The sequence below is a fragment of the Medicago truncatula genome, chromosome 3 (genome assembly GCF_003473485.1).
Source record: "Medicago truncatula cultivar Jemalong A17 chromosome 3, MtrunA17r5.0-ANR, whole genome shotgun sequence".
Classification (NCBI taxonomy): domain Eukaryota; kingdom Viridiplantae; phylum Streptophyta; class Magnoliopsida; order Fabales; family Fabaceae; genus Medicago; species Medicago truncatula.
Genome location: NC_053044.1, coordinates 14,390,397 through 14,462,485, shown reverse-complemented (window position 1 = coordinate 14,462,485; position 72,089 = coordinate 14,390,397). Strand labels below are relative to the sequence as shown.

At 33.5% G+C, this 72,089-nt stretch overlaps 1 protein-coding gene, 5 long non-coding RNA genes and 1 pseudogene across 7 annotated transcripts; 3 read left to right on the top strand and 4 right to left on the bottom strand.

The window, feature by feature from the left end:
* Positions 1 to 671: 671 nt before the first annotated feature.
* On the bottom strand, positions 672 to 8,756 carry LOC112421720 (60S ribosomal protein L23-like; annotated as a pseudogene).
* A 1,294-nt stretch (positions 8,757 to 10,050) lies between these two features.
* On the top strand, positions 10,051 to 11,586 carry LOC120579768 (uncharacterized). 2 transcript variants are annotated; one of them, XR_005645513.1, is made up of 4 exons: positions 10,051 to 10,395; positions 10,518 to 10,823; positions 11,067 to 11,119; positions 11,554 to 11,586. It is a non-coding gene; the product is annotated as an uncharacterized lncRNA (long non-coding RNA). The 2 variants fall into 2 exon arrangements; XR_005645512.1 differs by lacking the exon at positions 10,051 to 10,395 and having other exon boundaries at positions 10,404 to 10,823.
* A 27-nt stretch (positions 11,587 to 11,613) lies between these two features.
* LOC112421684 (uncharacterized) lies at positions 11,614 to 13,846 on the top strand. Its single transcript, XR_005645514.1, has 5 exons — positions 11,614 to 11,698; positions 12,603 to 12,700; positions 12,785 to 12,932; positions 13,281 to 13,427; positions 13,511 to 13,846. It is a non-coding gene; the product is annotated as an uncharacterized lncRNA (long non-coding RNA).
* An 11,756-nt stretch (positions 13,847 to 25,602) lies between these two features.
* Positions 25,603 to 26,291, bottom strand: LOC120579706 (uncharacterized). Its single transcript, XR_005645459.1, has 2 exons — positions 26,196 to 26,291; positions 25,603 to 26,025 (listed from the first exon to the last, which is right to left on the bottom strand). It is a non-coding gene; the product is annotated as an uncharacterized lncRNA (long non-coding RNA).
* A 9,066-nt stretch (positions 26,292 to 35,357) lies between these two features.
* On the bottom strand, positions 35,358 to 36,047 carry LOC120579703 (uncharacterized). The gene is made up of 2 exons (XR_005645456.1): positions 35,952 to 36,047; positions 35,358 to 35,780 (listed from the first exon to the last, which is right to left on the bottom strand). It is a non-coding gene; the product is annotated as an uncharacterized lncRNA (long non-coding RNA).
* Positions 36,048 to 45,116: 9,069 nt separating this feature from the next.
* Positions 45,117 to 45,806, bottom strand: LOC25495048 (uncharacterized). Its single transcript, XR_005645454.1, has 2 exons — positions 45,711 to 45,806; positions 45,117 to 45,539 (listed from the first exon to the last, which is right to left on the bottom strand). It is a non-coding gene; the product is annotated as an uncharacterized lncRNA (long non-coding RNA).
* Positions 45,807 to 58,051: 12,245 nt separating this feature from the next.
* On the top strand, positions 58,052 to 59,684 carry LOC120579392 (zinc finger BED domain-containing protein DAYSLEEPER-like). Its single transcript, XM_039831449.1, has 3 exons — positions 58,052 to 58,493; positions 58,593 to 58,902; positions 59,454 to 59,684. Exons 1-3 carry the CDS (start codon positions 58,059 to 58,061, stop codon positions 59,552 to 59,554), a joined length of 846 nt encoding a protein of 281 aa, XP_039687383.1. The 5' UTR covers positions 58,052 to 58,058; the 3' UTR covers positions 59,555 to 59,684.
* The last annotated feature ends 12,405 nt before the right edge of the window (positions 59,685 to 72,089 follow it).

The window sequence follows — 72,089 nt, the reverse complement described above, 5'->3', positions numbered from 1 at the left end:
TTCTCTAATCTTTACCAAATGTTCGCTTCAAATTTTAAATGGAATAGCATGTGACTCAAGTATAGAACAACTCACTTAATGAAAAAAAATAAAGCCAAACTGCTACTTTTAATGTTAAACCTCATTCTTTACACTGTAAATTTGGTGTTCACCAAGATAGTTTCAATAACATCTGTAGTGCCCCAATTTTTTTCAAGCAACCGAAAAAGAAATTAACAAACGCTAACAACATGGGTATTATATTTGGCAGCAAAACATGGGAAAAGAACTGCACAGTTTATGATAGACTCAAGGAATAAAATGTTATCGATGAGTAACCTATCTGAAACACCTGAACATCTCAAAAAAAGGAAGATCGTGCTAAGCGGAAAGAATTATGCTGATGCAATTGCTGCCTCTCAACCATGCATCTACTAAACTATCATGAAAGGAAAGAATTCGCTAAAGAAAATAGGGCAGAACATAAGTATTTGGAATCTTCAAATTTAATAGACAACTTTTGCAGAAAATGCTTACAATCTTAAAAATAATAACAATTTTTGTTCAGCATTAAACCATAATCACTCAACCCCAGACATTGAACATATTTTTACCAACTATAAATAAGTACAAATGCAACTTCAATCATTTTTAACTTTTATTGCAGGACTCTCAAACAGTTTTGTTTAGTCATTGGTTCTATGACAAATAAAAACCTCAACGTCAAATAAGCACAAATAAACCCAACAACAAATTCAAGTGACCTAAGAACATTTGACCTTTCTCTACGTTACAATTCCGTCAGCAAAATAAAATTTAAACTATGCAATATTAATTCTATACTGACTTAGACTAAAGATTAGGACAATATAAACAAAAAAAAAATACCTTTAAAGTGGGCCTTTTACTTGAAAAAAAGCAACATAAAAAATCTGCAACTTCAATTAAAGAGTATTTGTAAGTCTTCACACCCCTGGAACTTGAAGCTTGATTGACTTATTCAAAAGTGATATTCTATTACATCAAAAGCAGAAAAGTTGTTCTTCTAAATTTGCACCAATAGACAGGTGCCTAAGTAGCATGACTAATTAACCCTACACATGAAAAGGAGAAAGCATGAAGTATACCCAAAAGTTATTTGAGTTCTTCTGCCAGTAACTAAATCATGATTGGCATGCATCTTCTTTACATTGCCAGTTGAGTTAGAAATCACATAACCCACCACATTATCATATACATTCATATCATCTATTTAAATTTGTTTAAGAAACAAAAGAATATAAGAATAATAAAGCATCTACATACAATAGTTCCAGAAAAAAAACCTATGTCTCTTCCTTTTTATTAACTTATACTACCACCTTTAGTAAAAAAAAAATTTGCAAGCTACATTATTGTTATACTAAAAGATCAAGCAAGATCCTCAAGTCTTGTTAGTTTCAAGTAATGAGTTTGCTAGCATACTTAACAGGTCTGATATAAGCATTATTTATGGTTAAGTTTTTTTTTATCCAACCAATTAATCATCTTCTAAATCCAACCAAATATCATATATCGAAAAGATACTTAAACATAAGTCAAGGAAGTGAAATTTTTTAGGCATAAACAAAATCTCTTGCAAGACCTAAAAACATAAAGAAAAGTTTCGCTTGGATTAAAATTTCCACTAAATGGCATCAGCACTACCTGCAATCTTGAAACATAATCCACACTCATACAATGGCATTGGCAGCACTTGCAATCATAGGCCAAAGCTCAGCACATTCATTACCAATTGGTCCAGTGATACATTTCTCCCTTAGGATTCACAATAACGCCGGCATTATCTTCGAAGTACATGAAGACACAATCCTTTTGGCGTCAAGGCTTACTGATGGGATAAAACCGCAAGTGCACGGTCTTACCGAAGTAGTAAAAATAGAGTATCGTTCCGACAGGGAGTTAGGAATTCAATTAACTTTAAATAATAATTAGACTGAAGGTTTAGAAGGTAGAAAAGTTTGTATTTTTAATTAAAAGAAAAATAACAAAAGAAAACATAAAAGCCTTGGAATTATTGGTTCATCCTAATGACAAGTCCTTCACAAACCAAACTATTAAACTTATAACCTTATGTTAGACCTAATTTCTCAAGACAGTTTCTCTTTTGTTCCTCTAGCAACCAAGCCTATTTCGCTGACTTGATTACTATTAGATTTTGGTTCCTCTAACAACCAAGCCTATTTCGCTGACTTGATCATTATTAGTTCCCTTGAAGATCGTAACTATATGTCTCAAAGATTGTAAAGACTATTTCGCTGCCTTTACAATCTTTGTCTAAATTCACTTGTTCGAATATCAAAGCTCCACTTTCGTTTTATGAATTGATATTTGAGATGATGGATAAACAATTATCAAACCCTCCACTTTCGTTTCTACAGTTTGATAATGGTTGATCCATGTTAAAGCGGTGAATTAAGATAAGGAATTAGGATTACATAAGATTAAGGTTTAAAGCTTGGTTTGATTAGGATTATGTCATTAGACTTATCCAACAATCCCAAGACAAGAGAAGTCTACTCACTAATGTTCATCGTAGACAAGGAGAAGAAGAGAGAAAGCATAAAAGTAAATAACAAGAAAGTAAATGAACTTTTATTAGAAAGACAATTGTCACATATTGCATTCCAAGAAAAGATGAATATTTTTGATGGCTAGCTACTCTATTTATAGCATACATTCGACTTAAAATCTAAGCAATTACATTACTAGAATGTTCCACAAGAAACTGCGAGCTAAAATAGATTAGCTTAAAATCTAAGCAAAAGCAGCAAAAGTGACTCTGGAGGGTGGCACGGCCGTGCCAATGCTAGCACGGGCCGTGCCAATCTTCTGACTTTGGGGAGACATATTTTTGTCTCTCAATCTTTGTATTTTCGCACGGAATCAGGTCCAAGCCCCTTTCTTTTGCTCCAAATTCAATCCATCCAATATTCTTTCCTGAAATAAAATAGAATGCAATTTGTAGTAAACTATCCTAAAAAGGAAATAATACTAATATAAAACAAACTTAAATCTAATTAAAACTAAACTAAATAACATATAAAAATAGGTAATAAATGACTCATCAAACTCCCCCACACTTGAATCTTTGCTTGTCCTCAACCAAAAGGCATAGACATGGCAGCAACAAAAAAAGATTAATATATGACAATTCAAATAAAAGCTTATGTCTGCTTCGAGGTTTCATTTCAATGTACACCAATCACAACGTCAAGTATTCCTTGTGAACTTATTCAACCCAACAACAAGTCTTAAGTGAGTGTGTGTGTGTAGTCCAACCCTTTTCTTGCTGCTGTATGAGATATATATTATGAGGAACAGGTTCTAACCTTAACACTAAAGTGACCGAGAAAAATCCTTTCTTCATTTCATATAAGAGAGATGGGAGAGTTTAGATAGATTTGATACTTGGGGGGCTTGTAGATGCCTAGGAGCTATCATTTCACATTGGAAGTCCGTGAGGGGGTATCCTTTCCTCCAAGTTTCTATGATCACCCTAAGTAGTGCTACAACTTGTTTACTTCACTTAGGAAGTTCCTCTTTTTAGAGGGTTTAATTCAAGCACAATTTGTTTGAGAAGTCATCACCACATTTAGGAAGTTAGTGAGAGGGTATCCTTTCCTCCACGTGTGGTGATATCCTTCCGCCCCATTTCGGTTTACACATTTCATCAAATTAGAATTATTCCCACATAAACTTATACTACTTTTACTCTGAAGATTTTTAAGGGTCCAGGTTACCATTAAAGCTAGAACGTGTTCCTTAAAATACCTACTTATACACTTACTCAAGGATTGCAACTGGGTGTTTTTCTCATTGGAGAATTTATTTCACAATAAAACATGATGTGGGTATATCAAGAATACTTACAACACAAGCAATCACTTTCATGTACAAGAAACGACCATTGAAGAGACAACAAAAAATTTATGTCAAAGTAAAACAATAAAAACAAGCTGCTTATTTATGCCTATTACAATAAAACACAACAAAAGAATAAAGTTCAAGGGAGTTTGGAAACACTACGACTAAAGACACTTTATTAGGCTCCCCCAACACTTAGGAGAAGCATTGTCCTCAATGATTCAAAATAAGAGAAATAAAGAAGAAGAAGAAGAACAAGAAGAAGAAGAAGAAGAAGAAGAAGAAGAAGAAGAAGGATTAAGAGAAGAGAGGAAGAGGAAAGCTCACATTTTTCATTGAGGTCTATAGGGAGGACCTTGGAGGTGAAAATCATGTTCCGAAGCATTTAGTTATTTTCTTCAGATATGCGGTTTCCCTTTAGGACATCATTCCTTGGTCCCGACAATTCAACACCTTGCCTTTGTTGCTCGGTGCTTATCCTCTCGACCTCGGTGTGCATCCATGCCCATCTTGCATTTTCATTGGTTTCTCCGGCATCATGGTCATGGTGCTCCTCATCATGGTGCAATTGTGCACCTTCCTCTTCTTGGTGCAAATGTTCATCTTCCTCACCTTCATCATCGTGTTCTTCATGTACCTATGGATGATCAACAACATACAACAAATTTTCTTCCACCTCGGTGTTATTCCAAGATGGGTTAGAAAGTATAATCAAAATAGGCACATTGAGTTTGAGTGTGTAGGACATGGGTGGACGGGGCTTAATGAAGTTCATAAAGATAAGGGTCTCTATGTTAAGCCTATTGTTTCCCTCAATGTTGTTAATCCCTTGGTCCTCACCCACTCCCAATTGCCTAGCTATGTATGTGATGATACCACCCACAACTATCTCTCCCCTACTATCAGACCTATTACTGACATGGGAAAGGTAATCAAGCAAGTAAAAGCATGTGTTAACGGGGTGGTTGTTTAGCATGGCCCACGACATGAAGAGTTCATCCGTTCTAGTATTCCCCAATTCGGTCATACCCCAAATAGTGCAAGTCATTACCCTTTGAAGGTACCTAAGCACCGGGTTGTGAATATGGCTAGCTTTGTTTGAACGTGTGTTAAATTGCCTAAGGCTGGTGATATGTTCCCAAAAGGTGGCAGGTTGATAGTCAACCAGCTTAAAACTTTTAACCCAAGAGTCGTTGATGAACCTCGCATTAGCGAAGCCCATCTCATTACAAAAAGTCTTGAAGAGACATCTCGTAATCAATGTTCATAAGCCGAAAAGAGATTCTATGATTAGGGTTATCAAAATTCATCCTATCCTTTGTAAAAACAATTGAACTTAAAAACTCATAGGTGAAATTTTTATAACCCCGCATAGGTCGTAACATAGCAACCCACCCTAATCGTCCTAGCAATTTAAACACATTGTTTCTAAGGCCTAGTGTAACCAAGTCATAATTATCAGGGTACCTGCAAGGATGTAAAGGTTTAGAGATGAGATTTTTATACCTATCCATTTGCTTGTTATCCTTGAATATTATACCATGATTCTTTGCCGGTACTTGCTTCTTCGGGGGAGGTCCTCTTGAAGATATTGCAACTTCTTTTCCACTTCTTTTGGAAGCCATAGCCTTGACCTTGGTTGGACTTGGTGTGGTTTTGGTGAAGGTTGGGTTTAGTGAATGTTTTTGGTAGAAGAGGTTGGTTTAGTGATGGGGAGAAGGTTTAAGTGAGTTTTAGGGGTTGGGTTGTGGAAATTGGTGATGAATTTCTAGGTTTTGGTAAGGTTAATGGGGGGCTATGAATTTGGAAGATTTTTGGATGAGGTGGATGAAAGTTGTTTTTGAATGAAAGGTTGTGGTTGGAATGGTTTTTGTGGTTATAAAGGTTTTAGAGAGAAGGTGGAAGGATGAGAGATGTTTCGTTTGGTGAATGAGGGAAGAAAAATGAGGTTTAACCTTACCTGGGATCGGGCACGGCCGTGCTGAGGTTGGCACGGGCCGTGCCAAGTTCCTGGGTTTGGCTTGGTTTTGGAGAGGCAAGGTCTAGCACGGCCGTGCCAGTGTGAGCACGGGCCGTGCCAAGATTCTGGGCTCCGGGGCTTCAAAATTTGTCATTTTCTTGAATCGTTCTTGGACAATTACCTACAAAATAAAATAAAAAACAAACAAAAAACAAATAAAACAAAAGCAATTAAATGCGTGGGTTGCCTCCCACGAAGCGCTCGTTTAAAGTCATTAGCTTGACGATCAAAGGGTTTCTCTATCATATACCCAATCTTTCACAAAGGGACAATGGCATCAAGTTGACATTCTCCCCCAAGTCACACATGGCTCTTTCTATAATCTTGGATCCTATGACACATGGTATGGAAAAATTCTTTGGATCCTTAAGTTTAGATGGCAAATTGGCTTGAATGATTTCAATAAATTTCCTAACCTGCTCATCAAGCTTGAACTCATCAAACCCCTGTGGGAAAGGAATTTTTGGTTCATACTGTGGTGATTTGTTAGGCTTTTCACTCTCTATCACAACTTTCTCACTTTGTGGCTTTTCACTCTCTACCTCTAATTGTTTACCATCCCTAAGTGTAACATCATTCGGTTGACCCTCTGGGTTAGCCTTAGGTTGGCTCGGAAGGATTATGGAGATTTGGGAGGGAGAGGCTACTTGATGGCCTACGTGAGGGATTTGAATCTCTATCATTTTGATGTGAGTACAAAGAGAATCTGCTTTTGAGGAAAGCCTATCGAGAGAGTCCTTCAAATTTCTAGCTTGGATTTCAAATTCTTTGTTGTGCCTAGAGTTATCTAATACAAGATTTTCTAGCAAAAGTTCCAAAATGGATCTTTGAGGGACTCCTTGGTTATTTTCATAACTAGGTGGTGTTGTTTGTTGTCCAAAAAGATTTTGAGGTGTTGAAAAAAAATGATCGTTTCTAAACCCTTGATTATATTGAGCATAGTTTACTTGCTCAGGACGTCTAACAATACTACCTAGTTGACCAGTATGACCAAATATTTCATAACAAGGAGGCAAAACAGGGGAAGGAGTCCAAGGATAGTAGTTTTGAGCCATGCCTGAAATTAGAACGGTTCAAAAACAAAGAATAATAAAATAAAATAAAATAAAAGAGAATAGGATGGAGAGAGAGAGAGAGGGGGAGAGAGAGATATTTTATATATATAAAAAAATAAAAAATAAATAAAGAGATAAGAAAAAGAAATAAAATATTTTTATTTTTATTTTTATAAATATATAAAAATAAAAAGATAAGAAAAGGAAATAAAATTATATATATATATATATATATATTTTATTTACTTGTAAATTTTTTTTATTTTTTTATTTTTTTATTTTAGACTAACCACTATTAAAAAGTTAATCAAATTACAATAACTCCCTGGCAGCGGCACCAAAAACTTGATGGGATAAAACTGCAAGTGCACGGTCTTACCGAAGTAGTAAAAATAGAGTATCGTTCCGACAGGGATTTAGGAATTCAATTAACTTTAAATAATAATTAGACCGAAGGTTTAGAAGGTAGAAAAGTTTGTATTTTTAATTAAAAGAAAATAACAAAAGAAAAGATAAAAGCCTTGGAATTATTGGTTCATCCTAATGACAAATCCTTCACAAATCAAACTATTAAACTTATAACCTTATGTTAGACCTAATTTCTCAAGATAGTTTCTCTTTTGTTCCTCTAGCAACCAAGCCTATTTCGCTGACTTGATTACTATTAGATTTTGGTTCCGCTAACAACCAAGCCTATTTCGCTGACTTGATCATTATTAGAACCCTTGAAGATCGAAACTATATGTCTCAAAGATTGTAAAGACTATTTCGCTGCCTTTACAATCTTTGTCTAAATTCACTTGTTCGAATATCAAAGCTCCACTTTCGTTTTATGAATTGAAATTTGAGATGATGGATAAACAATTATCAAACCCTCCACTTTCGTTTCCACAGTTTGATAATGGTTGATCCATATTAAAGCGGTGAATTAAGATAAGGAATTAGGATTACATAAGATTAAGATTTAAAGATTGGTTTGATTAGGATTATGTCATTATACTTATCCAACAATTCAAAGACAAGAGAAGTCTACTTACTAATGTTCATCGTAGACAAGGAGATGAAGAGAGAAAGCATAAAAGTAAATAACAAGAAAGTAAATGAACTTTTATTAGAAAGACAATTGTCACATATTGCATTCCATGAAAAGATGAATATTTGTGATGACTAGCTACTCTATTTATAGCATACATTCGACTTAAAATCTAAACAATTACATTATTAGAATGTTCCACAAGAAACTGCGGGCTAAAATAGAATAGCTTAAGCAAAAGCAGCAAAAGTGACTCTGTAGGGTGGCACGGCCGTGCCAAGCTTCTGACTTTGGGGAGACATATTTTTGTCTCTCAATCTTTGTATTTTCGCACGGAATCAGCACCAAGCCCTTTTCTTTTGCTCCAAGATTCAATCCATCCAATATTCTTTCCTGAAATAAAATAGAATGCAATTTGTAGTAAACTATCCTAAAAAGGAAATAATACTAATATAAAACAAACTTAAATCTAATTAAAACTAAACTAAATAACATATAAAAATAGGTAATAAATGACTCATCACTTACGCTGACGAACGATGACAACACGCAAAACCTTCTTCCTGAGATCAGGTATTCCCTTCTTCACAGTAGCCATCAATCACCATGTCACCAACACAAGCTGAAGGAAGACGATTCAATCTACCCTTGATTCCCTTCACGGAGATGATGTGCAGATTCTTTCCTCCGGTGTTATCAGCACAGTTCACCGTCGCCGCCACTGATAGACCCAGTGACATACGGATAGTGCATATTATTCTGCAAAAATTAGGCCAAATTGAAATGAACATAAATATAAGAAGAATAGTGCATATTATTCTGCAAATCCATCCTAACTAATTCACAATTAATCAAACAATCTATTCCTCCAACAAAAAACACTACTTTTCAAACCAGTACATATCAATCAAATACCAATTTCCAAAAAACACAGATTATATACAACTAAAAATAACTAACATCTCAATAATCAATCACCATTTCACCACTCAATAAGAATCTAGCAAATTATCATCAAGCATACCCAGAACCAAGGATCACTCTGATAAATTAAAAAAACAACAATCATCAAACATGTTTAAATAGCAATATTTATCAAATTCAAACTACAATCCAGATTTCAACAAAACGAACAAAAGAAATACTCAATTTTTAGCACATAGATCAAAAGGGGTTTTCAAATAATCATAAAAAAAAACTGATTAAAAAAAAATAAGAGATACAATTCACAAATCGACCTTGAGATGAACATAAGTATCAATATTAGAAGATTTCATATAACCCAATAATTAGAAGGTTGCAATTTTAAAATTAATTTAGGGATTCTTGATGTTGTAACAGGCACAACAAAGTAACGAAAGAATAGACTCGCCTTTGAAGCAAAGAGCAAGGACGACGGAGAAACGATTGTCGGCGCAACACATGTTGTCTCCGACGAAGCAAAAAACTGAATGAAATGAAGAAACGTGAAAGAGAATAAAAAATTAAATAAAACGTTATGGCCGAACATGGCTGTTCCGGCGAGGTTTTATCTGTACATTTTTAGATGGCGAAACAGTGTTTGGCTTAGGCGATGACAGTGGTTGAAGACAACATATTGAGATATAGGGATAGACTTTGTGAATAGAGAGAAGGAATGATTTGAATTTTTTTCTTGGAAAGTGAGGAGGATGAGATAGTGCACTTTTCCGAGGATGAGATATCAGTCTTCACAACATTGGAAATAAACACATAAGTGGCGCTGCAAATTTCTAGTGTATAGGAATACGCATCAGCAGATGAGTTGATTGTGAGAGGGAAAATAGGAATATCATACTTATCATCATATATCATACTTATCATACTTATATCTAATCTAATCTTTGTTAACATTGCTAATGATTTTGCAAACCCTAAACCTAAATGGTTTTGGCTCCAAAACAAGGGAGACCGTTGGATCTAAGTCATTAGGAATGGTTAGGTCATCAACCCTTTGATCAAATCTGATTATTGCTCATCCCTTAATTGCATTGTAAATGACAAAAATTAATGTCTTTTATTTCCAATACTAAGTCTAACCCTCCTTTCTCTCCCCTATCTCTGCGATTCTTCATCTCCCATCTCTTTTCCCCTTTCACCGTTGTCTTTCTCCTCTCATCCCCCCTTCACCAATGCTCTTGGTTACGGCACCTTTCTCGGGCGAACCATCACCGTGAGCGACGACGATAATGACGGGAAGTTTCTTTTGTTCTCTTTCTTCTTCTTCTTCTTCTGCAGTTTCTTTCTTTCTTCTATTATCATCATATGTTTCATTTACTTGGGGTTTCAATTTGCAGAAGCATAAACAATCAGCACAACAAAAAGATAGGAGCATGAATAAAACTTTACCTCTGGAAGAGCAAAGAGGCAAGAATGAAGATAGGGTAAATTTAACCAAAAAAAAATTGAAATGAATGTCCACTCTTTTACACTAAAGATTGTGCAACTGTAATGTGAATTTTATGCTTCCAATTAGCCTTATCTTTCGAACCATTTTTCTTTGTAGTGCAGGGCTAGAAAACTCCATATTTCAAACTAGAGGAACTGTTTGTCAGTGTAGTTCTGGGCTAAGAATTCAAAGCTTTTGAAGACAAAATGGCCACTTGCATGAAGTTTTTGTGAATGGGTTTGAATTGAGGAGCATTTGTTACTATTCACTTCTGATTTTTTCGGTGCTGCTCTTCTCTTTTTCAACCTCTGCAAAGTATAGTGTCTACAAAGTGTCTAAAGAATTACAATATCATTTTTGTTTATTGGTGCAAGTATAGTGTCACAGTGGATCTCATGATATATGTACAGAGTGTCTAAAGAAGTATGTGTTAGTACTAATAGGTCCTCTTTGCTATTCAAGTTGTAGTGATATCACTGAAAATTCACATTTTAGTGTATATCTTTATATTTCATTTTATTTTATAAATAATTTTTGTTTGTGTGCTGCATATATTATGCTCTAAAAATTTAGTTTGAAATGAAATAATAGCATTTGAAGTGTGACTCATGTTGCATTTGTGCGATTGTTAAGGTGAGCTAACTTTGTTTTTAATTGTCTTGACAGGTATGCGAAGGGATTTAGATAGCATTTTTACATTGACAAACTTGATTTTAGAGGTAGTGTCTTACAATTCTATAGTTCTGCATAAGTTTCAGACTCCAGTTTTGATCTTCGTCCTGTTTTTGAATTGCATTTCTATCTAATTTGCTATTTTCTCTTATTAGAATAGCAATACTACTTTGCTTAATTTAAAAGGTTTTTCTCTTTTGTTGAATAGCATTGTGTCTTAGTCCATAAATTAGATTATATCTTTTATTTCTGTACTATAGAGGTTGCTGATGCATATGCAAATTTAATTAGTTTTATCAGGAATAGCAACTATTCAATTCAAATGTTCTGTAACGACTTAGTTTCTGTAGGGATTTTGATTTCCTCCACCATTTCTTTCATTTTTTTTTACTTTTGATTTATAAATTTTGTTAAATTTGACAGGTTTATTTTTTATTTATTTATGAAGTTTGTGTTGTGGTTTTTCTTCTTCTTATTTTAGGGATGGTGGAATAACCAAACAACTTGACACCGCCTCTAAAATGTGGTCGTAATCGCTGTAACTGCTTCAACAAAAACAGCTCCAACAAAGACCATTTGCATCTCTGTGGCACCGCAACTGAATCAGTCACCGATTCCGACTCAAGGTAAAACTATAATCAAAATTCAGTATCCGAATTTCACTTTTGAAGATGCTATTGGAAAAAAATTAATCAATTTTTTGCTAGGAAAAGTATGTATTTTTAAACAAGATAACATGACCAATGGAGTAAACTCAATATACTATGAAGAATTGATACATGGTATAACTTCAAGTAGTTTTTGTGAGTCCAGTTTGTGTAGTAATTTACTTTAAGCTTATGTGTTGTTCTGGTATGGTACTGAGTTGGTGAAATATGCTATACAATTTATTTGGTTTTTTACACTACAGATTATGACACTAATTTCTTTATGGTGTTTATGATGTTATAATTTGAAGAATCTCATCTTATTGGAATTGATATATATGTCGCTGAAGCTAATGAGTTCTACCATTTTTTAACAATAAATTCAATTTAAGGGAAGAAATAATCAAATTTAAGGACAAATTTAAAACATTTTTATTAGTGATATGATATCTTTTACTAATATTAGATGCAGGAAGAATGACACACATGTTGTGAGGACTTGGTCATCCTTTTGAGTGTGTTTAAATCTATGGCGTTGGAGTAGACTCTAATGCAACCATGCTAAAATATATAGGTTCAAAAACACATGAAAAATGATGGCTCATAAGGATTACAATGAGCGGAAATTGTGGAAGCCTTTATTTCTTGCTATTCAAAAATGGGATTGCAGCTGGCGTGGCAACGTAACAAAAGTTGCGTCATAAGAGTTGGAGGGTGTCTGTTTATAAGGTTTGAAAATTGTGAAGTAGAATTTAAAATTCAAAGATGTCTATAAGTATTCTACTTTTTGTTCTCATTAAACATTATAAATGCATCGACACTTGGGTTTGGCTTATATTTTCTTGACAGATTAACTGAATATTTACTTATGTTCTTTTTATAGATTCTTTAGATCCGCAACCTGTTACCAAATTGCATAAGATTGTCAATGAACTGCGAGTTAAATATAAGACATATTGCATGGAGTTTGATGCTCATTATGTAAGTATGCATTTATATTTTTCTTCCTTGAGTACGAATATAGTAATATGGCTGAATCTGTTTAATGTTTTCGTTTTATTTCAGGGTTATGTGAAAAGGATCGATGGTATGTTTTTTTTGACAAAAGGATGACGTGCTCTTCGTGATTTCTATAACATTGATCTCGGTGCTTGGGTGATCATAATGTTCTATAGTTTTGGAAAATTTGGCATCAACATCAAAGATATGTTTGGTCAGTTTATAACTTATCCAAAGTTTGTTCTTGCTATGAAATTTTCCATTGAAAAACTGCTACTCCTTTCTATATGTATTCTATTATTCCTACTCCATTTCACCATGATGTTACTAATTTCCAATTTTACTATGAGAAGAAAGTGATGTTATCTTTGAATTTTTGATGAGCTAATTCATAAACAAATATATAAATATTTTGGTGCATACGATGCATATTCTCACTTTCTAATTTATTTTTGAAGATGTTGGCTTATGAGGGATTTTGTCCATCAAACTTGGTATATGATGCATATTTTTTTTCCCACAGCTGCAGATGATATATTGATTTCTTGATGTGTTTATCCAGGACAATCTTAGTATGAAGCAGAAGATAGAGGGTGTGATTTCGTCGCTCAACACAATTATGTCATACTAAGATATGAATAATTCAATGGAATGTATTTGCCGTCATATAAGTTACTGATGTGTTGAAGGTAAATGGGCAACTGTCATGGTATGGCATCTTAATGGTTATTTGGGTATGTTGTTGTAGACACCGTAACCCTCATCACATTTAAATCATTTGTTGTATTGCAGGTGAATTGATAACTGAATGCTGGTTTTTTCATCCCATCCCAATTGCAAGACTGTCCGCATAGTATATGTATTTGCCATCTGTTTAATGTTTTTGAAATTCCAACGTGGTTGGTCGTCTGTGTTCAAGACTGTCCAAGACTTGATGTCTGTCGTGGATCGCCTTAAGTTGTTTTAATATATATGTATGAACTTATTGTATGTTTTGCAATCCTATTTGATGGAACTATTACTGCATTATTATATGCTTCAGTATTGGTAAATTCATCAGCAAACTATTGCTGAGTTAACTGATGACAATATTCTTGGGTGCTAATTCTACATGTTTTCATATAGATGTTTTTTTTTTTTTGAGGTAATGTTTTCATATAGATGTTATTTCTGGCCAAATTGTTTTATACATATATTCCAAGTCTATTGAATGAAATTGTTAATCCAAGTTGTTATGCTATATGTCATAGACACATGTTTAGGATTCAACAAATAGAAACTTACAAGGATGAGGTAAACAAAAAGCTTCATAAGAAATCTCTAAAGTGTATGATTTTTGGGATTTCATATTCTTGCATCCAACATCCACTCTACCAAATAGCTCTAAAAGTTGGATCTACTAACTTGATAAAAAGTCAATTTTTTTAGAAAACAAAAAGGCTTAACGCTAGCTTCTATTCAAACCTACCAACTCTTCAAACTCAGTTAGATACAAATTTAGAGTGAGATTTCACAATCTGAACTTCTATCCAATTATAGATCACGTTAGTTATCTTAATAGTGTTTTTATGTGTTATTTACTATACATTGTTTTTGAATTGGATTCTTACGGTAATTTTATCTATATCAATTCATGACCGTAATATATTTTACATATATCTTGCCCGTACGACGCACGGGTGTGTGATCTAAGGACATAAAATATTGAATCGTTTTGTTTTCGATGTAATAGATCATATTGCAATATATCAGTTTTTCCATTGTTAATGTCCCGGGCGGTAGCACGGGTAAAAGTCCTAGTTTAAAATATAGTGAGTTAATGCTTTCAAAGTGGAGGGGAAAATTAGGGTTGAGGATTGTTTGACGAGGCAAGCTTTAGTAAGTAAGATTTCAGAGAGAAACTAGTAACAAGTCTCGATGTATGAATCTGTGTATCAATTTACATTCAATTTATGCAATTTAAGTTTATTCCTTTAAATTCCTAGCAATTTACTTGTTCCTTTCAAGCAATTTACTTTAATCCTCTGAAGATAATCTCGACTGAATTCAATCTTCGTTGGATTCGACGGTTATATTCATATTTCTGTACAAAAATATCAAGAACATTCATCATTTTCTGGAAAATAACAAACACGATATGTCCTAAGATTTACTGGTTGATCTTGCAAGTAACCATTTGTAAACCAGCGGTTAATTACGGAAAATCAAGGTAAACAGTGCCCTACCTATTTAGGAAACTCCCAACGGCCTTATCACTTCTATAGTCACCAAAAGATAAATAAACGTGACATTTAGATTACGTACTATCCAACAATGAATATACACATATGGGATTCGAAGAATCCTAACTGCTGCATACTTTTCTGCAACAAAACAGGTAAATTCGCTCTGTTGCAAACAGATAAACAACGAGTATATCATGTCACAAAATCGAACATTTCTTTAAACAAGCCCACGAAATCAAACTTAGCAACAAAGTTCCCATTAAAAAATGGATTTTCATTTAAAATGTCTTTTCTGTAAAAATTTCTTCCTGCAGTTTAGGAATAATATATAATGAGTGTCATCGTAAATTTAGCTCTACATAAAACACCAATTTAAATTTTAGTGGCAACCAAAGTCCGATGAAAATTTAAACAGCGGGTATATCATGTCTATTTTTTCGTAATTCAATAAAAAAAATCGTTTTGAAACTCCAACATTTTATATAACCATTCATCATCGATGGAGTACTATAAACAACTTTTCATTGATTAAATCACGCAGAATTTAGTAAATTCTGAAATCAACAAATAACAAGTTCGAAAGCAATGTAATAGTCATCGGTAAATTAACCAAAGGATTTTATAAACCACAATCTTGATCTTAAAATATAAACAAAAAGTGGTCAACAAAAGTTAATATATTTGGTTAAAAATTTGTATCAAATCTATCACCTTACATTGTCGAATTTTTGCTTATTCTGTGTTTACATTAGTATTTTATCGTTTTACGGCCGGCTCTATCATGATTTGTTACACGGATTATTTTTATGTTTCCTTCCATATAAAAACGAAATTTAAACATTGCAAGAATTAAAACAGAAATCAAATTATAACGTGCAAAATTAAAAGAACGAGTAATGTACGAGTCAAAATCACCACACCCATGTACATGCATCATTTATTAAAATCCAGACGGATATCAAAGAAATACAATTGATCAATTGGAAACAAAGGTTGTTTTATTTAAAGTATTAAAAGCATGATAACATACATGGTTGGTTTTTAGTTTTTGAGACATATTATCATTCTTAAGTGGCAATTTCCAAAGCCATCCTCAATTAGTCATTTTCAATTGCGCGACTTGCATATTCCTCCATCATAATGAGACCACTCAGAGACACAAATACACTCTTCGCTGTCGCCGCATGCATTCGACTCATATTGTGAACAAACCCTACCGGCGAATGGACACTGCCCTTCTTCAACGTTCTTCGTCTGGACGATTACTGCAAATGGCAAAGAAAGTTAAAGTTGGAACCAATACACATCTATGCATATAACGTATATATTTAGGAAAGTTTGGTATTAAATTGAGCATGTAGTATACTAATTTTTTCATAACATATAAATACATCGGTGAGAAAGATGAGCGCAATGTTAAAAAAAAATATACATACAGCAGAATTGCGTGAGCATGAAAACAGCCAAAGTAGCAAGCTTAACATAAGTCATTGTTTGATCAAAAGAAAGAATAAGCTAAAATTATTTGATATGAACTTAGCTTAGTGTTGTAACAATTTATAGAGAGGTCTATCTATATACTAGCAGACACTATAGCTCCCTACGTTAATTGTTAGGAAAAGTGAAATGGCTATATTTAACAATTTATAGAGAGGTCCATATATCAACTGACACTATAGCTCCCTCATGAAATTAAAATTGTTTCATTCCCTTTCATCAAAAAATAAATAAATATTCACTCCCGTACAATAGTTGACAATGTTTATATAATTTCTTTTCGGCGTGTTTTCGTCTTATAACTGAAAAGGCAAGGCTCGTGTTAACTGAAAAAGCAAGGCTTGTGAATAATGACATTATTTTTACCTTTTAACTAAAAAACAACCTTGTCAAAAAAATAATATAAAAACAACCATGTCAAAAAAAAAATATAAAAACAACATTCAATCGAATACATCTAACGACACAAATTCAAAATCGTTACAACAGAGCTCAATCTTTGGTCAGATTTTACTTGTCTTTTGGTCGAACTCAAACTATCAATGTCTCTTTTTCATGTGAATTGGAGGGTTGCACAAAAAAAAAAATCAATAAAACCAAAAAAGATGAATTTACGAACTTATTCACAACATCCAGGTTAATAAAATATTGCAGCGTATATGAAAGATAATAACTAGCAAAAATGCTTTTGATGAATTATATGCTTATTATTATTGAATGTGAAATATCACCCCTTCTGCTTGGAAATGTTGCTCTTCGTATGAGTAACTTGCAGCCGATCGAGAATAAGTAGCTGTTGATTGCTGTCGTGAGTGGTTATCCCTCACTGTGTCTTTAGGTGCTCTGATACGTAACGAGATGAGAACTATGTTGCATGCTTTTCTATTCCTTACGTATTACTTTAATGATATTCATGAATAAGTTGTTGATTTAACTTTATGAGATGTTTATGATGAAGCCTTCGTGCCAAAGACTATTTTAGATGTTGAAATAAATTCCGCTACGAAATATTAATTATTATGTTGTAGACTTTTGAAGAAAAATTAGTTAATTATTCCATTTATGATTTTTAAGAAGTGTCGCATTCCGTTTAAGGTGTTTTACTCTGATTTTTATGAGAAATTTTCAAGTTGGCAAAACGAGGTGTTACAATTGGTATCATAGCAGGTCGGTCTGTCCGGCTAGGTAGTTGAGTCATTTGTGTCGTGTGACAGTTGAATATTGTCGTTGTGTTTTTCTAATTAACAGTTATGCTTTATTATGTGATCATGTTTGACTGACTAGCTTTATTGTGATTTATGTGTATTGTTGAAGTTTCTATTTTGTTATACATAGTTTAAGATATTTAAGCAATAATTAAATTCATTTTTCTCTTGTGCTTTGAATTTCGAGTACGAAATTCTTTTAAGGGGGGTAGAGTTGTAATTCCCTCTTTAATTATTTAATTATTTTATAGAGTTTAGAGTCCACTTTGATGATTTATGTGATGTGTTGATATTTTATTTAAAGACTTATTTTATTATTTACTAGAATAAGATTTGAAAATAAAATAAATATTGAGATGTGGGAGAGATATAAGGAGGAAACTAGGTTTAAATAGAGGAAATAAGATAAAGTGGATTGAGGAGAGATATAAGGAGGAAACTAGGTTTAAATAGAGGAAATAAGATAAAGTGGATTGAGGAGAGATATAAGGAGGAAACTAGGTTTAGAAAAGTTTTTACGTGAAACTGCTTTTTGGAGAAAAAGGGAGAAAACAAGAGAAGAGGAGAACCAAGAGGGAGAGAGACCGCTGACCATCAATACTACGGTAAGGGTGGGACTAACCTTCAATAATTCTAAGTATGTGATTCTGAAGATGAATTTAACATGGTTGTAGGTTGAGGTTTTAGAATTTGAGAGTTTAGAATTAAAAGATGAAATTGAAATTTGAGAATTAAGGAAAACCAGTTTAGGTTTCGAATTGAATTTCTAGTCTTAAAAAGAGTGGATAATACAGTAGGTTGATGAATAATTAGTGTTATAATGATAGGGTGATCATAGGGTAATGATTAGGGTCATGTTTGGAGAGTATTGGATCGAAAAAGGAGTCGAAAAGATTTCCCCAAAGGCGAAATCGCAGCTGAACTGGGATTTTGCTGTCAGTGTGCAAAACACGTTTTTATTGTCTCAGTTTGACAAGTTTAAGTTTCGAACTGGGTTTAGGTTCTTTCACGAAAGTTGTAGATATGGATGTTATCTGTCACTCGTGTTTGGAGGCACTCGATTTAAGCACATAGAACACAAGATATGATCAAATTACTACACAGGGGTCAGCAGGGATCAGCACAGTCGTCCTCTTTTCCCGAGCATAGGAAAATCAACTTTTCTGGAATTGTCTGTTCTGAATTAGGTTTGGGAGTCTTCATGAAAGTTGTAGATATGGTTGTTAGCTTTGAGTTGCTTTTGGTTGGACCCTATTTAGATTTTTATAACTTTAGTTAGGATTAATATACCGCACGTGGGTCATGCTGCGTTTTCCATGAAATTTCAGCATAACCCTCTCAGTGGACTCTAAAATTCTATGACATCATTAGTGAGTTTAAGCAAGCCATTAGCGTGTAAATTAAAAGTAAGAGTCCTTAAAATATATACCTAGATGAGGAAGTGTGTTTAGGCATAAATAGAAGTGATTAGCTCAAGGTAATAACAAGCTTAAATATGAACCAAAGATAATATGGATGATGCTACGAGGAATATTAGTAGAGTGGTAAGCACTTAAATTAGAATAGAGAATGGGGTATACTATCAGAATGAAAGGTGTAGTAATGGAGAGAACGAAAGACGAGAGTAGATTCCAAAATGTAGTAATGAATAACAAAGGAATGTGATGTGTACATATGCTCGTGTAAGATGTTGTTTAATGATGAGAGATTAATGTTGTATGATGAAGATCTACGTTGAGATGATAATTATTAAATGATGATGATGAATGATGTTTGTGAATGACGAGTAATATCGATGACGTATCCTGTTTAGGTTTCTTGCGATCTTCTGTCGCACGTGATGTTATGAGTCGACCCCTGGGGTAGGAATGAAGTTGTTAATGATTATAATGAGGTTCAGAGAAGATGAATAAGATGATTAATATTGATGATTTACTTTGATGATTAAATGTGAAAATATTTATATATTGTGAAAGACGTTGATATGAAATTGTAATTGTTATATATGATGTTATTATTGATGGTGACTTTCTGCATACGTTTAAATGGTGCTGTCTCGTTGTTGTGATGAATTAATATCATTAAGATGTCAACTTGTTAAGTTGTAAGATGTTGATCCATATTATTTGAGTCATATGAGATGTCTAAGTTGTTAAGTCGTAAGATGTTGAGTCCATTTCATACTCATTTAAGTTAAGGGCTTGATGCCCTGTAATGTATATTTATACATATTATGTTGAGGGCTTGATGCCCTGTAAGTTGAGGGCTTGATGCCCTGTGAGCCTATTTACGCTTATACGTTGAGGGCTTGATACCCTGGTTGGTACCACATGCATGATTAAGAAGTTGAAGTTGCATATGTTGAGTTCAAGTTGTAGAAGTCGCATTGTCGTTGTCGTTAAGTTGTCAATTGTCAATGAGTTGTTAATAAAGAACTAAGTGAAGTATTAATATTTATTAATCGTGTTGTTTATGTTATTATGAGATGATGATTATGTCGCGTTGTTTATGTTATTATGAGATAATGATTATGTTGTGTTGTTTATATTATTATGGGATGATGATTATGTTGTGTTGTGTTGTTTATGTTATTAATTGATGAAGTTTAAGTTGTTAAATGCTTATGATGAATTATATGCTTATTATTATTGAATGTGAAATCTCATCTCCTCTGCTTGGAAATGTTGCTCTTTGTATAAGTAACTTGCAGGTGATCGAGAATAAGTAGCTGTTGATCGCTGACGTGAGTGGTTATCCCTCACTGTGTCTTTAGGTGCTCTGATACGTAACGGGATGAGAAATTTGTTGCATGCTTTTCTATTCCTTACGTATTACATTAAGGATATTCATGAATAAGTTGTTGATTTAACTTTATGAGATGTTTATGATGATGCCTTCGTGCCAAAGACAATTTTAGATGTTGAAATAAATTCCGCTGCGAAGTATTAATTATTATGTTGTAGACTTTTGAAGGAAAATTAGTTAATTATTCCATTTCTGAATTTTAAGAAGTGTAGCATCCCGTTTAAGGTGTTTTACTCTGATTTTTATGAAAAATTTTCAAGTTGGGAAAACGGGGTGTTACAGCATTGGTTGTGCCAGTTTGTGCAGGATTACTTGTGCTAGTTTGTGCATCCTACATTGTTTAACATGTAAGTATTGGTAATTCTCGCCAGGTGGAAAACTTCTATCATCACCTGTTTTTCCCCCTCATGTCCTTTGATTATGTCCAAGCTCTTTACACCTTCTACACCTCACAGTTTCCTGATTTCTCTTGCCCTTCTAAAGCACTTAATTTTTCCCTATAGACCTTGAAAGGGCTCAATATCACATTCCACCTAATCTTACAGTGATCTTTCAGAGCCTTAAGGGTCATAGTAGGTGTATACTTAAGTATTGGAACCAGTTTTTTCCCAACAACTTCCCATTTAACACTCTTTTACCAGTTGGAAAGTAATTGTGAATAGGCTTCAAGCTAGCAAGAACATAATGAGTTTGAGGAGGAACCTACTAAATCTAATATGCTATGGACAACTTGGATAGCACTTGACCACAATTCTTTTCTTCTCATTCTTCTCGAGGTACACATTCTTCTTGTTCTGCAAACCATACTCTTTCACCTCAGTTTTAACTAAAAGACCAGTGGCAAAGATCTGACCCTCCTCAAATACTACAGGTTCATTGTTAATACCCAACTTAAACCTATTCAGTTTCCTCCTTCTTCATCTCTCTTCTTCCTCAGATACATCAAGACTTTCTAGTATATCTCAGACTTCATCCTCATCTTCAAAGTCTTCCAAACCAGTCACTTCAGGGTTCCTAGATTGTTCAACACCAACTAAAGATCGATTATGGTTAACTGAATGACCACCAAGGGTTGGGTTCACAGTCTGGTTAGGCAAAACAATGGTCCAATCCCTGTCTTCATCAAAATCACTATCATCAACAAATACCTCATCTACACTTCCATCCTCATTTTCTAATTCATACTCAGGAACGTCTCCCTCCTCACAACCATTGTAATCAGGATCAGACTCATCTTAGTCTTCATCAATTTTAGCTGGTTTCTTCCCTTTGTCAAGTATAACAACCTTTTCAACCTCACTATCATACCTGCTGTCAGTAACATCCACATATTTGGCTTCAACATAAAACTCAGCTCCTACTACATTCTTATATTCATTTACGAACCTAACAACATCCCTATCAGTTTTCAACAACCTTAGACCATCAACTATATCAAAACCTGGACATATATACGACAGCTTGTAGTCCTCTACCACCCCAATCTCTCTGATCAGTTTATCTAAATCTATTAAGTTCACCTCATCAGTGTTCCACTCACCACCAAATTCATGTATTTCACCCTTCTTATAAGCTACCACAGGGTCACAAATGAAGTAACCCTTGTAGTGAAACCTTATCTTGGAATAGTGGTTCTTAACAACCCTAAAAAAGAATGAATAAATGATACATAATGTGTATTTTTATATTGTAGTGAAACCTTGTAGTAACCCTTGTCTAAATCTATTAAGTAACCCTTGTATTTTTATATTGTATTGTAATACTGTATGTAACTGTATACATAATGTGTATCTATACAGTATACATACGGTATACTCATACTCTATACATACTAGCTATTCATAAAGTACACAAATACATACATTTGGTCATACGATTTTACACATACAAAGGAGCTCTCACGTGCCAAAGCCTTTTATATTTTCTTTTTTCTTCTTTTTTTAATTCAACTAATTTCTGGCGTGGCGTAAAATTAAATAAAAAACCAATATATACCGACACGGCCTGACAGCATGTGCCAAATCATCGTTGATTAGGTCAAAATTAATCAAAGGATGAAATTTGAAATGAGGCTAAATCATAGGGGGCCAAAATTACAAATTTAGTTAAAAATTTGTATCAAATCCATCATCTTATATTGTCGTATTTTTGCTTATATGTTTAGACAAAGGGAATATGGGTTGACATTAACTGTTCGTTCTCCTTTTTCTCTTAAAATTTTATATCAATAGTAATTACCCTTTTACGGTCGGCCTCTATTTGTTACACGGATTGTTTTTATATTTCGTTCCATATAAATATGAAATTTAAACATTGCAAGAATTAAAACACCAATCAAATTATAGTGTTAAATTAAAAGAACGAGTAATGTACGAGTCAAAATCACCACACCCATGCACATGCATCATTTATTAAAATCCAGACGGATATCGAAGAAATACAATTGATCAATTAGAAACAAGGTTGTTTTATTTAAGGTCCAATGGATCCAAATGTCCTTTAAGTTTTTCGTTTTTTTCAAGTTGGACTATTAAGTTTCAAAAGTTTCAAATAAGTCCTTTTAGTTTCTGAAACGTTTCAAAGTCATATAGTCAGCGTTTCAATTGCTGTTTTTTTTTTTAGTGAACCATCAAATTCGTCCCTGAATTTTCACACGTCGGCCAACTTCGTCCCTCAATTATGAGAAATATCAACTTAGTCCCTGAATTTGTCAGACGTCCATCAAAAAGGTCCCTCCGTCCAAGTCCTCTGTTAGCCTTGCTGATCTGTCGCCTTGCATGCTGTGTTGTCTTGTACACGTGGCAAGAAGGAAGCCACGTGTTCACGGACTAATTTGATTGAATTGGAAAATGTTGAGTTTTCACTTTTCAGTTTATTTTTTTCTCCATTTCCCATTTTGCCCCTGTATTACCCATACCTCCTTCTTCACATTTCAGAACATCAAAAACGTCCTTGACCCTTCTTCTTCTCGCTAAAACTTCCTCCATTTTCACCCCTCCAAAATCATCATCATCTCCGTCGATTCTGACATTTTTGAAGTTTGTGTGTTCGGTTGTGATTAAAGGTAAACGCCTTTCCTGTTGTTTATCAAGTTTCTGTGTTCGTATTCACCCTGTTTTTGTCCGTTTTTTTTGGTGTTTTCGTTTTAAGTTTTGATCATGTTGTTTATTTTGTTTTTGTGATCGTTGATGCTTGCGTTGTTCTTTGTTTGTGTTTGTTGTGTTTTTGAGACAGTTGTTTTGATTATTCGTTTTAGGGTTTTGGAAGTGAGGCTCAAGAAAGTCAGCCACAAGAATAATGTTGTGTCTGGGAATGCATAAACTACAGGAAATGTTGTTGCAAATGCTGGACAGGTATGACTCTTAATTTTTAAGGATCGTTTTGGCAATTAATAATATTAATTGAAGTACTCGTATGATTGATTATGTTATGATTTAGGGACTAATTTGATTGAATTTACAATTTCAGGTTTCTGCACCAAGGAGGTATGGCCTTAGAGGACCAGTTCTTTCAGTTGATAGGCCTAAGCAAACACCAATGAGGGGTCCTGCACCAGCTCATCTAACTCCTGCTGGCATAATTAGGGTTCCATATCCAATCTATGGTCCATCCGGTTCGACCCAACCTACTAAATTCATGGAGTTTATACCAACTACTGGATTCCCAAAGAAGTGACGCTTCCTGGAGTTTAATAGATGTTTTTGATTTGTAATATTTAGGCTTATTTGAATTATGCCCCATAGTTGGGTTTCTTTTTGCTTAAATTGTCGTTTAAGACTTATGACTTGTTAATGCCTCATAGTTGGGTTGCTTTTGCATATGTAATTTCTCAGACTTATGACTTATAACCTATGACTTATGTCTATGTAATATTTCAGTTTCAATTTGTGTGTTCTGCCTTTTTTAGTTTATTTTGCACACATATGTTTCAAGGATCAATTTGATATCTGATTAAACAATTCAGGGACTTATTTGATGGTTTTTTATATAACGTAGGGATCTATTTGATAGATAGATAAATAATTCAGGGACTAATTTGATGGCAATATTATTATAGAAAGATTACATTTCTCAATCATCTTCAACCTCTTTTGATTAGTTAAACCAACCTTTGGCATAGGGCAAGCATAGAATGACCTTCCTGGGTTTTTTGAAGTATTGGATTTTCTAACAACACAAATTGTAGGACACCAACATTCAAGCACTCTCACAACACCATTAAACTTGGAGCTTGATGATGAAGTTTGACTTTCATAACCGTTTTTTCCCATATTCCCACCCCACATCATTTCAGATTCAATTCAATAGTTTTGCTTCAAGAAATTTTGAGGATTTTGCCTTTTAGATTCACTACGAAAAAAATTAGGGTTTGAAGTTTTTTGAATTGGGGCAGAACTGAACCACTTATTATTGGAGGAAATGTTCATGATTATAGAGTGTAGATTGCAGATTGTGTAATTAGGGTTCCAATTTTATACAATTGGGGAAGAAAGAGTTGTTGGGGAAGAAAAGAGCCATTTGGGAAGAAAGCCAAAACATTTTCTGCAAATCAATCAATTTAGTCCTTCGAAATGTTTGTTATTATCAGCCAAATTAGTCCCTGCCTACGTGGCGTCTGACATGTGAGAAGTTAACGGTCACGTTAGCCCCGTTAACGCTCCGTTTGAACAGAAGGACCAACTTGATTGACATTTAACAAATTCAGGGATTAAATTGATATTTCGCATAATTGAGGGACGAAGTTGGCTGACCCGTGAAAATTCAGGGACGAAGTTGATGATCTACTCGTTTTTTTTTAGTTGATAGAAATTTTGAACTCAATTTCGTTTTAAATTGATAGGAACACTTAATTTTTTATGAAAATTATCTTTCATTCATCACTATTATTTTGTTTTGCATTTGGGTTTATATGTTTTTCGAATGAGAAATGATATTTTGACAACCATTTTGTGACAACCTATGTGACAACTTTATCTCTCATACTCACATTATTTTTTACTTTCTCTCTCTATTATTTTGGTTTCCGTGTCACTATCTATTTTCCTTTGTAAATTAGTAGTTGTCACAAAAGTTGTCACTCAATTTATTGTTCAAATTACACACCTCTTTTCGAATTATGTATGTGATTGCTATGAAGATGTCAAATTAAACATTAGTTGTAACGCAAGTATAATATTAGGCACAGAGAGTAGAGCACACAGTAACTATAACAGTGCTTTTAAAGTTTTTCCTTATGAAATTTGTTGTGTTTCATCACATAATGAAACTTTCATCACATAATGACTCAAACTGGTACCAGTCCCTTTTGCTGCAAATTAGTATAAAGATGAGAGTAAAACTGTGCCATAAAGATGCATGATTCTTAAGTGGCAATTTCCAAAGCCATCTTCAAGTAGTCTTTTTCATTAGAGTTAGAGGCCATCACCCGTATAGTCAATGCAGGTACTTCCAACTAAATGCAAATGGACACAACGACACGTTACGATGTCGCCGCATGGATTCGGCAATGCCCGTGAACAACGCATACCGACTCTTGCACATTGCCCTGCTTCAACGTTCTTAATCTGGACAATTACTGCAAATGGCAAAGGAAGTTAAAGTTGGAACCAATACACATCTATGCATATAACGTATATATTTAGGAAAGTTTGGTATTAAATTGAGCATGTAGTATACTAATTTTTTCATAACATATAAATATATCGGTGAGAAAGATGAGCGCAATGTTAAAAAAAATATACATACAGCAGAATTGCGTGAGCATGAAAACAGCCAAAGTAGCAAGCTTAACATAAGTCATTGTTTGATCAAAAGAAAGAATAAGCTAAAATTATTTGATATGAACTTAGCTTAGTGTTGTAACAATTTATAGAGAGGTCTATCTATATACTAGCAGACACTATAGCTCCCTACGTTAATTGTTAGGAAAAGTGAAATGGCTATATTTAACAATTTATAGAGAGGTCCATATATCAACTGACACTATAGCTCCCTCATGAAATTAAAATTGTTTCATTCCCTTTCATCAAAAAATAAATAAATATTCACTCCCGTACAATAGTTGACAATGTTTATATAATTTCTTTTCGGCGTGTTTTCGTCTTATAACTGAAAAGGCAAGGCTCGTGTTAACTGAAAAAGCAAGGCTTGTGAATAATGACATTATTTTTACCTTTTAACTAAAAAACAACCTTGTCAAAAAAATAATATAAAAACAACCATGTCAAAAAAATATATAAAAACAACATTCAATCGAATACATCTAACGACACAAATTCAAAATCGTTAAAACAGAGCTCAATCTTTGGTCAGATTTTACTTGTCTTTTGGTCGAACTCAAACTATCAATGTCTCTTTTTCATGTGAATTGGAGGGTTGCACAAAAAAAAAAATCAATAAAACCAAAAAGATGAATTTACGAACTTATTCACAACATCCAGGTTAATAAAATATTGCAGCGTATATGAAAGATAATAACTAGCAAAAATGCTTTTGATGAATTATATGCTTATTATTATTGAATGTGAAATATCACCCCTTCTGCTTGGAAATGTTGCTCTTCGTATGAGTAACTTGCAGCCGATCGAGAATAAGTAGCTGTTGATTGCTGTCGTGAGTGGTTATCCCTCACTGTGTCTTTAGGTGCTCTGATACGTAACGAGATGAGAACTTTGTTGCATGCTTTTCTATTCCTTACGTATTACTTTAATGATATTCATGAATAAGTTGTTGATTTAACTTTATGAGATGTTTATGATGAAGCCTTCGTGCCAAAGACTATTTTAGATGTTGAAATAAATTCCGCTACGAAATATTAATTATTATGTTGTAGACTTTTGAAGAAAAATTAGTTAATTATTCCATTTATGATTTTTAAGAAGTGTCGCATTCCGTTAAAGGTGTTTTACTCTGATTTTTATGAGAAATTTTCAAGTTGGCAAAACGAGGTGTTACAATTGGTATCAGAGCAGGTCGGTCCGTCCGGCTAGGTAGTTGAGTCATTTGTGTCGTGTGACAGTTGAATATTGTCGTTGTGTTTTTCTAATTAACAGTTATGCTTTATTATGTGATCATGTTTGACTGACTAGCTTTATTGTGATTTATGTGTATTGTTGAAGTTTCTATTTTGTTATACATAGTTTAAGATATTTAAGCAATAATTAAATTCATTTTTCTCTTGTGCTTTGAATTTCGAGTACGAAAATCTTTTAAGGGGGGTAGAGCTGTAATTCCATCTTTAATTATTTAATTATTTTATAGAGTTTAGAGTCCACTTTGATGATTTATGTGATGTGTTGATATTTTATTTAAAGACTTATTTTATTATTTACTAGAATAAGATTTGAAAATAAAATAAATATTGAGATGTGGGAGAGATATAAGGAGGAAACTAGGTTTAAATAGAGGAAATAAGATAAAGTGGATTGAGGAGAGATATAAGGAGGAAACTAGGTTTAGAAAAGTTTTTACGTGAAACTGCTTTTTGGAGAAAAAGGGAGAAAACAAGAGAAGAGGAGAACCAAGAGGGAGAGAGACCGCTGACCATCAATACTGCGGTAAGGGTGGGAGTAACCTTCAATAATTCTAAGTATGTGATTCTGAAGATGAATTTAACATGGTTGTAGGTTGAGGTTTTAGAATTTGAGAGTTTAGAATTAAAAGATGAAATTGAAATTTGAGAATTAAGGAAAACCAGTTTAGGTTTCGAATTGAATTTCTAGTCTTAAAAAGAGTGGATAATACAGTAGGTTGATGAATAATTAGTGTTATAATGATAGGGTGATCATAGGGTAATGATTAGGGTCATGTTTGGAGAGTATTGGATCGAAAAAGGAGTCGAAAAGATTTCCCCAAAGGCGAAATCGCAGCTGAACTGGGATTTTGTTGTCAGTGTGCAAAACACGTTTTTATTGTCTCAGTTTGACAAGTTTAAGTTTCGAACTGGGTTTAGGTTCTTTCACGAAAGTTGTAGATATGGATGTTATCTGTCACTCGTGTTTGGAGGCACTCGATTTAAGCACATAGAACACAAGATATGATCAAATTACTACACAGGGGTCAGCAGGGATCAGCACAGTCGTCCTCTTTTCCCGAGCATAGGAAAATCAACTTTTCTGGAATTGTCTGTTCTGAATTAGGTTTGGGAGTCTTCATGAAAGTTGTAGATATGGTTGTTAGCTTTGAGTTGCTTTTGGTTGGACCCTATTTAGATTTTTATAACTTTAGTTAGGATTAATATACCGCACGTGGGTCATGCTGCGTTTTCCATGAAATTTCAGCATAACCCTCTCAGTGGACTCTAAAATTCTATGACATCATTAGTGAGTTTAAGCAAGCCATTAGCGTGTAAATTAAAAGTAAGAGTCCTTAAAATATATACCTAGATGAGGAAGTGTGTTTAGGCATAAATAGAAGTGATTAGCTCAAGGTAATAACAAGCTTAAATATGAACCAAAGATAATATGGATGATGCTACGAGGAATATTAGTAGAGAGGTAAGCACTTAAATTAGAATAGAGAATGGGGTATACTATCAGAATGAAAGGTGTAGTAATGGAGAGAACGAAAGACGAGAGTAGATTCCAAAATGTAGTAATGAATAACAAAGGAATGTGATGTGTACATATGCTCGTGTAAGATGTTGTTTAATGATGAGAGATTAATGTTGTATGATGAAGATCTACGTTGAGATGATAATTATTAAATGATGATGATGAATGATGTTTGTGAATGACGAGTAATATCGATGACGTATCCTGTTTAGGTTTCTTGCGATCTTCTGTCGCACGTGATGTTATGAGTCGACCCCTGGGGTAGGAATGAAGTTGTTAATGATTATAATGAGGTTCAGAGAAGATGAATAAGATGATTAATATTGATGATTTACTTTGATGATTAAATGTGAAAATATTTATATATTGTGAAAGACGTTGATATGAAATTGTAATTGTTATATATGTTGTTATTATTGATGGTGACTTTCTGCATACGTTTAAATGGTGCTGTCTCGTTGTTGTGATGAATTAATATCATTAAGATGTCAACTTGTTAAGTTGTAAGATGTTGATCCATATTATTTGAGTCATATGAGATGTCTAAGTTGTTAAGTCGTAAGATGTTGAGTCCATTTCATACTCATTTAAGTTAAGGGCTTGATGCCCTGTAATGTATATTTATACATATTATGTTGAGGGCTTGATGCCCTGTAAGTTGAGGGCTTGATGCCCTGTGAGCCTATTTACGCTTATACGTTGAGGGCTTGATACCCTGGTTGGTACCACATGCATGATTAAGAAGTTGAAGTTGCATATGTTGAGTTCAAGTTGTAGAAGTCGCATTGTCGTTGTCGTTAAGTTGTCAATTGTCAATGAGTTGTTAATAAAGAACTAAGTGAAGTATTAATATTTATTAATCGTGTTGTTTATGTTATTATGTGATGATGATTATGTCGCGTTGTTTATGTTATTATGAGATAATGATTATGTTGTGTTGTTTATATTATTATGGGATGATGATTATGTTGTGTTGTGTTGTTTATGTTATTAATTGATGAAGTTTAAGTTGTTAAATGCTTATGATGAATTATATGCTTATTATTATTGAATGTGAAATCTCATCTCCTCTGCTTGGAAATGTTGCTCTTTGTATAAGTAACTTGCAGGTGATCGAGAATAAGTAGCTGTTGATCGCTGACGTGAGTGGTTATCCCTCACTGTGTCTTTAGGTGCTCTGATACGTAACGGGATGAGAAATTTGTTGCATGCTTTTCTATTCCTTACGTATTACATTAAGGATATTCATGAATAAGTTGTTGATTTAACTTTATGAGATGTTTATGATGATGCCTTCGTGCCAAAGACAATTTTAGATGTTGAAATAAATTCCGCTGCGAAGTATTAATTATTATGTTGTAGACTTTTGAAGGAAAATTAGTTAATTATTCCATTTCTGAATTTTAAGAAGTGTAGCATCCCGTTTAAGGTGTTTTACTCTGATTTTTATGAGAAATTTTCAAGTTGGGAAAACGGGGTGTTACAGCATTGGTTGTGCCAGTTTGTGCAGGATTACTTGTGCTAGTTTGTGCATCCTACATTGTTTAACATGTAAGTATTGGTAATTCTCGCCAGGTGGAAAACTTCTATCATCACCTGTTTTTCCCCCTCATGTCCTTTGATTATGTCCAAGCTCTTTACACCTTCTACACCTCACAGTTTCCTGATTTCTCTTGCCCTTCTAAAGCACTTAATTTTTCCCTATAGACCTTGAAAGGGCTCAATATCACATTCCACCTAATCTTACAGTGATCTTTCAGAGCCTTAAGGGTCATAGTAGGTGTATACTTAAGTATTGGAACCAGTTTTTTCCCAACAACTTCCCATTTAACACTCTTTTACCAGTTGGAAAGTAATTGTGAATAGGCTTCAAGCTAGCAAGAACATAATGAGTTTGAGGAGGAACCTACTAAATCTAATATGCTATGGACAACTTGGATAGCACTTGACCACAATTCTTTTCTTCTCATTCTTCTCGAGGTACACATTCTTCTTGTTCTGCAAACCATACTCTTTCACCTCAGTTTTAACTAAAAGACCAGTGGCAAAGATCTGACCCTCCTCAAATACTACAGGTTCATTGTTAATACCCAACTTAAACCTATTCAGTTTCCTCCTTCTTCATCTCTCTTCTTCCTCAGATACATCAAGACTTTCTAGTATATCTCAGACTTCATCCTCATCTTCAAAGTCTTCCAAACCAGTCACTTCAGGGTTCCTAGATTGTTCAACACCAACTAAAGATCGATTATGGTTAACTGAATGACCACCAAGGGTTGGGTTCACAGTCTGGTTAGGCAAAACAATGGTCCAATCCCTGTCTTCATCAAAATCACTATCATCAACAAATACCTCATCTACACTTCCATCCTCATTTTCTAATTCATACTCAGGAACGTCTCCCTCCTCACAACCATTGTAATCAGGATCAGACTCATCTTAGTCTTCATCAATTTTAGCTGGTTTCTTCCCTTTGTCAAGTATAACAACCTTTTCAACCTCACTATCATACCTGCTGTCAGTAACATCCACATATTTGGCTTCAACATAAAACTCAGCTCCTACTACATTCTTATATTCATTTACGAACCTAACAACATCCCTATCAGTTTTCAACAACCTTAGACCATCAACTATATCAAAACCTGGACATATATACGACAGCTTGTAGTCCTCTACCACCCCAATCTCTCTGATCAGTTTATCTAAATCTATTAAGTTCACCTCATCAGTGTTCCACTCACCACCAAATTCATGTATTTCACCCTTCTTATAAGCTACCACAGGGTCACAAATGAAGTAACCCTTGTAGTGAAACCTTATCTTGGAATAGTGGTTCTTAACAACCCTAAAAAAGAATGAATAAATGATACATAATGTGTATTTTTATATTGTAGTGAAACCTTGTAGTAACCCTTGTCTAAATCTATTAAGTAACCCTTGTATTTTTATATTGTATTGTAATACTGTATGTAACTGTATACATAATGTGTATCTATACAGTATACATACGGTATACTCATACTCTATACATACTAGCTATTCATAAAGTACACAAATACATACATTTGGTCATACGATTTTACACATACAAAGGAGCTCTCACGTGCCAAAGCCTTTTATATTTTCTTTTTTCTTCTTTTTTTAATTCAACTAATTTCTGGCGTGGCGTAAAATTAAATAAAAAACCAATATATACCGACACGGCCTGACAGCATGTGCCAAATCATCGTTGATTAGGTCAAAATTAATCAAAGGATGAAATTTGAAATGAGGCTAAATCATAGGGGGCCAAAATTACAAATTTAGTTAAAAATTTGTATCAAATCCATCATCTTATATTGTCGTATTTTTGCTTATATGTTTAGACAAAGGGAATATGGGTTGACATTAACTGTTCGTTCTCCTTTTTCTCTTAAAATTTTATATCAATAGTAATTACCCTTTTACGGTCGGCCTCTATTTGTTACACGGATTGTTTTTATATTTCGTTCCATATAAATATGAAATTTAAACATTGCAAGAATTAAAACACCAATCAAATTATAGTGTTAAATTAAAAGAACGAGTAATGTACGAGTCAAAATCACCACACCCATGCACATGCATCATTTATTAAAATCCAGACGGATATCGAAGAAATACAATTGATCAATTAGAAACAAGGTTGTTTTATTTAAGGTCCAATGGATCCAAATGTCCTTTAAGTTTTTCGTTTTTTTCAAGTTGGACTATTAAGTTTCAAAAGTTTCAAATAAGTCCTTTTAGTTTCTGAAACGTTTCAAAGTCATATAGTCAGCGTTTCAATTGCTGTTTTTTTTTTTAGTGAACCATCAAATTCGTCCCTGAATTTTCATACGTCGGCCAACTTCGTCCCTCAATTATGAGAAATATCAACTTAGTCCCTGAATTTGTCAGACGTCCATCAAAAAGGTCCCTCCGTCCAAGTCCTCTGTTAGCCTTGCTGATCTGTCGCCTTGCATGCTGTGTTGTCTTGTACACGTGGCAAGAAGGAAGCCACGTGTTCACGGACTAATTTGATTGAATTGGAAAATGTTGAGTTTTCACTTTTCAGTTTATTTTTTTCTCCATTTCCCATTTTGCCCCTGTATTACCCATACCTCCTTCTTCACATTTCAGAACATCAAAAACGTCCTTGACCCTTCTTCTTCTCGCTAAAACTTCCTCCATTTTCACCCCTCCAAAATCATCATCATCTCCGTCGATTCTGACATTTTTGAAGTTTGTGTGTTCGGTTGTGATTAAAGGTAAACGCCTTTCCTGTTGTTTATCAAGTTTTGTGTTCGTATTCACCCTGTTTTTGTCCGTTTTTTTTGGTGTTTTCGTTTTAAGTTTTGATCATGTTGTTTATTTTGTTTTTGTGATCGTTGATGCTTGCGTTGTTCTTTGTTTGTGTTTGTTGCGTTTTTGAGACAGTTGTTTTGATTATTCGTTTTAGGGTTTTGGAAGTGAGGCTCAAGAAAGTCAGCCACAAGAATAATGTTGTGTCTGGGAATGCATAAACTACAGGAAATGTTGTTGCAAATGCTGGACAGGTATGACTCTTAATTTTTAAGGATCGTTTTGGCAATTAATAATATTAATTGAAGTACTCGTATGATTGATTATGTTATGATTTAGGGACTAATTTGATTGAATTTACAATTTCAGGTTTCTGCACCAAGGAGGTATGGCCTTAGAGGACCAGTTCTTTCAGTTGATAGGCCTAAGCAAACACCAATGAGGGGTCCTGCACCAGCTCATCTAACTCCTGCTGGCATAATTAGGGTTCCATATCCAATCTATGGTCCATCCGGTTCGACCCAACCTACTAAATTCATGGAGTTTATACCAACTACTGGATTCCCAAAGAAGTGACGCTTCCTGGAGTTTAATAGATGTTTTTGATTTGTAATATTTAGGCTTATTTGAATTATGCCCCATAGTTGGGTTTCTTTTTGCTTAAATTGTCGTTTAAGACTTATGACTTGTTAATGCCTCATAGTTGGGTTGCTTTTGCATATGTAATTTCTCAGACTTATGACTTATAACCTATGACTTATGTCTATGTAATATTTCAGTTTCAATTTGTGTGTTCTGCCTTTTTTAGTTTATTTTGTACACATATGTTTCAAGGATCAATTTGATATCTGATTAAACAATTCAGGGACTTATTTGATGGTTTTTTATATAACGTAGGGATCTATTTGATAGATAGATAAATAATTCAGGGACTAATTTGATGGCAATATTATTATAGAAAGATTACATTTCTCAATCATCTTCAACCTCTTTTGATTAGTTAAACCAACCTTTGGCATAGGGCAAGCATAGAATGACCTTCCTGGGTTTTTTGAAGTATTGGATTTTCTAACAACACAAATTGTAGGACACCAACATTCAAGCACTCTCACAACACCATTAAACTTGGAGCTTGATGATGAAGTTTGACTTTCATAACCGTTTTTTCCCATATTCCCACCCCACATCATTTCAGATTCAATTCAATAGTTTTGCTTCAAGAAATTTTGAGGATTTTGCCTTTTAGATTCACTACGAAAAAAATTAGGGTTTGAAGTTTTTTGAATTGGGGCAGAACTGAACCACTTATTATTGGAGGAAATGTTCATGATTATAGAGTGTAGATTGCAGATTGTGTAATTAGGGTTCCAATTTTATACAATTGGGGAAGAAAGAGTTGTTGGGGAAGAAAAGAGCCATTTGGGAAGAAAGCCAAAACATTTTCTGCAAATCAATCAATTTAGTCCTTCGAAATGTTTGTTATTATCAGCCAAATTAGTCCCTGCCTACGTGGCGTCTGACATGTGAGAGGTTAACGGTCACGTTAGCCCCGTTAACGCTCCGTTTGAACAGAAGGACCAACTTGATTGACATTTAACAAATTCAGGGATTAAATTGATATTTCGCATAATTGAGGGACGAAGTTGGCTGACCCGTGAAAATTCAGGGACGAAGTTGACGATCTACTCGTTTTTTTTTAGTTGATAGAAATTTTGAACTCAATTTCGTTTTAAATTGATAGGAACACTTAATTTTTTATGAAAATTATCTTTCATTCATCACTATTATTTTGTTTTGCATTTGGGTTTATATGTTTTTCGAATGAGAAATGATATTTTGACAACCATTTTGTGACAACCTATGTGACAACTTTATCTCTCATACTCACATTATTTTTTACTTTCTCTCTCTATTATTTTGGTTTCCGTGTCACTATCTACTTTCCTTTGTAAATTAGTAGTTGTCACAAAAGTTGTCACTCAATTTATTGTTCAAATTACACACCTCTTTTCGAATTATGTATGTGATTGCTATGAAGATGTCAAATTAAACATTAGTTGTAACGCAAGTATAATATTAGGCACAGAGAGTAGAGCACACAGTAACTATAACAGTGCTTTTAAAGTTTTTCCTTATGAAATTTGTTGTGTTTCATCACATAATGAAACTTTCATCACATAATGACTCAAACTGGTACCAGTCCCTTTTGCTGCAAATTAGTATAAAGATGAGAGTAAAACTGTGCCATAAAGATGCATGATTCTTAAGTGGCAATTTCCAAAGCCATCTTCAAGTAGTCTTTTTCATTAGAGTTAGAGGCCATCACCCGTATAGTCAATGCAGGTACTTCCAACTAAATGCAAATGGACACAACGACACGTTACGATGTCGCCGCATGGATTCGGCAATGCCCGTGAACAACGCATACCGACTCTTGCACATTGCCCTGCTTCAACGTTCTTAATCTGGACAATTACTGCAAATGGCAAAGGAAGTTAAAGTTGGAACCAATACACATCTATGCATATAACGTATATATTTAGGAAAGTTTGGTATTAAATTGAGCATGTAGTATACTAATTTTTTCATAACATATAAATATATCGGTGAGAAAGATGAGCGCAATGTTAAAAAAAAATATACATACAGCAGAATTGCGTGAGCATGAAAACAGCCAAAGTAGCAAGCTTAACATAAGTCATTGTTTGATCAAAAGAAAGAATAAGCTAAAATTATTTGATATGAACTTAGCTTAGTGTTGTAACAATTTATAGAGAGGTCTATCTATATACTAGCAGACACTATAGCTCCCTACGTTAATTGTTAGGAAAAGTGAAATGGCTATATTTAACAATTTATAGAGAGGTCCATATATCAACTGACACTATAGCTCCCTCATGAAATTAAAATTGTTTCATTCCCTTTCATCAAAAAATAAATAAATATTCACTCCCGTACAATAGTTGACAATGTTTATATAATTTCTTTTCGGCGTGTTTTCGTCTTATAACTGAAAAGGCAAGGCTCGTGTTAACTGAAAAAGCAAGGCTTGTGAATAATGACATTATTTTTACCTTTTAACTAAAAAACAACCTTGTCAAAAAAATAATATAAAAACAACCATGTCAAAAAAAATATATAAAAACAACATTCAATCGAATACATCTAACGACACAAATTCAAAATCGTTAAAACAGAGCTCAATCTTTGGTCAGATTTTACTTGTCTTTTGGTCGAACTCAAACTATCAATGTCTCTTTTTCATGTGAATTGGAGGGTTGCACAAAAAAAAAAATCAATAAAACCAAAAAAGATGAATTTACGAACTTATTCACAACATCCAGGTTAATAAAATATTGCAGCGTATATGAAAGATAATAACTAGCAAAAATGCTTTTGATGAATTATATGCTTATTATTATTGAATGTGAAATATCACCCCTTCTGCTTGGAAATGTTGCTCTTCGTATGAGTAACTTGCAGCCGATCGAGAATAAGTAGCTGTTGATTGCTGTCGTGAGTGGTTATCCCTCACTGTGTCTTTAGGTGCTCTGATACGTAACGAGATGAGAACTTTGTTGCATGCTTTTCTATTCCTTACGTATTACTTTAATGATATTCATGAATAAGTTGTTGATTTAACTTTATGAGATGTTTATGATGAAGCCTTCGTGCCAAAGACTATTTTAGATGTTGAAATAAATTCCGCTACGAAATATTAATTATTATGTTGTAGACTTTTGAAGAAAAATTAGTTAATTATTCCATTTATGATTTTTAAGAAGTGTCGCATTCCGTTTAAGGTGTTTTACTCTGATTTTTATGAGAAATTTTCAAGTTGGCAAAACGAGGTGTTACAATTGGTATCAGAGCAGGTCGGTCCGTCCGGCTAGGTAGTTGAGTCATTTGTGTCGTGTGACAGTTGAATATTGTCGTTGTGTTTTTCTAATTAACAGTTATGCTTTATTATGTGATCATGTTTGACTGACTAGCTTTATTGTAATTTATGTGTATTGTTGAAGTTTCTATTTTGTTATACATAGTTTAAGATATTTAAGCAATAATTAAATTCATTTTTCTCTTGTGCTTTGAATTTCGAGTACGAAATTCTTTTAAGGGGGGTAGAGTTGTAATTCCCTCTTTAATTATTTAATTATTTTATAGAGTTTAGAGTCCACTTTGATGATTTATGTGATGTGTTGATATTTTATTTAAAGACTTATTTTATTATTTACTAGAATAAGATTTGAAAATAAAATAAATATTGAGATGTGAGAGAGATATAAGGAGGAAACTAGGTTTAAATAGAGGAAATAAGATAAAGTGGATTGAGGAGAGATATAAGGAGGAAACTAGGTTTAGAAAAGTTTTTACGTGAAACTGCTTTTTGGAGAAAAAGGGAGAAAACAAGAGAAGAGGAGAACCAACAGGGAGAGAGACCGCTGACCATCAATACTACGGTAAGGGTGGGAGTAACCTTCAATAATTCTAAGTATGTGATTCTGAAGATGAATTTAACATGGTTGTAGGTTGAGGTTTTAGAATTTGAGAGTTTAGAATTAAAAGATGAAATTGAAATTTGAGAATTAAGGAAAACCAGTTTAGGTTTCGAATTGAATTTCTAGTCTTAAAAAGAGTGGATAATACAGTAGGTTGATGAATAATTAGTGTTATAATGATAGGGTGATCATAGGGTAATGATTAGGGTCATGTTTGGAGAGTATTGGATCGAAAAAGGAGTCGAAAAGATTTCCCCAAAGGCGAAATCGCAGCTGAACTGGGATTTTGTTGTCAGTGTGCAAAACACGTTTTTATTGTCTCAGTTTGACAAGTTTAAGTTTCGAACTGGGTTTAGGTTCTTTCACGAAAGTTGTAGATATGGATGTTATCTGTCACTCGTGTTTGGAGGCACTCGATTTAAGCACATAGAACACAAGATATGATCAAATTACTACACAGGGGTCAGCAGGGATCAGCACAGTCGTCCTCTTTTCCCGAGCATAGGAAAATCAACTTTTCTGGAATTGTCTGTTCTGAATTAGGTTTGGGAGTCTTCATGAAAGTTGTAGATATGGTTGTTAGCTTTGAGTTGCTTTTGGTTGGACCCTATTTAGATTTTTATAACTTTAGTTAGGATTAATATACCGCACGTGGGTCATGCTGCGTTTTCCATGAAATTTCAGCATAACCCTCTCAGTGGACTCTAAAATTCTATGACATCATTAGTGAGTTTAAGCAAGCCATTAGCGTGTAAATTAAAAGTAAGAGTCCTTAAAATATATACCTAGATGAGGAAGTGTGTTTAGGCATAAATAGAAGTGATTAGCTCAAGGTAATAACAAGCTTAAATATGAACCAAAGATAATATGGATGATGCTACGAGGAATATTAGTAGAGAGGTAAGCACTTAAATTAGAATAGAGAATGGGGTATACTATCAGAATGAAAGGTGTAGTAATGGAGAGAACGAAAGACGAGAGTAGATTCCAAAATGTAGTAATGAATAACAAAGGAATGTGATGTGTACATATGCTCGTGTAAGATGTTGTTTAATGATGAGAGATTAATGTTGTATGATGAAGATCTACGTTGAGATGATAATTATTAAATGATGATGATGAATGATGTTTGTGAATGACGAGTAATATCGATGACGTATCCTGTTTAGGTTTCTTGCGATCTTCTGTCGCACGTGATGTTATGAGTCGACCCCTGGGGTAGGAATGAAGTTGTTAATGATTATAATGAGGTTCAGAGAAGATGAATAAGATGATTAATATTGATGATTTACTTTGATGATTAAATGTGAAAATATTTATATATTGTGAAAGACGTTGATATGAAATTGTAATTGTTATATATGTTGTTATTATTGATGGTGACTTTCTGCATACGTTTAAATGGTGCTGTCTCGTTGTTGTGATGAATTAATATCATTAAGATGTCAACTTGTTAAGTTGTAAGATGTTGATCCATATTATTTGAGTCATATGAGATGTCTAAGTTGTTAAGTCGTAAGATGTTGAGTCCATTTCATACTCATTTAAGTTAAGGGCTTGATGCCCTGTAATGTATATTTATACATATTATGTTGAGGGCTTGATGCCCTGTAAGTTGAGGGCTTGATGCCCTGTGAGCCTATTTACGCTTATACGTTGAGGGCTTGATACCCTGGTTGGTACCACATGCATGATTAAGAAGTTGAAGTTGCATATGTTGAGTTCAAGTTGTAGAAGTCGCATTGTCGTTGTCGTTAAGTTGTCAATTGTCAATGAGTTGTTAATAAAGAACTAAGTGAAGTATTAATATTTATTAATCGTGTTGTTTATGTTATTATGAGATGATGATTATGTCGCGTTGTTTATGTTATTATGAGATAATGATTATGTTGTGTTGTTTATATTATTATGGGATGATGATTATGTTGTGTTGTGTTGTTTATGTTATTAATTGATGAAGTTTAAGTTGTTAAATGCTTATGATGAATTATATGCTTATTATTATTGAATGTGAAATCTCATCTCCTCTGCTTGGAAATGTTGCTCTTTGTATAAGTAACTTGCAGGTGATCGAGAATAAGTAGCTGTTGATCGCTGACGTGAGTGGTTATCCCTCACTGTGTCTTTAGGTGCTCTGATACGTAACGGGATGAGAAATTTGTTGCATGCTTTTCTATTCCTTACGTATTACATTAAGGATATTCATGAATAAGTTGTTGATTTAACTTTATGAGATGTTTATGATGATGCCTTCGTGCCAAAGACAATTTTAGATGTTGAAATAAATTCCGCTGCGAAGTATTAATTATTATGTTGTAGACTTTTGAAGGAAAATTAGTTAATTATTCCATTTCTGAATTTTAAGAAGTGTAGCATCCCGTTTAAGGTGTTTTACTCTGATTTTTATGAGAAATTTTCAAGTTGGGAAAACGGGGTGTTACAGCATTGGTTGTGCCAGTTTGTGCAGGATTACTTGTGCTAGTTTGTGCATCCTACATTGTTTAACATGTAAGTATTGGTAATTCTCGCCAGGTGGAAAACTTCTATCATCACCTGTTTTTCCCCCTCATGTCCTTTGATTATGTCCAAGCTCTTTACACCTTCTACACCTCACAGTTTCCTGATTTCTCTTGCCCTTCTAAAGCACTTAATTTTTCCCTATAGACCTTGAAAGGGCTCAATATCACATTCCACCTAATCTTACAGTGATCTTTCAGAGCCTTAAGGGTCATAGTAGGTGTATACTTAAGTATTGGAACCAGTTTTTTCCCAACAACTTCCCATTTAACACTCTTTTACCAGTTGGAAAGTAATTGTGAATAGGCTTCAAGCTAGCAAGAACATAATGAGTTTGAGGAGGAACCTACTAAATCTAATATGCTATGGACAACTTGGATAGCACTTGACCACAATTCTTTTCTTCTCATTCTTCTCGAGGTACACATTCTTCTTGTTCTGCAAACCATACTCTTTCACCTCAGTTTTAACTAAAAGACCAGTGGCAAAGATCTGACCCTCCTCAAATACTACAGGTTCATTGTTAATACCCAACTTAAACCTATTCAGTTTCCTCCTTCTTCATCTCTCTTCTTCCTCAGATACATCAAGACTTTCTAGTATATCTCAGACTTCATCCTCATCTTCAAAGTCTTCCAAACCAGTCACTTCAGGGTTCCTAGATTGTTCAACACCAACTAAAGATCGATTATGGTTAACTGAATGACCACCAAGGGTTGGGTTCACAGTCTGGTTAGGCAAAACAATGGTCCAATCCCTGTCTTCATCAAAATCACTATCATCAACAAATACCTCATCTACACTTCCATCCTCATTTTCTAATTCATACTCAGGAACGTCTCCCTCCTCACAACCATTGTAATCAGGATCAGACTCATCTTAGTCTTCATCAATTTTAGCTGGTTTCTTCCCTTTGTCAAGTATAACAACCTTTTCAACCTCACTATCATACCTGCTGTCAGTAACATCCACATATTTGGCTTCAACATAAAACTCAGCTCCTACTACATTCTTATATTCATTTACGAACCTAACAACATCCCTATCAGTTTTCAACAACCTTAGACCATCAACTATATCAAAACCTGGACATATATACGACAGCTTGTAGTCCTCTACCACCCCAATCTCTCTGATCAGTTTATCTAAATCTATTAAGTTCACCTCATCAGTGTTCCACTCACCACCAAATTCATGTATTTCACCCTTCTTATAAGCTACCACAGGGTCACAAATGAAGTAACCCTTGTAGTGAAACCTTATCTTGGAATAGTGGTTCTTAACAACCCTAAAAAAGAATGAATAAATGATACATAATGTGTATTTTTATATTGTAGTGAAACCTTGTAGTAACCCTTGTCTAAATCTATTAAGTAACCCTTGTATTTTTATATTGTATTGTAATACTGTATGTAACTGTATACATAATGTGTATCTATACAGTATACATACGGTATACTCATACTCTATACATACTGGCTATTCATAAAGTACACAAATACATACATTTGGTCATACGATTTTACACATACAAAGGAGCTCTCACGTGCCAAAGCCTTTTATATTTTCTTTTTTCTTCTTTTTTTAATTCAACTAATTTCTGGCGTGGCGTAAAATTAAATAAAAAACCAATATATACCGACACGGCCTGACAGCATGTGCCAAATCATCGTTGATTAGGTCAAAATTAATCAAAGGATAAAATTTGAAATGAGGCTAAATCATAGGGGGCCAAAATTACAAATTTAGTTAAAAATTTGTATCAAATCCATCATCTTATATTGTCGTATTTTTGCTTATATGTTTAGACAAAGGGAATATGGGTTGACATTAACTGTTCGTTCTCCTTTTTCTCTTAAAATTTTATATCAATAGTAATTACCCTTTTACGGTCGGCCTCTATTTGTTACACGGATTGTTTTTATATTTCGTTCCATATAAATATGAAATTTAAACATTGCAAGAATTAAAACACCAATCAAATTATAGTGTTAAATTAAAAGAACGAGTAATGTACGAGTCAAAATCACCACACCCATGCACATGCATCATTTATTAAAATCCAGACGGATATCGAAGAAATACAATTGATCAATTAGAAACAAGGTTGTTTTATTTAAGGTCCAATGGATCCAAATGTCCTTTAAGTTTTTCGTTTTTTTCAAGTTGGACTATTAAGTTTCAAAAGTTTCAAATAAGTCCTTTTAGTTTCTGAAACGTTTCAAAGTCATATAGTCAGCGTTTCAATTGCTGTTTTTTTTTTTAGTGAACCATCAAATTCGTCCCTGAATTTTCACACGTCGGCCAACTTCGTCCCTCAATTATGAGAAATATCAACTTAGTCCCTGAATTTGTCAGACGTCCATCAAAAAGGTCCCTCCGTCCAAGTCCTCAGTTAGCCTTGCTGATCTGTCGCCTTGCATGCTGTGTTGTCTTGTACACGTGGCAAGAAGGAAGCCACGTGTTCACGGACTAATTTGATTGAATTGGAAAATGTTGAGTTTTCACTTTTCAGTTTATTTTTTTCTCCATTTCCCATTTTGCCCCTGTATTACCCATACCTCCTTCTTCACATTTCAGAACATCAAAAACGTCCTTGACCCTTCTTCTTCTCGCTAAAACTTCCTCCATTTTCACCCCTCCAAAATCATCATCATCTCCGTCGATTCTGACATTTTTGAAGTTTGTGTGTTCGGTTGTGATTAAAGGTAAACGCCTTTCCTGTTGTTTATCAAGTTTTTGTGTTCGTATTCACCCTGTTTTTGTCCGTTTTTTTTGGTGTTTTCGTTTTAAGTTTTGATCATGTTGTTTATTTTGTTTTTGTGATCGTTGATGCTTGCGTTATTCTTTGTTTGTGTTTGTTGCGTTTTTGAGACAGTTGTTTTGATTATTCGTTTTAGGGTTTTGGAAGTGAGGCTCAAGAAAGTCAGCCACAAGAATAATGTTGTGTCTGGGAATGCATAAACTACAGGAAATGTTGTTGCAAATGCTGGACAGGTATGACTCTTAATTTTTAAGGATCGTTTTGGCAATTAATAATATTAATTGAAGTACTCGTATGATTGATTATGTTATGATTTAGGGACTAATTTGATTGAATTTACAATTTCAGGTTTCTGCACCAAGGAGGTATGGCCTTAGAGGACCAGTTCTTTCAGTTGATAGGCCTAAGCAAACACCAATGAGGGGTCCTGCACCAGCTCATCTAACTCCTGCTGGCATAATTAGGGTTCCATATCCAATCTATGGTCCATCCGGTTCGACCCAACCTACTAAATTCATGGAGTTTATACCAACTACTGGATTCCCAAAGAAGTGACGCTTCCTGGAGTTTAATAGATGTTTTTGATTTGTAATATTTAGGCTTATTTGAATTATGCCCCATAGTTGGGTTTCTTTTTGCTTAAATTGTCGTTTAAGACTTATGACTTGTTAATGCCTCATAGTTGGGTTGCTTTTGCATATGTAATTTCTCAGACTTATGACTTATAACCTATGACTTATGTCTATGTAATATTTCAGTTTCAATTTGTGTGTTCTGCCTTTTTTAGTTTATTTTGTACACATATGTTTCAAGGATCAATTTGATATCTGATTAAACAATTCAGGGACTTATTTGATGGTTTTTTATATAACGTAGGGATCTATTTGATAGATAGATAAATAATTCAGGGACTAATTTGATGGCAATATTATTATAGAAAGATTACATTTCTCAATCATCTTCAACCTCTTTTGATTAGTTAAACCAACCTTTGGCATAGGGCAAGCATAGAATGACCTTCCTGGGTTTTTTGAAGTATTGGATTTTCTAACAACACAAATTGTAGGACACCAACATTCAAGCACTCTCACAACACCATTAAACTTGGAGCTTGATGATGAAGTTTGACTTTCATAACCGTTTTTTCCCATATTCCCACCCCACATCATTTCAGATTCAATTCAATAGTTTTGTTTCAAGAAATTTTGAGGATTTTGCCTTTTAGATTCACTACGAAAAAAATTAGGGTTTGAAGTTTTTTGAATTGGGGCAGAACTGAACCACTTATTATTGGAGGAAATGTTCATGATTATAGAGTGTAGATTGCAGATTGTGTAATTAGGGTTCCAATTTTATACAATTGGGGAAGAAAGAGTTGTTGGGGAAGAAAAGAGCCATTTGGGAAGAAAGCCAAAACATTTTCTGCAAATCAATCAATTTAGTCCTTCGAAATGTTTGTTATTATCAGCCAAATTAGTCCCTGCCTACGTGGCGTCTGACATGTGAGAGGTTAACGGTCATGTTAGCCCCGTTAACGCTCCGTTTGAACAGAAGGACCAACTTGATTGACATTTAACAAATTCAGGGATTAAATTGATATTTCGCATAATTGAGGGACGAAGTTGGCTGACCCGTGAAAATTCAGGGACGAAGTTGATGATCTACTCGTTTTTTTTTAGTTGATAGAAATTTTGAACTCAATTTCGTTTTAAATTGATAGGAACACTTAATTTTTTATGAAAATTATCTTTCATTCATCACTATTATTTTGTTTTGCATTTGGGTTTATATGTTTTTCGAATGAGAAATGATATTTTGACAACCATTTTGTGACAACCTATGTGACAACTTTATCTCTCATACTCACATTATTTTTTACTTTCTCTCTCTATTATTTTGGTTTCCGTGTCACTATCTACTTTCCTTTGTAAATTAGTAGTTGTCACAAAAGTTGTCACTCAATTTATTGTTCAAATTACACACCTCTTTTCGAATTATGTATGTGATTGCTATGAAGATGTCAAATTAAACATTAGTTGTAACGCAAGTATAATATTAGGCACAGAGAGTAGAGCACACAGTAACTATAACAGTGCTTTTAAAGTTTTTCCTTATGAAATTTGTTGTGTTTCATCACATAATGAAACTTTCATCACATAATGACTCAAACTGGTACCAGTCCCTTTTGCTGCAAATTAGTATAAAGATGAGAGTAAAACTGTGCCATAAAGATGCATGATTCTTAAGTGGCAATTTCCAAAGCCATCTTCAAGTAGTCTTTTTCATTAGAGTTAGAGGCCATCACCCGTATAGTCAATGCAGGTACTTCCAACTAAATGCAAATGGACACAACGACACGTTACGATGTCGCCGCATGGATTCGGCAATGCCCGTGAACAACGCATACCGACTCTTGCACATTGCCCTGCTTCAACGTTCTTAATCTGGACAATTACTGCAAATGGCAAAGGAAGTTAAAGTTGGAACCAATACACATCTATGCATATAACGTATATATTTAGGAAAGTTTGGTATTAAATTGAGCATGTAGTATACTAATTTTTTCATAACATATAAATATATCGGTGAGAAAGATGAGCGCAATGTTAAAAAAAAATATACATACAGCAGAATTGCGTGAGCATGAAAACAGCCAAAGTAGCAAGCTTAACATAAGTCATTGTTTGATCAAAAGAAAGAATAAGCTAAAATTATTTGATATGAACTTAGCTTAGTGTTGTAACAATTTATAGAGAGGTCTATCTATATACTAGCAGACACTATAGCTCCCTACGTTAATTGTTAGGAAAAGTGAAATGGCTATATTTAACAATTTATAGAGAGGTCCATATATCAACTGACACTATAGCTCCCTCATGAAATTAAAATTGTTTCATTCCCTTTCATCAAAAAATAAATAAATATTCACTCCCGTACAATAGTTGACAATGTTTATATAATTTCTTTTCGGCGTGTTTTCGTCTTATAACTGAAAAGGCAAGGCTCGTGTTAACTGAAAAAGCAAGGCTTGTGAATAATGACATTATTTTTACCTTTTAACTAAAAAACAACCTTGTCAAAAAAATAATATAAAAACAACCATGTCAAAAAAAATATATAAAAACAACATTCAATCGAATACATCTAACGACACAAATTCAAAATCGTTAAAACAGAGCTCAATCTTTGGTCAGATTTTACTTGTCTTTTGGTCGAACTCAAACTATCAATGTCTCTTTTTCATGTGAATTGGAGGGTTGCACAAAAAAAAAAATCAATAAAACCAAAAAAGATGAATTTACGAACTTATTCACAACATCCAGGTTAATAAAATATTGCAGCGTATATGAAAGATAATAACTAGCAAAAATGCTTTTGATGAATTATATGCTTATTATTATTGAATGTGAAATATCACCCCTTCTGCTTGGAAATGTTGCTCTTCGTATGAGTAACTTGCAGCCGATCGAGAATAAGTAGCTGTTGATTGCTGTCGTGAGTGGTTATCCCTCACTGTGTCTTTAGGTGCTCTGATACGTAACGAGATGAGAACTTTGTTGCATGCTTTTCTATTCCTTACGTATTACTTTAATGATATTCATGAATAAGTTGTTGATTTAACTTTATGAGATGTTTATGATGAAGCCTTCGTGCCAAAGACTATTTTAGATGTTGAAATAAATTCCGCTACGAAATATTAATTATTATGTTGTAGACTTTTGAAGAAAAATTAGTTAATTATTCCATTTATGATTTTTAAGAAGTGTCGCATTCCGTTTAAGGTGTTTTACTCTGATTTTTATGAGAAATTTTCAAGTTGGCAAAACGAGGTGTTACAATTGGTATCAGAGCAGGTCGGTCCGTCCGGCTAGGTAGTTGAGTCATTTGTGTCGTGTGACAGTTGAATATTGTCGTTGTGTTTTTCTAATTAACAGTTATGCTTTATTATGTGATCATGTTTGACTGACTAGCTTTATTGTGATTTATGTGTATTGTTGAAGTTTCTATTTTGTTATACATAGTTTAAGATATTTAAGCAATAATTAAATTCATTTTTCTCTTGTGCTTTGAATTTCGAGTACGAAATTCTTTTAAGGGGGGTAGAGCTGTAATTCCCTCTTTAATTATTTAATTATTTTATAGAGTTTAGAGTCCACTTTGATGATTTATGTGATGTGTTGATATTTTATTTAAAGACTTATTTTATTATTTACTAGAATAAGATTTGAAAATAAAATAAATATTGAGATGTGGGAGAGATATAAGGAGGAAACTAGGTTTAAATAGAGGAAATAAGATAAAGTGGATTGAGGAGAGATATAAGGAGGAAACTAGGTTTAGAAAAGTTTTTACGTGAAACTGCTTTTTGGAGAAAAAGGGAGAAAACAAGAGAAGAGGAGAACCAAGAGGGAGAGAGACCGCTGACCATCAATACTGCGGTAAGGGTGGGAGTAACCTTCAATAATTCTAAGTATGTGATTCTGAAGATGAATTTAACATGGTTGTAGGTTGAGGTTTTAGAATTTGAGAGTTTAGAATTAAAAGATGAAATTGAAATTTGAGAATTAAGGAAAACCAGTTTAGGTTTCGAATTGAATTTCTAGTCTTAAAAAGAGTGGATAATACAGTAGGTTGATGAATAATTAGTGTTATAATGATAGGGTGATCATAGGGTAATGATTAGGGTCATGTTTGGAGAGTATTGGATCGAAAAAGGAGTCGAAAAGATTTCCCCAAAGGCGAAATCGCAGCTGAACTGGGATTTTGCTGTCAGTGTGCAAAACACGTTTTTATTGTCTCAGTTTGACAAGTTTAAGTTTCGAACTGGGTTTAGGTTCTTTCACGAAAGTTGTAGATATGGATGTTATCTGTCACTCGTGTTTGGAGGCACTCGATTTAAGCACATAGAATACAAGATATGATCAAATTACTACACAGGGGTCAGCAGGGATCAGCACAGTCGTCCTCTTTTCCCGAGCATAGGAAAATCAACTTTTCTGGAATTGTCTGTTCTGAATTAGGTTTGGGAGTCTTCATGAAAGTTGTAGATATGGTTGTTAGCTTTGAGTTGCTTTTGGTTGGACCCTATTTAGATTTTTATAACTTTAGTTAGGATTAATATACCGCACGTGGGTCATGCTGCGTTTTCCATGAAATTTCAGCATAACCCTCTCAGTGGACTCTAAAATTCTATGACATCATTAGTGAGTTTAAGCAAGCCATTAGCGTGTAAATTAAAAGTAAGAGTCCTTAAAATATATACCTAGATGAGGAAGTGTGTTTAGGCATAAATAGAAGTGATTAGCTCAAGGTAATAACAAGCTTAAATATGAACCAAAGATAATATGGATGATGCTACGAGGAATATTAGTAGAGAGGTAAGCACTTAAATTAGAATAGAGAATGGGGTATACTATCAGAATGAAAGGTGTAGTAATGGAGAGAACGAAAGACGAGAGTAGATTCCAAAATGTAGTAATGAATAACAAAGGAATGTGATGTGTACATATGCTCGTGTAAGATGTTGTTTAATGATGAGAGATTAATGTTGTATGATGAAGATCTACGTTGAGATGATAATTATTAAATGATGATGATGAATGATGTTTGTGAATGATGAGTAATATCGATGACGTATCCTGTTTAGGTTTCTTGCGATCTTCTGTCGCACGTGATGTTATGAGTCGACCCCTGGGGTAGGAATGAAGTTGTTAATGATTATAATGAGGTTCAGAGAAGATGAATAAGATGATTAATATTGATGATTTACTTTGATGATTAAATGTGAAAATATTTATATATTATGAAAGACGTTGATATGAAATTGTAATTGTTATATATGATGTTATTATTGATGGTGACTTTCTGCATACGTTTAAATGGTGCTGTCTCGTTGTTGTGATGAATTAATATCATTAAGATGTCAACTTGTTAAGTTGTAAGATGTTGATCCATATTATTTGAGTCATATGAGATGTCTAAGTTGTTAAGTCGTAAGATGTTGAGTCCATTTCATACTCATTTAAGTTAAGGGCTTGATGCCCTGTAATGTATATTTATACATATTATGTTGAGGGCTTGATGCCCTGTAAGTTGAGGGCTTGATGCCCTGTGAGCCTATTTACGCTTATACGTTGAGGGCTTGATACCCTGGTTGGTACCACATGCATGATTAAGAAGTTGAAGTTGCATATGTTGAGTTCAAGTTGTAGAAGTCGCATTGTCGTTGTCGTTAAGTTGTCAATTGTCAATGAGTTGTTAATAAAGAACTAAGTGAAGTATTAATATTTATTAATCGTGTTGTTTATGTTATTATGAGATGATGATTATGTCGCGTTGTTTATGTTATTATGAGATAATGATTATGTTGTGTTGTGTTATTTATGTAATTAATTGATGAAGTTTAAGTTGTTAAATGCTTATGATGAATTATATGCTTATTATTATTGAATGTGAAATCTCATCTCCTCTGATTGGAAATGTTGCTCTTTGTATAAGTAACTTGCAGGTGATCGAGAATAAGTAGTTGTTGATCGCTGACGTGAGTGGTTATCCCTCACTGTGTCTTTAGGTGCTCTGATACGTAACGGGATGAGAAATTTGTTGCATGCTTTTCTATTCCTTACGTATTACATTAAGGATATTCATGAATAAGTTGTTGATTTAACTTTATGAGATGTTTATGATGATGCCTTCGTGCCAAAGACAATTTTAGATGTTGAAATAAATTCCGCTGCGAAGTATTAATTATTATGTTGTAGACTTTTGAAGGAAAATTAGTTAATTATTCCATTTCTGAATTTTAAGAAGTGTAGCATCCCGTTTAAGGTGTTTTACTCTGATTTTTATGAGAAATTTTCAAGTTGGGAAAACGGGGTGTTACAGCATTGGTTGTGCCAGTTTGTGCAGGATTACTTGTGCTAGTTTGTGCATCCTACATTGTTTAACATGTAAGTATTGGTAATTCTCGCCAGGTGGAAAACTTCTATCATCACCTGTTTTTCCCCCTCATGTCCTTTGATTATGTCCAAGCTCTTTACACCTTCTACACCTCACAGTTTCCTGATTTCTCTTGCCCTTCTAAAGCACTTAATTTTTCCCTATAGACCTTGAAAGGGCTCAATATCACATTCCACCTAATCTTACAGTGATCTTTCAGAGCCTTAAAGGTCATAGTAGGTGTATACTTAAGTATTGGAACCAGTTTTTTCCCAACAACTTCCCATTTAACACTCTTTTACCAGTTGGAAAGTAATTGTGAATAGGCTTCAAGCTAGCAAGAACATAATGAGTTTGAGGAGGAACCTACTAAATCTAATATGCTATGGACAACTTGGATAGCACTTGACCACAATTCTTTTCTTCTCATTCTTCTCGAGGTACACATTCTTCTTGTTCTGCAAACCATACTCTTTCACCTCAGTTTTAACTAAAAGACCAGTGGCAAAGATCTGACCCTCCTCAAATACTACAGGTTCATTGTTAATACCCAACTTAAACCTATTCAGTTTCCTCCTTCTTCATCTCTCTTCTTCCTCAGATACATCAAGACTTTCTAGTATATCTCAGACTTCATCCTCATCTTCAAAGTCTTCCAAACCAGTCACTTCAGGGTTCCTAGATTGTTCAACACCAACTAAAGATCGATTATGGTTAACTGAATGACCACCAAGGGTTGGGTTCACAGTCTGGTTAGGCAAAACAATGGTCCAATCCCTGTCTTCATCAAAATCACTATCATCAACAAATACCTCATCTACACTTCCATCCTCATTTTCTAATTCATACTCAGGAACGTCTCCCTCCTCACAACCATTGTAATCAGGATCAGACTCATCTTAGTCTTCATCAATTTTAGCTGGTTTCTTCCCTTTGTCAAGTATAACAACCTTTTCAACCTCACTATCATACCTGCTGTCAGTAACATCCACATATTTGGCTTCAACATAAAACTCAGCTCCTACTACATTCTTATATTCATTTACGAACCTAACAACATCCCTATCAGTTTTCAACAACCTTAGACCATCAACTATATCAAAACCTGGACATATATACGACAGCTTGTAGTCCTCTACCACCCCAATCTCTCTGATCAGTTTATCTAAATCTATTAAGTTCACCTCATCAGTGTTCCACTCACCACCAAATTCATGTATTTCACCCTTCTTATAAGCTACCACAGGGTCACAAATGAAGTAACCCTTGTAGTGAAACCTTATCTTGGAATAGTGGTTCTTAACAACCCTAAAAAAGAATGAATAAATGATACATAATGTGTATTTTTATATTGTAGTGAAACCTTGTAGTAACCCTTGTCTAAATCTATTAAGTAACCCTTGTATTTTTATATTGTATTGTAATACTGTATGTAACTGTATACATAATGTGTATCTATACAGTATACATACGGTATACTCATACTCTATACATACTGGCTATTCATAAAGTACACAAATACATACATTTGGTCATACGATTTTACACATACAAAGGAGCTCTCACGTGCCAAAGCCTTTTATATTTTCTTTTTTCTTCTTTTTTTAATTCAACTAATTTCTGGCGTGGCGTAAAATTAAATAAAAAACCAATATATACCGACACGGCCTGACAGCATGTGCCAAATCATCGTTGATTAGGTCAAAATTAATCAAAGGATGAAATTTGAAATGAGGCTAAATCATAGGGGGCCAAAATTACAAATTTAGTTAAAAATTTGTATCAAATCCATCATCTTATATTGTCGTATTTTTGCTTATATGTTTAGACAAAGGGAATATGGGTTGACATTAACTGTTCGTTCTCCTTTTTCTCTTAAAATTTTATATCAATAGTAATTACCCTTTTACGGTCGGCCTCTATTTGTTACACGGATTGTTTTTATATTTCGTTCCATATAAATATGAAATTTAAACATTGCAAGAATTAAAACACCAATCAAATTATAGTGTTAAATTAAAAGAACGAGTAATGTACGAGTCAAAATCACCACATCCATGCACATGCATCATTTATTAAAATCCAGACGGATATCGAAGAAATACAATTGATCAATTGGAAACAAGGTTGTTTTATTTAAGGTCCAATGGATCCAAATGTCCTTTAAGTTTTTCTTTTTTTTCAAGTTGGACTATTAAGTTTCAAAAGTTTCAAATAAGTCCTTTTAGTTTCTGAAACGTTTCAAAGTCATATAGTCAGCGTTTCAATTGCTGTTTTTTTTTTTAGTGAACCATCAAATTCGTCCCTGAATTTTCACACGTCGGCCAACTTCGTCCCTCAATTATGAGAAATATCAACTTAGTCCCTGAATTTGTCAGACGTCCATCAAAAAGGTCCCTCCGTCCAAGTCCTCAGTTAGCCTTGCTGATCTGTCGCCTTGCATGCTGTGTTGTCTTGTACACGTGGCAAGAAGGAAGCCACGTGTTCACGGACTAATTTGATTGAATTGGAAAATGTTGAGTTTTCACTTTTCAGTTTATTTTTTTCTCCATTTCCCATTTTGCCCCTGTATTACCCATACCTCCTTCTTCACATTTCAGAACATCAAAAACGTCCTTGACCCTTCTTCTTCTCGCTAAAACTTCCTCCATTTTCACCCCTCCAAAATCATCATCATCTCCGTCGATTCTGACATTTTTGAAGTTTGTGTGTTCGGTTGTGATTAAAGGTAAACGCCTTTCCTGTTGTTTATCAAGTTTTTGTGTTCGTATTCACCCTGTTTTTGTCCGTTTTTTTTGGTGTTTTCGTTTTAAGTTTTGATCATGTTGTTTATTTTGTTTTTGTGATCGTTGATGCTTGCGTTATTCTTTGTTTGTGTTTGTTGCGTTTTTGAGACAGTTGTTTTGATTATTCGTTTTAGGGTTTTGGAAGTGAGGCTCAAGAAAGTCAGCCACAAGAATAATGTTGTGTCTGGGAATGCATAAACTACAGGAAATGTTGTTGCAAATGCTGGACAGGTATGACTCTTAATTTTTAAGGATCGTTTTGGCAATTAATAATATTAATTGAAGTACTCGTATGATTGATTATGTTATGATTTAGGGACTAATTTGATTGAATTTACAATTTCAGGTTTCTGCACCAAGGAGGTATGGCCTTAGAGGACCAGTTCTTTCAGTTGATAGGCCTAAGCAAACACCAATGAGGGGTCCTGCACCAGCTCATCTAACTCCTGCTGGCATAATTAGGGTTCCATATCCAATCTATGGTCCATCCGGTTCGACCCAACCTACTAAATTCATGGAGTTTATACCAACTACTGGATTCCCAAAGAAGTGACGCTTCCTGGAGTTTAATAGACGTTTTTGATTTGTAATATTTAGGCTTATTTGAATTATGCCCCATAGTTGGGTTTCTTTTTGCTTAAATTGTCGTTTAAGACTTATGACTTGTTAATGCCTCATAGTTGGGTTGCTTTTGCATATGTAATTTCTCAGACTTATGACTTATAACCTATGACTTATGTCTATGTAATATTTCAGTTTCAATTTGTGTGTTCTGCCTTTTTTAGTTTATTTTGTACACATATGTTTCAAGGATCAATTTGATATCTGATTAAACAATTCAGGGACTTATTTGATGGTTTTTTATATAACGTAGGGATCTATTTGATAGATAGATAAATAATTCAGGGACTAATTTGATGGCAATATTATTATAGAAAGATTACATTTCTCAATCATCTTCAACCTCTTTTGATTAGTTAAACCAACCTTTGGCATAAGGCAAGCATAGAATGACCTTCCTGGGTTTTTTGAAGTATTGGATTTTCTAACAACACAAATTGTAGGACACCAACATTCAAGCACTCTCACAACACCATTAAACTTGGAGCTTGATGATGAAGTTTGACTTTCATAACCGTTTTTTCCCATATTCCCACCCCACATCATTTCAGATTCAATTCAATAGTTTTGTTTCAAGAAATTTTGAGGATTTTGCCTTTTAGATTCACTACGAAAAAAATTAGGGTTTGAAGTTTTTTGAATTGGGGCAGAACTGAACCACTTATTATTGGAGGAAATGTTCATGATTATAGAGTGTAGATTGCAGATTGTGTAATTAGGGTTCCAATTTTATACAATTGGGGAAGAAAGAGTTGTTGGGGAAGAAAAGAGCCATTTGGGAAGAAAGCCAAAACATTTTCTGCAAATCAATCAATTTAGTCCTTCGAAATGTTTGTTATTATCAGCCAAATTAGTCCCTGCCTACGTGGCGTCTGACATGTGAGAGGTTAACGGTCATGTTAGCCCCGTTAACGCTCCGTTTGAACAGAAGGACCAACTTGATTGACATTTAACAAATTCAGGGATTAAATTGATATTTCGCATAATTGAGGGACGAAGTTGGCTGACCCGTGAAAATTCAGGGACGAAGTTGATGATCTACTCGTTTTTTTTTAGTTGATAGAAATTTTGAACTCAATTTCGTTTTAAATTGATAGGAACACTTAATTTTTTATGAAAATTATCTTTCATTCATCACTATTATTTTGTTTTGCATTTGGGTTTATATGTTTTTCGAATGAGAAATGATATTTTGACAACCATTTTGTGACAACCTATGTGACAACTTTATCTCTCATACTCACATTATTTTTTACTTTCTCTCTCTATTATTTTGGTTTCCGTGTCACTATCTACTTTCCTTTGTAAATTAGTAGTTGTCACAAAAGTTGTCACTCAATTTATTGTTCAAATTACACACCTCTTTTCGAATTATGTATGTGATTGCTATGAAGATGTCAAATTAAACATTAGTTGTAACGCAAGTATAATATTAGGCACAGAGAGTAGAGCACACAGTAACTATAACAGTGCTTTTAAAGTTTTTCCTTATGAAATTTGTTGTGTTTCATCACATAATGAAACTTTCATCACATAATGACTCAAACTGGTACCAATCCCTTTTGCTGCAAATTAGTATAAAGATGAGAGTAAAACTGTGCCATAAAGATGCATGATTCTTAAGTGGCAATTTCCAAAGCCATCTTCAAGTAGTCTTTTTCATTAGAGTTAGAGGCCATCACCCGTATAGTCAATGCAGGTACTTCCAACTAAATGCAAATGGACACAACGACACGTTACGATGTCGCCGCATGGATTCGGCAATGCCCGTGAACAACGCATACCGACTCTTGCACATTGCCCTGCTTCAACGTTCTTAATCTGGACAATTACTGCAAATGGCAAAGGAAGTTAAAGTTGGAACCAATACACATCTATGCATATAACATATATATTTAGGAAAGTTTGGTATTAAATTGAGCATGTAGTATATTAATCTAGATAATTACTGCAAATGGCAAAGGAAGTTAAAGTTGGAACCAATACACATCTATGCATATAACGTATATATTTAGGAAAGTTTGGTATTAAATTGAGCATGTAGTATATTAATTTTTCATAACATAAATATATCGGTGAGAAAGATGAGCGCAATGTTTAAAAAAAAATATACATACAGAATGTCGTGAGCATGAAGATAGCCAAAGTAACAAGCATAACATAAGTCATTGTTTAATCAAAAGAAAGAATAAGTTAAAATTATTTGTTATGAACTTAGCTGAATAAGCTAAAATTATTTGTTATGAACTTAGCTTAGTGTTGCATTTGTTCATTGTTACATGCAACAATTTATAGAGAGGTGCATATACTAGCAGATCCCTACGTTAATTATTAGGAAAAGTAAAATGGCTATATTTAATAATTTATAGAGACGTCCAAATACTAACGGACACTATAAAATTGATGGTGATAGTTAACAATTTTGTGGTATCCTCATCCTCATGAAATTAAAATTGTTTCATTCCCTTTCATCAAAAATAAATATTCACTTCCTGTACAATAATAGCCCGGCCCGAAAAAGCCCGGAGCCCGTTAGGGCTAGCCCGTTCGAGCCACGGGCAGCCCGCAAAAAATTAAGATGGGTCATTTTTATTATTTTTGGTGTGGTGTCTGCTGGGCCTGGATATTAGGGATCCGGCCCAAATTAAAATAACCCTACCCTAACTCAACTCATGTATGTGAGTATGTGACATCAGCGGCCTCACTCTCTCACTCACAGTCACACACCGTCAAACTCTTTTCTTCTCCACGCGATTCCGATTCCGTGATTCCATTCATCAAGCTCACGCCGCGCCGTGCGATTCCGATCATCAAGCTCACACCGTGCGATTCCGATTCTGGCAGCTGAAATCACACAGGTTCGTCTTCATCCTTTCTTCGTTTCTTCCTTTCTTCATTCCTCATTGTTTTCTTGGTTTCTAATTCAGGCTCAGCAAGTTTCTAATTCAGGCTCAACACCTCTATTTCTTCTTCTTCTTCATCGTTTTGGAGGTTCGTTTCTTCTTCTTTGTTTATCTGTTAAAATGTGAAATTAGGGTTTGAATAGGTTTGAATAAATGACTAGACTATAGAGTGCATGATTGGATGGTAGTCTGTTCTAAATGAATTTGGGTCGGTACTGAATTGTTCTAAATGACAACTATGTTTTAATGAATTTAGGTCGGTACTGATGTGATGGTAGTCTGTTCTAAATGAATTGTTCTATTTTGTTTTGCGCACATAGTCTGTTCTATTCTCAATGAATTTCCCTAGCTAGAACTTCTAAATCAATTTACTATTTATGTAATCTTTAATGAATTTATAATTTGGCATATAATTATGTAGGAATTACAATCTGTTTGTGCTTCAAATATGAGGGATAGTGATACTGATGGTAGTGGAAGTCTTCAGAATATGTGCGTTGATGGGGAAATTGAGAGCCAAGCTAGGGAAATTCCACCAGTACCACCACCAATTGATCAAAATACACAAGAAGTGTCTTCTGATCCAAAGGATAAAAAGCGTAAGGGCAAGGCTAAGGCTAAGGACAAGGCTACGGGAAAGGTCAAGAGCAAGGGTAAAGCCCTAACATCTGACGTGTGGCTATATCTTGTGAAAGTTGGTATTGTAGATGGAGTAGAGAAATGTAGATGCAAGGCGTGTCACAAATTATTGACTTGTGAATCAGGAAGCGGAACTAGTCATTTAAAGCGTCACGTACTTAGTTGTAGCAAGACTATCGAAAATCATGATGTGGGTGAAATGATGATTGATGCTGAAGGAAAATTGAGAAAGAAAAAGTTTGACCCTATGGCTAATCGAGAAATTTTAGCTAGAATCATGATTACACATGGTGCACCATTTAATATGGTTGAGTGGAGGGTGTTTAGAGAATAGCAAAAGTTTTTGAATGATGATTGTGTTTTTGTTAGTAGAAATACTATAGCCAAAGATATTTTGAATGTTTATCGTGATGAGAAACAAAATCTGAAATCACAGTTAGCTCAAATTCGAGGGAGAGTTTGCTTGACTTCTGATTGTTGGACGACATGCAGCAATGAAGGTTATATTTCTTTAACTGCTCATTATGTTGATGTGAATTGGAAGTTGGAAAGTAAAATTTTAGCATTTGCTCACATGGAACCCCCACATAGTGGGCGAGATTTAGCTTTGAAGGTTTTAGAAATGTTAGATGATTGGGGCATTGAAAAGAAATTTTTTCCATCACTTTAGATAATGCTTCTACAAACAACAGTATGGCTAACTTTTTGAAAGAGCATCTAGGGTTATCAAATAGTTTGTTGCTTGATGGAGAATTTTTCCATATAAGATGCTCAGCTCACATCTTGAACCTCATTGTTCAAGATGGACTCAAGGTAGTTAGCGATGCTTTGCATAAGATTAGACAAAGTGTGGCTTATGTGAGGGTAACAGAAAGTAGAACACTACTTTTTTCTGAATGTGTTAGAACTGTTGGTGATATTGATACAACCATAGGATTGAGATTAGATTGTGTTACTCGATGGAATTCCACTTTTATAATGCTACAGAGTGCGCTTGTTTATCGTCGTGCATTTTATAGCTTAAGTTTACGGGATTCAAATTTTAAATGTTGTCCTAAAAGTGAGGAGTGGAGAAGGGCTGAAATAATGTGTGAGATTTTGAAGCCATTTTTCACTATTACAAACTTGATATCCGGCTCTTCATATCCTACATCAAATCTGTACTTTGGTGAAATATGGAAGATTGAGTGCCTCATAAGATCTTATTTGACAAGTGAAGATCTTTTGATTCAAAAGATGGCTGAAAGTATGAAGGTGAAATTTGATAAGTATTGGAGTGACTATAATGTTGTTTTGGCAGTTGGGGCTGTTCTTGATCCAACCAAAAAGTTTAACTTTTTGAAATTTGCTTATGAAAAACTTGACCCACTCACTAGTGAGGAGAAGTTGAAAAAAGTTAAGATGACTTTGGGGAAGCTTTTTTCCGAGTACATCAAGAATGGAATTCCTTCTAATCTAAGCTCTTCACAAGTCCAGCCTAGCTATGGTGGAGGAACTCGAATTACGTCATCTTCATATGATGTAAGTTCATACATTCTTTCTTTATTTTATTCTTTTATTAATTATTTGTTTTTGTTTGTATGAATATTTTGTAACTTGGTTAGGTTGGATGATTTGTAGGAATTTGAAGAGTATGAAAGCCAATCAAGTAGCAACACCGGAAAATCAGAACTTGATACTTATTTAGATGAGTTGCGGATGCCTCTATCTGCAGAATTTGATGTCTTAGCTTTTTGGAAGGAAAGAAGTCGTAGAAGTCCAAATCTTGCAAGGATGGCTTGCGATATATTGAGTATTCCAATAACAACGGTGGCATCAGAATCTGCGTTTAGTATTGGCGCCCGAGTTGTGAATAGGTATAGAAGTTCAATGAAAGATGATTCTGTTCAGGCTCTCTTGTGCGCACGTAGCTGGTTGCATGGTTTTGAAGGTATGATTTTTATAGTTCTATCATTTTTACAATTGTTTTATAGTTTATATTATTGTCAATAGAACTGGCTGAAATGAGTTTGATGTGAAACTCATGAATGAAAAGTAACTGAACCTATTGCAGAAACTGATATTTGTGAATCAAAACTTATATGACAATTTAGTTTATGAATCAAAACATTTCAAAGAACAAGGAATGTGTGAATTCATGCAGTCATACACAAGGACCGAGAATTCATTTGATATACATGCATAGTGCTAGAATGAGCCATTTGAGCCTAGATGAAAGGAAGCATCTGCTCATTTTGTTGTTGCTTTAAATCTTGAATGCTAGATTAGATAGTTAGTATGCAATATTCTTGGACTTTCATGATTGATTTTTGTTCAATATTTAACAATCAAATTTCTCACAGAATTGATTTATTTTTAGTTAGTATGCTAGATTAGATAGTTAGTATGCAATATTCTCACAGAATTAATTTATTTTTAGTTATCAATACTGAAGTGATTTTTTAATCTCTATATTTAACAATCAAATTTCGTAATTTGTAGAATTATATGATGACAACAATGATGTTCAAGAAGATGAAACTCATGGAAGTGGACAAGCATCAAATAGTACTGTGGATGTTGTGAACCTTGAAGAAGATTAAGTGACTTTGTTGGGAGTGATTTTTTGGATTAAAACTTTTGTTATGTTATTACTTATTCTGGATAATTAGTATTTTGAATTTAGAATCTTCATTCTGGATAATTGGTGACTTGTGTTAATGTTACTATGGAATATGGATAATTGTTATTCTCTTGGATCAATCTTAATTTAGATTTTGTTCATTGTTAATCTATTTGTGTATATTTAAGTTATTATAATTTATGTTCAATCCTTAAAGAATGGGAAGGAAAAAAAAAAACAGATACGGGCCCGGGCTGGCCCGTTAGCCCGGTATATTTATGTATGTTTCGTACTTAAAAGAATGGAAAAGGGAAGGAAAAAAATACGGGCCAGGGCTGGCCCGTTAGCCCGGGAGCCCGTATAGGGCCGGGCTCGGGCTCATTTTTTGCAGCCCATATTCAAACCGGGCTTTTTAGCCCGGCCCTTAAAAGCCCTTGGCCCGGCCGGGCCGGGCCGCCCGTATTGACAGCTCTACTTGTTAGTGTTATACTATATCGATCCAAAAAAGAACACATCAGTACTAAGAGTTAACACTAACAGGTAACTAACGTTTACATCTCCTCTCCTCCATTTCTATCAGCAAGATACAAATCAGCTTCCAAATCCGGTTCATCCAAAGACAACTCTGCTAACTCAATTCCAACACCATCAAGAGGTTCATGCGCATCTCCAGTAATGTCCCACATTCTTGATTGTCCTTTCTTATATCCATCTTCTTTCTTTGACAAGAGTCGAAGATTAGTATGCAAATAAACCAAATCTTCGACCCTTTTTGGATCCATTTTGTTTCTTTTCAAAGAATGGATAAAAGAGAAAGTACTCCAATTTCTCACAACATGAGGAAGAACAAGGTTGCACAAGAAGCTTTAAACCCTAATTTCTCGACGGTGACCAAAGTGGACGGCGACCACTTTGGAAGAAAAAGTTGAAACCCTAATTTCTTAGAAAGCGAAATATGCAATTGTTTGCGTGGTGTGGTGTGGGTCGTACTGGCACCAAAGAAAGATAAATGAAATGTATATATATTATAGTGATATAATGTTTTTATTCTTATTTTTTACACAAAAAAAAAATAGAAATCAAAATAATATAAAAAAACACAAGTATCCGTGCGTATCGGGACGTATCGGATAATTATTTTTTTAAAAAATAAAATTTAATATTGTGATACTCTCCAGATACGTATCGGGAAGTATCGGGCAGGTATCGGTGCAGGATACGCAGGGGATACAATACGTCATCCATTTTGAAGTATCGGGGCTTCACAACATTCAATCAAATACATCTAACGACACAAATTCAAATTCAAAATCATTTAAACAGAGCTCAATCATTGGTCAGATTTTACTTATCTCTCGGCCGAACTCATATTATCGGTGTCTCTTTTCCGTGTGGATCGGAGGCTTACACATTAAAAAAAAATCATTAAAACCAAAAAAATATGAATTTACAAACATATTCACAACATGCAAGTTAATAGAATATAACTGTGACAAGTTTATGAATATGATAGACTACAAATATGACAATTAAAGTGTTTGGAATATTCACGCATCATAATCTTTAATGTTAGCGACGTCAAAGTCATTAAGGGAATAGATCAAAGTTTATTTGACAATATGAGCCAAACAAACATTGTCACAAGAAGACAACATAAAACAACGTCGCACCAACACTCAAACTCGTAAATAATAGTGTAATTCCACTCCTATACGATCCTATTCCATCCCGAGCGTGAAAATTCCTAGTACCTTTTGGATTATAGGTACTGTGGTGCACATAGTATCATGGATGAGCAACAGACCCGTACTCTGCACGTTGAAGTATTGAGTTTTGTGTCAAATCGCATTTGTAACATCGTTTGCATTGAGAAATAACAAAAATAAAATCTATCTATTCTCTAATATTATGATTTTTTTTTGAAGAAATTGTAATTATGAAAGTTTAAACTAGTAAAAATACAATTTTGTTCCATCTTAATTTTTTGACACCTCAGCATATATTTACCATTTTGTGTATTTTGTAACAGAAAATCCTATTTAGATGAAAGAATTAGCTTTCAAAAGATTGATGTGATTTTATAACAAATAATTCTTTTTATATGGTTGTATCTAAACAACTTAAATTACTTTTTATAAAATGAATTTATTACGATAAACAAACACAAAATATATTCTGATTTATTTATAAAATCTCTTAAAAGAATATCTAAATTATTGAATGCAAAATCTAGTTTATTCTAATCCGTAACAAACAGGTCCTAAAAGGTTTGATATAATTAAAAATAAAAATCACTTTAAAGATTATTGTATCTGTTAGTTATAGTTTTTAAAAAAATCGGGATGACCAAAAAATCCAAAAATAACTTCAACTGAAAAAAGAATATAGTAACTTTTCGAAAAGTATTTTTTTAGAGGGGAGAAAATATGTATCAAAAGATGAAGATAACTTTGTGACAAAATATTCATTTTATATAGTTGCATGCAAACAATTATTTTTTCAAAGAAGTGATTGTTATTACCATAAACAAACAAAAAGTTGATTGTGCTTTTTCATAAAATCTCTAGAAAATAATTTCTAAATTTTTCAATGTCAAAATCATTTTTTTTATTCATAAAACTGAATCATATATTTAATTTACATTTATTAAAAATAAGTTTTATGATGTATGTGTGCTTTTATCTCACACTGGATATATTTGATGCAATAAAACTATCTTCCTCTGAGTTTTTCTTTTTTAAGTAGTCCAATGAAAAAATGACAATTGTAAAGTGGATAATAGTGTGCAAACCCTAATGCAACCCCTAATTGTAAAATTATATTTGACGCCATGTTTGACTGGCAGGCAGAGCTCGCGCCTCCAGCCCTCAACCATGGAATCAAGACTTCATCCCCCCTAGCCATTGTGGTTGCTCCTCCACCTGTCAAGCCTACGGTTGCTGCTCCCAAACCATCTTTCGCTCAGGCTCTTCGTGGCAATACGGTGATCTCTGACCCTCTCCCGGTTCCTTTTATGCCTAGAGAGACCTTATCTGTTAAAATCACGGATGAGGTCTATGTTCGTGGAATTGATTATTGCAAAATTTACCTTCGCGGCCAGTTGATGCTGAACAAAGGTGATAAGCCCTACTCATCTAAAAACCATACTGCCAAATTACAAAAATTGTGGAAAGTATAGGGGCCGTGGCATCTGATCTCTCTTGGGCACGGTTTTTTTGAATTCTTCTTCAACTCACAAGAGGATATGCGAACCGTTTGGGCAGCCGGTACGGTTAACTTGAAGCCAGGGTTAGAGATTGTTTGAATGGATAAAGGATTTCAATATGCACACGCTAAGACAAACACACACTCAGGTTTGGATTCGTTTATGGGAGTTACGGCAGGATTACTGGATGGAGAGGACCTTGTATGAAAATGTCGGTGTGATGGGAACTCCGTTACTCATTGATAATGTGACAAGGAACATACTGTATGGCCACTATGCCCGTATTCTTTTTGACCTGGATATATCGAAGGATATTTTTTATGAGGTCATGGTAGAACGTGAAGGCTTTGCGTTTCCGACGGCGATAGAGTATGAGGGACTGCCTGATTTCTGCCAACAATGTAAAACCATTGGCCACAATGTTTCGCAGTGTCGTTGGTTGCAGCCACGATGGGAGAAAAACAATGAACAACCACTTGATAAGGGGAAGAAGCCAACTCACTCTCAGAAATCCAAGCCAGGGTGGAAGCCTAAAGACAATCCTGATGGTATTGGTTCTTCCACAACCTTTACTGCTCTGACAATCAGTGGTGAAGAGAATGTCCAAGGAGCTGGAGCTATGGTTTAGAAGGATACTGAAAATGATGTAACATGTCGGGGGACCGCAACTCAGCATGAGGAAGTCGAGGATACAAATGTGACAAAGTCGCAAGACATCACTAAGGAAACATCCACAACAAAGACACGGTTAGAGGGGGAGCTCGCTGTTTCCCATCAACAACCATCAGGCACTGCTTTCCATATGCCGTTAAAAAATGTTTCTGATAAAATTACTCGCACACTTAGCCCGGTGCATGAGGAACAGCCACTTCTCACTTTGGCGTCTGAGTTTCCTAATATTAATAATATTGTAGCAGACCAAGATGATCCAGTTGATCCGGTTTTACAAAAGGAAATAGATTATCTTCAAGATTTGCTATTAAATAATACCATGTCAGACACACCATTGACTCCTTATTTGTCAAAGGCGCAGAAGAAGAAAATAACAAAGGCGACTTATTCAACCCGCTCTTAGGGTCCTCTACCCACCTCTAAATGAAGATTTTATATTGGAATATTCGGGGTGTTGGCAACCATGATTCTTGGGTTGCTCTCAGTGAATTATGTCGTGTTTATTGCCCATCTCTTGTTTTCTTGGCCGAGCCAATGGTATCTCTTAGTTCTATTCCGAGTTGGTTTTGGAGAGCTACTAAAATTACAAAATATTTTGAGAATAATAGAGGTTCTTTATTGCCGAATCTCTGGCTTTATGGGGAGGTTATGTGGAATTATTTGTTCGTTTCGAATCCTCTCAGTGTGTGGTTGATGAGTCAATAAATAGTTATTTTAATATAATATTTAAGTCCGTTTTATTTATATTTGAGTTTATTTTATTTAAGTTTATTTCCTTTTTAAAACTCTTTTACTACAATTGCAAGTTATTATATTTCAGGAACAAATATTCTAAAGATTGAGTATTGGAGCAAAAGAAAGGAGAATTGGAGCTGATTCGTGCCAAAAATATAAAAGATCTTATACAAAAATATCTGGTGCAAGGATTGAGGACAAAAATATGAATATCTCATACAAAAATATCATGTACAAAGAATTTGAAGATCTTGTACAATAATATAAAAGTGGCGCGCCCCATTATACCCTTTTGCTGCTTTTGCTTCATAGACAAGCTGCCTATTTTGACCTAAAAGCCCGTGGTTTCTTGTGGAACATTCTAGTGAATAGTTGCTTAGGTTTTAAGTCGACATAAGACTATAAATAAAGTAGCTAGCTATCACAACAATTCATCTTTTGTTCTTGAAATAAAAGTTCATCTTTATTTTATTGTTATTTAATTTTATGTTCTTCTTCTTCTTCTTCTTCTTCTCTTCTATGTCTACAATGAACGTTAGTGAGTAGACTATTCTCTTGTCTTGGGATTGTTGGATAAGTCTAATGACATAATCCTAATCAAACCGAGCTTCAACCCTAATCTTATGTAGCCCTAGTTTCTAATCTAAATTCACCGTTTTAACATGAATTAACCATTATCAAACTGTTGAAGCGAAAGTGGAAGGTTTGATAATTGTTAATCCATCATCTCAAATATCAATTCATAAAACGAGAGTGGAGTCTTGATATTCAAACAAGTGAATTTAGACAAGGATTGCAAAGACAGCGAAATAATCTTTGCAGAGACATTAATTAGTAGTTTCAAACCTTAAAAGCTTCTTCTTGTAAGTTCGTCTAAATTTATTAAGTTCACCTCATCAGTGTTCCACTCACCACCAAATTCATGTATTTCACCCTTCTTATAAGCTACCACAGGGTCACAAATGAAGTAACCCTTGTAGTGAAACCTTATCTTGGAATCGTGGTTCTTAACAGCCCTAAAACAGAATGAATAAATGATACTACCTCCGTCCCTAATTATAAGACCCTTTTAAAAAAATAATTTGTCCCTTTTTATAAGACCTCTTTGGTGTTTCCAAGTACATTAATTATTTCTTTACCAACATACCCTTATTTATTTTGCATTTTTTCTTCAATCAACAATAAATATTATACTGAAAACATAAATTTACTCTCTCTCTTAAGGATAAAATTGTAAAAATAATAGTAATTATATACAAATTTAATACTACAATAAACTTTCTTAATCTCCGCAATTTTGGCAAAAGGCTCCTATATTTAGGGACGAAGGTAGTACATTATTATTTCATTCAAGTTATAATATTATACTGTATTTTTATATTGTATTGTAATACTGTATGTAACTGTATACATAATGTGTATCTATACAGTATACATACGGTATACTTATACTCTATACATACCGGCTATTCATAAAGTACACAAATACATACATTTGGTCATACGATTTACACATAAAAAGGAGCTCTCCCGTGCCAAAGCCTTTTATATTTTCTTTTTTCTTCTTTTTTTAATTCAACTAATTTCTGGTGTGGCGTAAAATTAAATAAAAAACCAATATAACCAACACGGTCTAAGAGCATGTGCTAAATCATCATTGACTATGTCAAAATTAAGCAAAATGATGAAATTTGAAATGGGACTAAATCTTAGGGGGCAAAATTGTTATTTTTATACATAGGGGACCAAATCCATCATCTTATATTGTCGTATTTTTGCTTATATGTTTAGACAAAGGGAATATGGGTTGACATTAATTGTTCGTTCTCCTTTTTCTCTTAAAATTTTATATCAATAGTAATTACCCTTTTACGGTCGGCCTCTATTTGTTACACGGATTGTTTTTATATTTCGTTCCATATAAATATGAAATTTAAACATTGCAAGAATTAAAACACCAAACAAATTATAGTGCTAAATTAAAAGAACGAGTAATGTACGAGTCAAAATCACCACACCCATGTACAAGCATCATCTATCTATAAAATATAAATTTAGGACCCATTTCATAGACTTTTATGGAAATGAATTACTATTGTTTTGGTGTTGCCACATGTCCCTTTCTTTTTTACAAATGCTCTCACCATATTGTTCCTCACAAAATACTCTCACCACATTCATCCTCACAAATTTGTATTTAATGCTTATGAATAAAAGGAAGTTTTTCAAATTCAAATTCAATTTTATTTCTAATATTTCATATTAAATTAAAAATCAAACGCTTGGCCAGTGCGCATGCCTCTACGCATGAGCCGGATTAGTCGTCCACCTTTGGTGGGTCGGAAACCGGTGCGAAAGCAAAAAAAAAAAAAAAAATCAAACATTTTGAATTCGAATAATACAGATTTAAATCAAATAATTTTAAATTTAAATATTTAATTTCAGATATTATATTAAAACAAATAATAAAATTTAAATATTTTAATGTCAAAGAGATCAAATAATTGATATATGCCAAATAATAAAAATACGATTTAATATAACTTATATAAGCTTTAAACCAAACAAAAAAAAATTGAAAAATAATATAACCTTATCAACTCATGTTTCTTTTTAACCAATTCACATTTTTATGCTTTTATGAATTAATAAAATTAACGAATTAATGAACTTAACTAATTTTTATTTTATTTTCATAATAATAATAATATTGTCAGACAATTTTAATTTTTTTTTAAATAACATCATATTTTTCATTGAAATCAATATCTTAATTTTTATTTTCATAATAATAATAATAATAATAATAATAATAATGTGATACAATTTATTTGTTTAATTTATTCAAAAAAAAAATATTTTGTTTAAAACTATGTCAAACATATTTTATATGTAATTGCATTAAAACAATTAAACACGATATGTTTTGATTTCCTTAACAATAGGGAAAAAAATTAAAGAAATATTTGAGGCAAAAAAAAAAGAAGAAGAAAAACTTCTAATTTTGATAGTCAACTATATAAAAACGTACAATCAAAAACGGATTTTCCAAAATCAAAGTGATTTTTTTTTTGAGGGAAAAATCAAAGTGATATAAATGTGAGGATTTGTTGAGAGGCAAAGTTGTAACCGAAAAAAAATCAAAAATGGATGAAAAGCCAAAAAAAAAAAAAAAATAGTTAAGGAAACGTCCATATGTAAATGGTGAGGCAATAAAAGTAACCGAAAAAAAAAAAGTTAAAGCAAGACAAAAAAAAGTGTGAAATTAATGAATATTTGAAATTATATGTGGTCATTTTATCAAAATATCCTGTAAAAATTACTATAAATTAGACCTATGGTTTAACAATTTTTTCACATCACAACTCCATATGTCTTTCTATTTGTTGTTTCTTCTTCTTATTTCTATACAATCCAAATAACACCGAAAATTAATTTCATGTCTGATATTTCTCATTCGACTTTGTTATGTTTTTAGATCTTTTTTATATAGTCGATAGTTTGTTTGAATTAGTTCGTGGTATCTCCATTCGCATACGTTCCCAATATCTCCATTTGCATAAAGAAATTTAAAGCATCAGTGGTCGAATCATATAGTTGATCTTTTTTAAATCTTTTATATATATATATATATATATATATATCGTATGATTCAATTATTTGTATAAATAAAAAATGTAAAGATTGCATCATAAGCTTAAACATCTTAATTGGTTATTTATGACAATTGTAATCAACAATATAAACAATGAATATATATTGATTATTCTACTGTTAATGCTTCTCTAAGATTTTATTCAAAAAACATACGCATCATTTTGGTTTTATCTTACGAAGAATAAAGATGGGTCAAAATAAATTTCATGCAATTGCTAAAATATCATATGCATTCACCACAAGAAAAAAAAAAATCATTTGTACCAAAAAAAAAAATAAAAATAAAAGAAAAAAAATCATATGCATTAAACATAAATCAAATCAAAGTTTCGCCACATGAGCCGAAATCAAATCAATCCATTTTTTTTTTGTCTTTCACAACGGTTTCTCATCCATCAAAAGTGGACGATTAATCCGACTCGTGCGTAGCGTATAAGTTGTGCAATATAATTGTATATTGTGTCATCTCAAAATCATTGTAATCATACAATTCTTTGTTGTGACAGTGACCGATTGATACTCTATTAAATTGATTTTTTTTTTCCAATCCATAAACTTTTTTTAGTGAACTAATGAAATCTATATTATATAAATTTAATAATTATTTTTCTAAAACAAAATATTACTGTAACATTCCCCAATTGATACCCTATCAAATTGGTTTTTTTTGGCCAATCGATGATTTGTTTTTGTGAACCAATAAAATCTATAAATTTAATAATAATTTTTCTAATACAAAATATTATTGCAACATTGACCTATTGATACCCTACCAAATTGATTTTTTTTTGCCAATCCGTGATTTTTTTTTTTATTAAGTAGTAAAATCTATGTTATATAAATTTAATAATAGTTTATCTAATACAAAATTTTATTGTAACATTGATCGATTGATACCTTATCAAATTGTATATTTTTCTCATAGATGTGTAGCCTTTTTATTTGACCGAAAAAAAAAAGGTTTTGGACTTTATTGGGATTAAAATCAGATTAAAACTTTTTAAACTAAACAACCTATTGATTTTGATTTGTGTGGTTTATTGAGCAACTTTATTTGCAATCCGAACCAATAAAAATAAAACATTATGACCCATTGATTTTTTTATTTTCGGTTACAATATTTTGGAATTTATTGATATTAAAATCGGATGAAAACTTTCTAAAATTAAATAACCTATTGATTTTGATTTGTGTGGTTTATTGAGCAACTTTAGGATGCAATCCAACACTTATTAAAAAAAAAAAGAAAAAAGGATGCAATCCAACACAAAAAAATAAATAAATAAATAACCTAATGACCTATTGAATTTTTATTTTCGGCTACAAGCAGATTGATATCATTTATCAAATTGATTTTTTAGTTTATCATAGATGTGTTCCTCTTTTTATTTGACCGAAAATAAATAGGTTTTAGAATTTATTGTTAGTTATAAATCAAATTGAAACTTTCTCGAATAAACATTGCAAGAGATATTATTTGCTCTTGATTTGTAGCTTTTTTATTTGACCCAAATAAATACAGGTTACTGAAATTTATTGGTATTAAAATCATATTAAAATTTTCTAAACTAAACAACCTATTGAGCAACTTTCTTTGCAATCCGAACAAAAGAAAAACAACCTTATGACCTATTGGTTTTCTATTTTTGGCTACAAACATATTTTTTTTGAAGAAGACTACAAACATATTGATAATAAATTTTTTCAAAACAAAAAAAAATTATTATATATTGCTTAATATCTAAGATATAAACTTGCATTTGATTGGTCGAATTGAATGTGGTTATTTTACATGATTGTCCTCTAAAAATTATTATAAATTGTATTGACAAACACTTTCCTCACACCACAACTCCAATTTTACAGTTGTCTCTCTATTTTATTTCTTTTTCTTTGCGTACTTTTTGTGTCTCTTCATTAAATCGAAATGGCCCCAAAGATTGACATGATCTCTGATATATCCCATTACAAAGAAAACTGGAATATCAGGGTTCGAGTCGTTCGCATTTGGTTTGTGACAGATATGAAAAATGAACAACTTCCTTTCTCCTTAGAAATGGTTCTAATGGACAATAAGGTTGATTAACTTAATTTTTTTTGTTCATATTTTTATATCCCCTTTTCTATTATGTCTTATTTTTTTCAGTCTTTTTTTTTGTTTCTATTCTTTTAACCGCAGTTCTGCCATCTTACCGGTCGTAATGCAACTTCTTCACCCATGGTTAAGATTTTTTATTTTAATACTCTCTCCGTCCCATATTATAAGAAAAATAAAAATCACACTTATTAAGAAAACTAAAACATAGTAGTTTGTAACATAATTTTTTGTATTATCTTTGAAATAAGTTTTATAGGAAGATGTAAAAACAATTTTCATTGGTAGTTGATTATAGAGAAAATGAAAAATAGAGCAAATTGAATGCACTTTGCTTTTAATTTTCCTTTGGAAAAGATAATCTTTTGAAAAAACATAATTAAATATCATAAAAAGTTGGTATTTTTTGCTTATAATTTGAGACAAAGAAAATGAATTTTTTTTGCTTATAATTTAGGACGGAGGGAGTACATTTTTTAATTGGTTTCTTCGTAATAGTTGATTTATCGACCCACCTGAATTACTAATATATTCTCTTTTATTGTATTAGAAGATTCTATATGATTTTATTTTTGGAGAATTCCTGAAAGAAACATGTCTTACATATCTCAAACTTTGTGGACCCTCAAGTTGTACCGTTCTTGTGAGGTTAATATATCCTTAAAAGCTTACGTCTCGAAAAGGGTGATGTACTAATCTTCAACCTTTTGCAAAAAGGGTTTGTCATCGTCTCGAAGCGTTCACAATAAGGATACCTTTTCGTATTAGGCCTAAGATTCATTGATGATGTGTAATTTATTTGCAATGTCAAGTTATATCAGATATGAAATTCTCTATTAAGTTTTCATAAATAGAATATTTTTGGTTTTATCATATTTATTGAAGTATTGATTGATGTACCGAGAAAATACAAGGCCTTTTTGTGGTCTAGAAAAAGAAAAAAAAAAGGGGGGAATTTTCTGGTAGTACTTGAAATATTGTGTCAATAAATTTCATATTGTTTTATACCGTGACATTAAACATTTACAATATAATTGGGAGATTGCAATTCAAAAGAGATTTCATTCTTAACTATTTACACAGAAAAAGCTATTCAATAAATTAGTTTATGTGCGCCAATCTTTCCCGAAGAGAAATTGCCATATGTGAATTTAAACAAGAAAATTGCCTGCATTAATCTTTCCCAAAGCTATTCATTCATCTCAATTGTTTTGTATTCCGAGTTTTCATCTATATCCCTGTTTATTCCAAACAAGAAAATCTGAGTTAAGGAATTGATTTCGTTGAGACGTTGCGAGTAAATCTTTCACTTTATACATCAATCATCTGTTTTAATGATCTAACATAAAATGAAGCTTTCTTAAAAATGTTACATGACAACAATTAAACCTGAAGATTTCTTAAACAAATTTAGATGAATATTTGTCAAAAAGGTTATATGACCTATCTTTTTGGATGAAACAGAATAATATTCTAACAACCAGTGGCGGATCTTGCTCATGAGCAGCGAAAATTTAAAAATGGATTAACTAAATCTCAGTATTATACATACATAAAATATTTAAATATTTATATAGTGTTCATGTCATATAAAATACATTGAAATAAAAAAGTGTCACTACGACGTGATCGTTTCACGTGATGGAGATTATGCTACAATTACGTAGTGACTTGAGAAGTAGGCTTAATGAGAGATAACATGTTCACAGTCGCAAAGGGTGAGCGGTTGAGTGCTGCATTTGTAGTAGTATACGAAAGTAAAAAAAAAAATTGGGGGGAGCAGCGGCTACTTTACGCTCCCGGGATTAATTTGTTCACATTTTCTGTTCTTTAATCGATTAATTGTATTGAATGCTGCATCCAGCGGTATAACGACTCTTCTATTACCAGGTCGAAGAACCACGCACTCGACACTAACAGTCCCTATTGATATTAATGAGGCATATATGGACCAAGTATATAATAGTGTGAAACTGAGTCAATGCGTAGAAGAAACACGTTGTATAGCTCAAATACAATGTTAAATGAGCAAGGATGGGTACATCGCTGTCTGAATGCAGTAAAAAATAAGCAAGGGTCTCCACATCTTTGTGAACGAGTGTGGGTAAAGAAGTTAGTTAATGAGAGTATGATCCGTTTTAGAACATGGAT

Excerpts from the sequence above, each read along its gene's own strand:
- LOC120579392 (XM_039831449.1), top strand. The coding sequence starts at position 58,059 with ATGTGTGAGATTTTGAAGCCATTTTTCACTATTACAAACTTGATATCC. Across the intron at positions 58,494-58,592 it reads TTACGTCATCTTCATATGAT|GAATTTGAAGAGTATGAAAG; the intron begins GTAAGTTCATAC and ends GATGATTTGTAG. Across the intron at positions 58,903-59,453 it reads CTGGTTGCATGGTTTTGAAG|AATTATATGATGACAACAAT; the intron begins GTATGATTTTTA and ends CGTAATTTGTAG.